Source organism: Boleophthalmus pectinirostris, unplaced genomic scaffold (genome assembly GCF_026225935.1).
Source record: "Boleophthalmus pectinirostris isolate CB_2022bp ecotype Guang Dong unplaced genomic scaffold, ASM2622593v1 HiC_scaffold_18, whole genome shotgun sequence".
NCBI classification, from domain to species: domain Eukaryota; kingdom Metazoa; phylum Chordata; class Actinopteri; order Gobiiformes; family Gobiidae; genus Boleophthalmus; species Boleophthalmus pectinirostris.
In genome coordinates this window covers 18,474,572-18,545,855 of record NW_026571133.1, presented here as the reverse complement: position 1 = coordinate 18,545,855, position 71,284 = coordinate 18,474,572, and the positions used below count along the sequence as shown (strand labels likewise).

The following is a 71,284-nucleotide window of genomic DNA, read 5'->3' as shown; positions in this document are numbered from 1 at the left end:
GCTCAAGCTGATTTTATGCGATCACCCATTGTCCGGCGTCCATCCATCCGTCTGTCTGTCTGTCCGATAACCATGGCTGGACAAATTTAGACTGTTTGACTTACAGAGTCCATATGAATGTCTTTAGATACCTTAGGGTAATAGCTCTTTCCAATTCTTGAATTATGTCACAGTGACCTACTTTGTGGATCTTATAGGACAAAGTTCACTTTTCCAATGCATTTCAATGGGATATAGATTTGCTTATAATATAAAGGATTTTTTACAACAAGGTCCTTTTCACTATGCCAAATTATTATCCCTACCATGACCTTTGTCCCATACCAGTCATTTGACCTTGATCCATTTTCCAAGGTCACAGCAGCCATTTCAATTTTCACATGGTCAAACTTCAAAAGCCAGACAAATCTAACCCTAATGTCTACACTACAGGGCCTTCTGACTAGTGGGCTTTCTGACTAGGGGGCCTTCTGATGATAAGGGTGTAACCGTAAAATCATCAGAGTGAAATATCGTTTATGATCTTTAACGCTTGTTTTGCTCTCGGTAAAAGTCAGCTGTTTCCACGGTGACTGGCAACTGAAGTCTGAATATCACTTTTGTTCACGCTGAATGTTTTCTAACGTTTGAACCTTGGATATTTTTTTCTTTGTAAGTATTATATGTTTACAGGCATTTTCAGGTCACATACTGTATTTTATTTTGGTCATGTGCTGCCCAAGCAGCACAGGGTGACAATGAGCCAAAATGAGTCTATGTTCTGGCAAAAACTATCTGAGAGACTATGAACAGCAGAATGCAGCAGACGCAGAGTTCGAGCCAGACTTCAACGCAGACCAACCGCCACCAGAGGAACAGTAACCACTGGAGAGGCAGCCTATCTCCTCCACATAGCACCAGGTCCAGGGCTCCCAGCAGGCGGACGCCCTCAACAGCAACATCAGGTTCAGCCACCAAGGCCTATGCTAAAGCTCAAGTAGCCAGAGCTCAGCTTGACTTTGCTGAAAAAGAGGCAAGAATTATGAGGCAAAAATCAGATTTAGATGCCTCCATATTCTACAATGTGAAAAAGAAGTAGCTGCAGCTGAAGCAGAAGCTGCAGCCCATGAAGAAGTAGACAGTCATAGCGGGGTGTCAAGTATAGAGCCCCCCCATTGAAGCTGAGCCCTTTAACGTAGTACAGCGCACTAGTGAATATGTTGAACTACACCGCAACTTACTAGGGCCCATCACCCAACCAGCTGACCAAGTAACAACTGCAGCTCAGCAGGTTGTGCCACAATAGTGACATTAAACATGAACCAAACACAAGCCCAAACAATACCTATTCATTTAACCCTCTAGCTCAAACCTTCCAGCCCACATACAACCAAGCCAAACCAAATGGTGCACATGATTTTGTCAGCACTCATTTACTGCACTTTCATGATAAACCATTAAACTATTGGGCATGTAAAGCCTTGTTTATCAGTGCAACTAAAGACTTAAATCTGTCATCTAGAGAGGAACTAGATCTGCTAACACAGTGGTTAGGGCCAAAGTCTTCAGAACAAGCTAAGTGGATTCGCGCAGTGCACATTCTCAATCCTAATGCAGGTGCAAAAATGTTCTGGGAACGCCTTCAGGAGTGTTATGGTGCTTCAGAAGCTATTGAAGACGCACTCTTAAAGAAAATAGAAGAATCTCCCAGACTAACAAACAAAGAGAGTAGCAAGCTAAGAGAACTTGGTGACAATTTGTTAGAGTTACAGTGTACTAAGCTTGATGGTACACTCCGAGGGCTTGCGTACCTGGATACAGCACGTGGGGTAAGACATATACTTTTTATCATTTAACCAATCTCTGCTATTTGGTCATCACGTATGTAATGCGCTGCTAACGGGGCTAAATGGTATATTAAGCTTTTCCCAAATCCTGTAGGAAAGTCAACAAGCATTCTCTTTATTTCAGCTTTAAATCCTCAATCTCGGGAATCGTTGACAACACTGAATATATGACTCTTCGCTGATTGGCTGATGCTCGAACTTGCACTTCCAGGGTTTTTGCAAACTGTTTATTGTATACTCATTCCTGACCTAGTTGCTGGAGAGAAATGAAATTCAGCGGAGGCACTAGGTGGTGCCAACCTGGCTAGTGTTTCAGTGCAGCAGATTGTAAAAGATTGCAAAGCAGTAGTTATGTTATGGTTCATGTTTTGTAGTTGTTTTTTGCTTATTTTGGTGTATCTTTTCCTTTAGTGTTGTGTGCCCTTGGTGTTTTATTTTGATCTGAGGAGGGCCTCCCAGACTTCCCTCTCCACATACACATCCTCCAGCTCTTCCAGGGGGATCCCGAGACGTTCCCAGGCCAGCCGAGAGACATAGTCCCCTCCAGCGTGTCCTGGGTCTTCCCCGTGGCCTCCTCCCAGCGGGACATGCCCGGAACACCTCCCGAGGGAGGCGTCCAGGAGGCATCCGAAACAGATGCCCGAGCCACCTCAACTGGCTCCTCTCAACGTGGAGGAGCAGCGGCTCTACTCCGAGCTCCTCCCATGTGACTGAGCTCCTCACCCTATCTCTAAGGGAGCGCCCAGCCACCCTGCGGAGGAAACTCATTTCGACCGCTTGTATCTGCGATCTTGTCCTTTCAGTCATTACCCAGAGCTCATGACCATAGGTGAGGGTAGGAACGTAGATTGACCAGTAAATCGAGAGCTTTGCCTTTCAACTCAGCTCCCTCTTCACCACAACGGTCCGATACAGCGACCGCATCACTGCCGACGGTGCACCGATCCGCCTGTCAATCTCACGCTCCATCCTCCCCTCACTCGTGAACAAGACCCCGAGATACTTGAACTCCTCCACTTGAGGCAAGGACTCTCCACCCACCCGGAGAGGGCAAGCCACCTTTTTCCGGTCGAGAACCATGGCCTCGGATTTGGAGGAGCTGATCTTCATCCCAGCCGCTTCACACTCGGCTGCAAACCACCCCAGTGCACACTGCAGGTCCTGGTTTGATGGAGCCATCAGGACAACATCATCTGCGAACAGCAGAGATGAGATCCTGTGGTCCCCAAACCGGACCCCCTCCGACCCCTGACTGCGCCTAGAAATTCTGTCCATAAACACAATGAACAGAACCGGTGACAAAGGGCAGCCCTGGCGGAGTCCAACATGCACCGGGAACAGGTCTGACTTACTGCCGGCAATGCGAACACAGCTCCTGCTCCGGTCATACAGGAACTGGACAGCCCTTAGCAAAGGGCCCCGGACCCCATACTCCCAGAGCACCCCCCACAGGACACCACGAGGGACACGGTCGAATGCCTTCTTCAAGCCCACAAAGCACATGTGGACTGGTTGGGCAAACTCCCATGAACCCTCGAGCACCCTATGGAGAGTGTAGAGCTGGTCCAGTGTTCCACGGCCAGGACGAAAACCACACTGCTCCTCCTGAATCCGAGGTTCGACTATCGGCCGGATTCTCCTCTCCAGTACCCTGGCATAGACCTTACCGGGGAGGCTGAGGAGTGTGATTCCCCTGTATTTGGAACACATCCTCCGGTCCCCCTTCTTATACAGAGGGACCACCACCCTGGTTTGCCAGTCCAGAAGTACTGTCCCCAACCGCCACGCGATGTTGCAGAGGTGTGTCAGCCAAGACAGCCCCACGACATCCAGAGACTTAAGGTACTCAGGACGGATCTCATCCACCCCCGGAGCCTTGCCACCAAGGAGCTTGCTAACCACCTCAGTGACTTCAGCCAGGGTGATGGATGAGTCCACCTCTGAGTCTCCAGCCTCTGCTTCCTCCTCGGAAGACGTGACGGTGGGATTGAGGAGATCCTCAAAGTATTCCTTCCACCACCCGACAACATCCCCAGTCGAGGTCAACAGCTCTCCCCCCCACACTGTAAACAGTGTTGATGAAGAACTGCTTCCCCCTCCTGAGGCGCCGGACAGTTTGCCAGAATTTCTTTGAGGCCGTCCGATAGTCCTCCTCCATGGCCTCCCCGAACTCCTCCCAGCTCCGAGTTTTTGCCTCTGCGACCGCACGGGCTGCAGCACGCTTGGCCCGCCGGTACCTGTCAGCTGCCTCAGGAGTCCCATGAGCCAACAAGACTCGATACGACTCCTTCTTCAGCCTGACGGCATCCCTTACTTCTGGTGTCCACCACCGGTGGTGGACATCCCCTTCCAGCCGTAAGGAATTGCAGCGCTTCTTGGGATTCGCAAACTTCTACAGAAGGTTCATACGCAACCTTACCTGTCTAGCAGCCCCTCTTACTGCCCTCACCTCCACCTCTGTCCCCTTTGTTTGGACTGATGAAGCAGAATCTGCCTCCAAGGAGTTAAAGCACCGGTTCACCTCAGCCCCAGTTCTGATTCAGCCTAATCCAGAACTCCAGTTCATCGTTGAGGTGAATGCTGACTTTGGTGTAAGTGCAGTACTGTCCCAATGCTGTCCGTTCGATAATAGAGTGCATCCTTGTGCATATTTTTCTCGCAAACTATCTTCAGCAGAGAGAAGCTATGACATAGGCAACCAAGAGCTCCTGGCCATAAAACTTCCACTGGAAGAGTGGCGCCACTGGTTTGAGGGTTCCAACCATCCCTTTGTCATCTGGTCAGACCACAAGAACCTATCATACATCCAGACTGCCAAGAGGTAAAATTCCAGGCAAGCGAGGTGGGCCTTCTTTTTTGATCGGTTTAACTTTTCCCTGACATAACGCCCCGGATCTAAGAATGTTAAACCAGACTCCTTGTCTTGTATGTACTCTGCTGATGTCCCTGCTCCAGAGAGTGACCCGATTTTACCTGCATCCTGTTTTGTAGCCACTTTTTCTTGGGAAATTGAGTCCCGTGTCAAACTAGCACAGCAGAACCACCTTGACCCTGGCAATGGTCCTCCTTATTCCTTGTATGTTCCTGATGCTGTCCGGTCCGATGTTCTTCAGTGAGCTCATTGCACACGTTTGACATGCCACCCTAGAGTTACCTGCACCTTTTCTGTCCTACAGCGCAGATTCTGGTGGTCATCTATGGAGAGGCACACTAAGGACTTTGTTTCTGCCTGTTCAGTATGCTCTCAAAACAAGACCTCTTGTAGGCCACCTTCGGGTCTTTTGCAGCCATTACCCATTCCTCTGCATCCTTGGTCTCACATCTCATTAGATTTTGTAACTGGACTCCCTCCTTCTAATGGCTATTCTGGTGTTCTTACTATTGTTGACAGGTTTTCCAAGATGGCTCACTTTGTCCCTCTTGCTAAACTGCCCTCTGCTAGAGAGACCGCTGACTTACTGGTAGAACATGTATTCAAGTTGCATGGCATTCCAACGGATATTGTATCTGATAGAGGCCCTCAAATCACCTCTCAGGTATGGCAGGCCTTCTGTTTCGTTTTGGATATTAATATCAGGCTCTCTTCAGGATACCATCCCCAGAATAAAGGCCAAACAGAGCGGGTTAACCAGCAGATGGAGGTGGCTTTGTGCTGTGTTTCATCTGCCAATCCTTCTGGTTGGAGCACACATCTGCCATGGGTGGAGTATGCCCATTAGGGCCCGAATGATATGGATTTTTTTGCAGCCAATATGATACCGATAAAATTGGAGGTGGAGCTGCCGATAGCCGATATAATCGCCAATATAATTAGTGATGTAAAAATTCACTGTAAATCATGAATTTTTAAAAAACTTAGGTTTGGCTCTGGTGGATTTTAAATTGGGTTTATTTAGGCAACATTTATTGTTATTCTACCTCTTTACATCATATGTACAGACAGTAGGTCGGCTTAATAGCATTTTTGCATCACATTTTAGCTAGCAGTGATGGGTATTCCAGTTCATTTAGAGAACCGGCTCTTTTAGCTCACTAAAAGCAGCTGGCTCTTTCGGCTCCCAAGCGACTCTTCGGGTTCTTTTGTTGCAAGCAGGACTAAACCAGAACGGAACCAGGTTTAAACCAGGACTAAAACAGATCTAAACCATGTGTAAAACAGCACTAAACCAAAACTGAACCAGGCTTACTTACTGAGTGTCGGGACTTGGTCTCATTCTTTCTCCCTCTCTGGAGCCCAAGATTAGTCCTGGTTTATTTATTTTATGCTGAACTACAGCCAAATATGCACTTTTTTTTATCCTATGCACGTGCAGATTTCTGAAAGTTTTGTTTTCAGCCGCTGCCCGCTGTCACGAGTACCATGAGTCTGCACGCGGTGTGAAGAGAAAAAAAGTGAGAGTAAGGGGGTGAGGGAAAGAGAAAACACGGCTCCAAATAAGGAGCAGGCTCCCATCATTCGCTTCAAAGAACCGGCTCTAAGAGCCATTTCGTTCGTGACCGACCCATCACTACTAGCTAGTAAAGAAAGTAAACTACCTCTAATAGCCTTTATCCATAAATGCGTGAGCGCCGCAGTAATAATTAGATGCGTAGTCGCTCATTCACACGTCTATTCACAGCTCATTTACATATCAGTGCAGGTCCAGTAACATATATACGGCCAATGTAGTCACTTTACAATAGGCCAATAGAAGGGAAAACAGCCTGTTTATGTGTGCTTATCGCTAACCAATGAGAAATAACCAAAACTAGCTTCAAAGTCAACACATTTTCAACACTCAAAACTCACACAGGCTCCTCCTCACATCACAAGTCATCACAAGTGCACTAATAAATGTCCTTTTAATCCTGACTCAAACCAATTGTGCATAAAAATAATATAATCCCAGTGTTTGGATCTATGGCTGTGGGTGTAAACACATGAATGGCCCATGGGACTAATAGTAAAGATTTTGTTATGTTTGTCCTTCCTGCTTACCATAGATGATGTTCTGTGCATGATGGGTAATCTACACACTGTTTTTCCTGTACATCTATGAGAACCTCAGTAAAGCACATGTTGAACGTTTACTCCTGCATTTGAGTGTATTTACTAGGAATTTTGCAGGGCTATAACAACTTTACCCAGCAGTGACAAAAAGGTCCGCAAAGTGGAAGTGCGGATTGTTAAAGAAGGGACTCCAAACGTGTTTCTAAGACCTGTTTCAGAGATTATTGTTTTGCTTTCAGAGACCGAGGGAATATGCCATGTAATGCTTGTAATGTTTTCATGTGTTTTGTGGTATTTGTGGTGATATATAATGTGATTATATCAAGCAGAGAGTGTCATGTCTTTGGGTTAAAAGATTTGTATATATATTTTTTAAAGCTGGTAATTAAAAATGTTCATTTCATATTTGCAAAATGTTAAATAAAAATTTGGGTTAACTCATCAGAGTGAAATATCTTCACCAAAGGATCGTTTATTTTCAGTACATGTAATAGATGATTCTTGTTTTGCTCTCGGTAAAAGTCAGCTGTTTCCACGGCGACTGGCGAATGAAGTCTGAATATCGCTCTTGTTCACGCTGATTATTTTCATCTTTGTAAGTATTATTTGTTCACAAGCACTTTGAGGTCACATATATTTTATGTTGGTCGTGTAAATTGTAAATTTGTAGTTGTTTAACGGAGCTACTACTGCCATATTACATCTTCTTTTTTCTGTGTGTTTCAGTTACAAAATTTATACAAGAGATATAAAAACAGTAAAAAAAGTAAGTATGCCTTGTGTGCAGAGAGAACAGTTCTCAACCCAGATCCCCAGTTGTGTGTGTCATCTCCAGCTAGAAATGTAAACAACCTTCATAACCAACACTTAACAAATTATAGCCTAAGTGAGCCCAGTTCTCCAGCATATCAACAATCAGCAGTTATTAATTTTAATCCCGTCATACCCATCGCCCAGTATAGTGGTTCAGCCAGTCAGCCACCCTGTATACCAGCAGCCACTCCCAATACCCCCAGGTACCTCATCTCATTACCCTTGTATGCCAAGTCAAAGCCAGAGTCGAGGGGGCCTACTAACTCAGTCCCTTCCAAATATGTTATCAACAGTGCCAGTGCTTGGAGTAAATCCCAGGCACCCATCAACCAGAGTCACTACTATTATTTTGCCACAAATTATGCAAATAACATTCCAGCCTGCCTATCAAATACCTCACCTGGTCCAACCATCTGCAGCTATTCATCATATTAGTACCTATTATCAATCGAATCTAATGCCAGACACCACAACATATCCAGGGCAGCAATTAATGCCTGTTGTGACGACACCAGCGGTCCAGCCTCAGGTTCTGGTAGCACTGTCTCCAACTCGTACTCCTCACTCCTCGTCTACTGCTGCAGCAAGTAACGTTTCATGGTATACACTGCAGTACACCACAGCTACTGTTTCAGAGCCTGTGCATCAGCCCTCACAAGCCCAACCACTTTACCAGCTCCAAATCTACCAACCTTCTCAAACCCCATATTATGTCCTACCGTCGCAGCCGTCATAGCTCAGTCCTGTAGACATTACGCACAGCCCTATATCACTGCCATGAAGACTCTGCAGCGTCAATATGGACAACCACATCAGCTGGCACAAAGCAAGATTTCTGCAATTCTAAATGCCACTGACGTACAACCTGGTGACTCCCAATCAATTTCAAAGCTTTTCCCTTGTGTCAATATGCTAGTTGTGATGCTAACATCTTTAGAGGGACCAAATGGTTTCCAGTGGCTAATGCCCACTGAAATTTTTTATCAGATACTTAGCAAGCTCCCTAAACAAGTGAGAGACAGGTTTGTTGAGCACCTTCAAGGTCAAGGTTGCCTCAACACAAGTAGCCTCAATCCATATAATCTCAGAGACTTCTCAAACTAGCTCAAGGTAAAGGCTGAGGTCCAGAGACTCTCAGCAAAGATGGCACAGCACCACCCTCCTGAACACCTGCATGCCCCATGTAAGGACAGACACTCATATGCTTCCAAACCCAGCTATTGAGACTACATTTCACCAATTTAAGTTCAATGTGTGAACTTCCTCCAGATGGTCTAAAATCCAAATCCAGCAAGCCATCTCGCAACAGGCCTAGCATGCTCACTCCTTGGCTTCTGGTCCAAACCATGTTACAATGTTTAATCAACTCTGAAGGAAGAAATGGGAACATATCTGCATGTGCCAAGATGTCCAATCTGTGGACCCAACCCATCAATAGGAAACACACACTTGATGGGCATCAGAGTGACTGTGAACTCTGGAATACTCCGGAGTATTGTTTGGATGAAGTGTCCAGTACACAGTCCCTAGCTATCTTCAACAGTACCATTTACACCTGAGGAGGAGCAAGACTAAAGCAGACCATCTATGAGCATCTTAAATTCATCACAACAATGACCAGTCACAAAATAAAGAAATGGACCAACAGCCCATTCCAACATTTACTGACTTTAAGGCCAAAATATAACTTTGAAACATATTTATTATTTACAGTTGAGACTGACAAAGACCTTCAACATATGTAAGAAGATATGCAAGAGTTGGGATAAAAATATAAACTTTAAAAAAGAAATGCTATATAAGCATAAGTATAGATGTTCATATAATGTGCACAGAAAAGCAGGTGTCTTTTTTTTTGTTTTGTTTACATACATAACATAAATTATTATAATGCATTTCACCAATGTTGATGTCAAACATCACATGTGTAATACTGTAAAAAATTATAAGTAGTCAAATTTATGTTCTCCATTTTGGAAAATAATGTTCAGGTGTCAATTCCCACAAAGAAATGACTGAAACATACGATAAACCATGCATTCACAGCAGCAGAGTTAAACCTGGCTGAACAGTCTTGTTCTGCAGAAAGTGTTCTGAGAAGCTACAAACACTTGAGAGGCATTTCCTTGCCCGCCTTTGAGAAGATCAAGCCCATGATCCTCATTGGGTCAGACAATCCACATTTAATCACCAAAACGTTGCCAGTGAGAATTGGCCCCGTTGGTGGTCCTTTTGCAGTATGCACTGGGATGGGCAGTGCAGGAACCAGCCAGCTTCCTCCAACAGTCTTCTAATGGCAGCAGCTGTCTCCATCTGTCAGTTCTGTCCCCTGCAGAAGAGCTACATCAACATGTAGAGAGACTCTGGCAACTAGATATGCTGCCATTTCACTCCACAAAAGAGGCCACTCGCTCTGGAGAAGACAGAGTTGCCCTAGAACAACTAGAGCAAAGAAGCTTTAGGGTCACAGTAGATCGTGTGAGCCGGTATGCTGTTCCTCTCCTGTGTAAGAAACATGCACCTCCCCTACTCGCCTCACCTAACGCAGTAATGCCTCTCCTCAGAGCCACTGAGCGTCGCCTCACCCACAATCCCGAGCAACTGTTAATCTACAATGAGGAAATCAACAAACTAATCAAAGCAGGTTATGCAGTTAGAATCAATGCAGAACAAATGAGCAGCTCAAAGGAGTCATGGTTCCTGCCACACCATCTTGTCTTTCACAACAACAAACCTAGAGTTGTATTCAACTGCTCATTTGTTTACCAGAAGGCCTGCCTCAACACTAATCTCCTGCCTGGCCCTACTCTAGGGTCCCCACTTCTTGCTGTGCTCCTAAGATTCAGAGAACATGCTGTAGCTATCAGTGGTGACATCCGAGGTATGTTTCATCAGGTGCGTCTCCTCCCTGAAGACCAACCACTGCTCCGTTTCCTGTGGGCGGATGGTGAGAGAGAGCGCAACCCAGATGTCTATGAGTGGCGTGTGTTGCCATTCGGCACGACCTGCAGTCCATGTTGTGCAATATATGCAGTGCAGCATCATGTCCAGGACCATAGTGAAGGCAATGAAGATGTAGTCAACTCTGTGCTGCAAGCGTTCTACATGGACAACTGTCTCCAGTCACTCCCCCAAAGCAGAGCAGGCAAAACAGCTCATTGACAGACTAGAGCACTCCTCGCTAGTGAAGGCTTTGACATGCGCCAGTGGTCCTGTAACATACCGGATGTCATCTGTCACCTGCCTGCTGAAGCAAAGTCAGCAAGCTGTAAGTTGTGGCTGTCTGTACACAAGGAAGATCCCCTAGAGTCCACTCTGGGACTGCTGTGGAACTGCAGCACTGACACACTGAGCTATCCCACCTGCCCAGCCCACACTGAGGTACGGGTGGCAAGTGCTTTCAAGCCAATATGATCCACTCGGCTTCCTCATTCCACACACAACGCGTGCTAAGGTGCTGGTCCAAGCCCTGTGGAAGAAAGGCCGGGACTGGGATGAGCCGATCACAGATGAGCTCCTCCCTCTATGGCAGGCGTGGGAGAGTGAACTATCACAACAGCAGCAGGTTTCATTACCCAGATGCTACACTTTGAACATCTCAGAGAGAGCTTATGGTGCAGTTGTTTACATTAGGGCAGAGCACGATGACACAGGAGCAGTGAAGGTATCCTTTGTGTTGGCCCAGTCCCATGTGAAACCAAAGAAACAGCTCTCTATCCCCCACCTAGAGCTTTGTGCTGCTCTGTCTGGTGCACAGTTAGCAAAGGTTCTAAAAACAGAGTTAACACTGCCCCTGAGAGCTACAACGCTGTGGACTGATTCAACCACTGTCCTCCACTGGATCCAGTCAGAGTCACAGCAGTATAAAGTATCCGTGGGGACTCGCATCACGGAGATTCAGGAGCTGGTGGGGGCAGATAACTGGCACTACGTCCCATCCAGTGAGAACGCCGCAGATGACATTACTCGTGGCAAACCTCTCAGTGACTTGTCTAAACCTCGCCGCTGGACCTGTGGGCCTGGGTTCCTCTATCAGCCACAGAGTGAATGGCCAGTCAAACCTACTGCTACATCCACTCAGCCAGAGGAGGTCCGTGATGCAACCTTCTGTGGCAGCATTTCGACTGTGTTCGAGTATTGTATTATGTATTGTTCTATACAGTTTGGTGTGTAATTTTTTTTATCTCTTGTTTCAAATATTTTCGCTATATCCAGCTTAATCTCTTCTTTATAACTTTGCCATTTACCACCCGATCTGCCATTAAACACGCGTTCCGCTAACTACATAACGTCATGAGGTGGTCTCTGGCGCCACCTGTTGGACTTACATTGCAACTCGAAAAATATTGTGCACTTACGGACCAATACCTCTCATTCTTCATATAGTATAATTAATATGTTCGTTTGTATTCTTTTTGTATATTTGTTATTATTGGTGTGTGTACAGTTCTAATTATTTGTATATATTTCTTTTTCTGTTCTAGATAACCACACAATTACAATCATAATCACACAATCATAACCATCAATAAACCCTCCTCTTTCAAACCTCTGGATCCCGCTGCAGACTTTCTGACCGAAGACTTAGGCCAGACTCCCGCAGGCCAGAATACATCATATATCCAATATTTCACAAGCATCGTTGAGGACGAGGGATTCAGGGAGATGCTGCAGACCCTTGAGCCATCATACACAATACCAACCAGGAAGGTACTGTATATGTCAGAAATTGCACTTAACATTAACAGTTAGAATTATTATTATTATTGTTTGAAGAAATGTTTTTTTTCCTGTTTTACAGGCTCTAAAGGAAATGGTAACTAAAAGATATGAAGCAGAAACCCTGAACATAAAGATGGACTTCAGCAAACATGGAGGCCTACTTGGCTGTGACTGGCCACTTTGTTGACACTGAAAATAAAATGTGCACCACTGTGCTGGGAGTTAAATACTTTCCCCAGAGCCACACAGCAGAGAATATTGCTGAGGTAGGTTTATTGAAAATATTCAGTAGGGTATGTGTTGGTGTCATGTAAGGACTTGTTATTTATTTATGTATTTTTTTAGGTCACACAACATCTGATTGACAGCTGGGCCATTGCAGGAAAGGTTGCACGCATTGTGACTGATGCTGGTGCAAATATGATAGCAACAGCGAGACTATTAAAAATTGGGCATAGTCCTTGCATTGCACACACTTAAAATTTGATAGTTAAAACGTCTTGCGATCAAGTGTCAGACCTAACTGATGTCCGAAATAAAACCAAAAAAATTGTCACCTATTTTCGTTCCAGCACTGTCGCCAAGGAAAAGCTGTGTCAAGTGCAACAGCAAATGGAAAGACCACTTTTGAAGCTAATAAATGAAGTTCCAACACTTTGGAACAGCACTTATCAAATGCTGTCAAGAGTAGCAAGCCAAAAAGAGCCTGTTTGGGTGAGTCTGGCATCCTTAAAAACACAGATACCTGCACTTACTGACGAAGAGCACGACATCATTGCAGAAGTCCTGGTTGTGCTTGCCCCTTTTAATTCTGCTACTGTGGAGCTTTCAGAGGAGAAGCGAGTGAGTGGAAGCAAAACAATACCAATGATGAAAATGCTTCACCATACAATGCAAAAATGTGCCCCATCTTTGCAGACATCGGTTGGAAAAAAACTGTGTCAGGAACTGGACAAAAGAGTCTGGAAACCTTAAACACTTATGAATCTTCTGGCCATCTCTCTCTGGCAACCTTTTTGGACCCACGATACTTGTTTTTTTAAATGGGAACAAGATAAATGATTTGTTGATATTTAGGATTTACATTTTATGCAAATCATGTCATGTTTTGTAGACAACCTGTGTCAACTAGACATGGAGGTGTCTCAGAGCAGAAGAAACACAAGTTTTATGGCTGATGCTATAATAGAAGTTCAAAGATACCTGTCAGCAGCAAACATTCCCAGAACTGAAGACCTACTGGAATATCGAAATTCTCAAAAAAAAGACCTAACCACACTTATTCAAACTGTCCCAAAAATATTTGTGTACTCCTGCCTCATCAGTTCCTTGTGAATGAATTTTCTCTAAAGCTGGAGAAATTGTTTCCAAGAGGAGAAATCGTTTGAGCCCAAACATGCTTCAAAAACATATTTTTCTTAATAAAAATGTTTGAAATCCACCCCCCACCCCCCACAAAAAGGAAAAAAAAGACAAGCACTCAAATGTTACAAGCACATTGTGTATATTATGTTCACAAGCACTCATGACACACACAATTAATCATCACAAGAATATTCACTCTAATGTCACATAGAGATTATTGAACATAGGCCCAATTGTTATGTTCACATGGAAAAAGTAATATCTTGCACTTAGTTATGCAAACTCATTAAAATGTGTTTCTTTTGTAGTATAGCTGCAGTACATTTTTTAAACCACTAGATGAAACCCATACACTTACCAACACAGCGTGATACAGTGTCGACACGCAAGGGTAAGTGTGATACACACACTGAGGTATCATCTGCCCATCACTACTGCAAACATTTCTTATTTTACTATATTCTACTTTTGTCTGGTATTCATTTTAACAATGCAGTCCACCATTGTGGAACAAGTAAAGTTTTACCCCAATGATATTGTTTGCATTGGTATCATACTACTATATATACTAATGGATACTATTCAATACTAGGAATATTATATAATTTACATGAGTCAAAAATAAAGAAGTGGACTAAGCCAGTGTTCAGCTCCACTCAAATGAAGATTGTGATTCTATAGCTGTTACAGAGGCAAATTTGCAGCCAGGCTCTACGTTTTTGATTTTCGGCAAAATAGCAAAAAAATAATAAAAAATAAAAAACACGTTATCACGTAGAGCATGTTAATACAAAAATTTTAAGACCAGGACTGTTTCTAAGATCAAAATGACGAGGCTCACAGCAGCAGTTACAGAGAGGTGTGCAACAACATTCTACGGTCCTCGAAAGATTGTAGACATGAATAAGAAAAAATCTTTGATCATTAAGAGTCACATGTTTATTTTATTAAAAGATAACAGAACAAAATGTAGTTTATATACTCTATTTCTGAAATAATTCATTTCTTGAATACACATATTTACAAATATTATAGTAATTTTGATATATCTGTAAAATTAAAGTCTCAATCCCAAAAATTAAGTTACAAACCAAACACAAAAGAATGGAAAAAATAGGTCCCTCATACAATGCTGGTTTAAGGCTTCAAAGGGTTAAAAATGCTTAAAACCTTAAGAGGACAAGCAACATATCAGATATGAAACACCTTTTTCCATCAACAACAGTGCAAATTAAGTAGGTCTTCCACTGAACAGGTACCACTATGAGAACATCAGTAAGTCCCTTTAAAACAGTCCTCTTATGCTTATGTTTTGAAGAGAGCAGTTACTCAAACAAGGCCACAGCATTGGGACAGTGCCTCAGCCTTTCAGACTAAATCCTCTGGGGAATGCAGCCCTCCATCTCCAAAACCTCAGGCCATCCATCAAATTTGTTGGTGTCTGCACTGTTCTTTATATGCTGCCAAAGATTATACACAATTAGACATATTGTATATTGTCCCCCATAAAACCCAAAATCATACATAACAGAGACAATAGGCCCTTTTCACAGAGCTGCCAGGCTAGTTCAGATGCTCTCAAAAAACACAAAGCTGCACTTCCCAGTCCATTCATTGTGTATTGGAATTAGCCGTGTCTTGCTAAAATGAATCCATATTTAAATATCAGACAGCAAGTTACAGATGGATAATCACAGACAGAGTGTTAAGACATTTCTGACAATGTAAGATTTTAACCAAAGGAAACTTGTGTTTATAAAAAGTAGGTATTTGTTTCAAAGCTAATGCTAACCAAATATAAATCTCAAAATTGAAGACAATGTAGCTTTATGAAAATGACAAGTCAGTTGTTTTTCTGTGCAAGAACCATCAGAATATAGTGCTATTTTAACATCAGTCATTTTAATTTCAGTTTTTTCAGCATTATAAAAATATTTACATAATAGCAAAGGTCTTGACATGCTGCCTGTGATTATGTATCCATAACTTGCTGTACATTGCTTGGTATTTAAATATAGATTTATCTTAGCAAGACTCAGCTAAATCCTACTACACAATGAATGGAGCAGGAGTGCAGCGCTGCAATTTTTAATAGAACTGGTACTAGTCAGATGGCTCTGTGGGTAGTGCCCACAAAAAGAACTAAACAGGTTCTTCAGGTTTACCAAGGTGCTAGCATGTAAAACTGCATGTGAACTGAACTGTTCTGTTTTGAAATGCTTTCAAGTAATCATCGGTTGATGTATTATTTTGAAAAGGGGGAAGATAACATAAGATTACTCTTCCTTCTGCTCATTTTCATTCATTTTTTGTATGTTCGATGTTGTGACACTGTTGATGTCGTCTTATACTTTATGAATGAAATAAATAAAGAAATTAAATAAAAAAATAAAAGTTCTTACCTGCTCAAATGGGCTTTTGGTTTTGATTCCTTTACCACCCACAAAGACCCAGTTATCTCTGAAACCTAATTGTGAGATTATCGAACTGCCCAGGTCTGCAATGAGTTTTCGTGCTTCATCATTCAGTCTAGAGAAAAATCAAAAATAAGTTAAAAAGGATGATAGATAAGGACGATATTTTTTTTCTTCAAAAAATGTAATTCTTACTTTGTTGCAGGGTCATCAAATGAGGCCATCAGCACCACAGTGCCATCTTCAATCTCCTTCAAGAATTTAATTAAGGGTGCAACATCTAAAGAGAAATAGTGTGAAACAACCTTTCTGAACAATACACTTCAAATAAATAAATCATTACTTAACAACATTCATTCATATCTGCGTGTTGGTGAATAACAAACCGCAACATTCTGCGGCAGGAGTGACAGTGTTTGTAGGACACAATGTGCGTACAGAAGCTACACTTTAGATAAAAGACACAACTGATAAAATATTGCTCTCACCACACTGTCAGTCTTTTAAATTTAAATACTTCAAATTGTTCTAAAAAAAAAAAAAAAAATCACCAAGGTTCTTTACAGTTTCAACTTGGACAGTAAGTAACCATATGAAACACCAAACAGCATCACTTTTGTCATGGTTAATATGAATATGTGATTTACTTATTTGATAGCAACTTATCAAGTAGTAAAAAAAGAATAACATTTACCCCCTCCCCACATGTCGAAGTAAGCAGTCTTCAAAAGTTCCCCTGTTTTTCCTTTAAAGAAATAGAAATAAAATTCATAATAAAAAACTTCTATTCTGTCACCATTGCAAGTATTCACTGTGCAATCATTCTTTTTTTTATATATTTACCGTTCACCAGGGCGATGTTGATTCCTCTCCCTACATTGTTCTTAACACTACTCATCAATCTGAAAAAGTACATAAAAAAAATACTTAACTACACAAAACATTGTGAATGTGCGAGTGCATTTATCAGGAGTTCTCTTGAACTATTACCCTATTACCTCTATAGGGACACCTTTGTCAAACAGGAGATTAATTAGAAGACAGCTAAGCAAACATTTCAGTAACTGTATAGTTATGACACTGTATGAAGCAACAATATATTTCCTTGCGAATGAAGAGAATTAAGTTGCTGTTTTGCTTAGAAAATTATATGGCATAATACCTGAAATTAAACTTATACATGATAAAGTGAATGCCATATAGGGAACATTCCAGGCTAACCATTAGCAGCTGCATGGATATAAACTACAGCTTGCACCTGTATAATATATATATATATATATATATATATATACAAATTAAACTATAAACAAATGTTGTCACTGCTTACATCTTGTCTTCTAGACAGATCCTTGGCCCCACGACACTGGCGGCTCCACTTGCCATCTTAAATGCAAAGTGACCGGTGGGACACTCACGGACCAAGCCACACTTGATCTTAACAGGTTTAATCGCTGCATGCACAAATCAGAATTAGAATAAAATATAATGTTTATCTCACACAACCATTACAACAATAACAAATAGTCTCATATAGACAAAATTAAAATAAACTGATTACATTTAAAATACTCACTGCCTTCATTTGAGGTAGACCTTGCTGTAAAACACAAAACACAGTGTCTGAGTATTATTATAAATTTAATGTAAGGTATTTAGACATTAGTAATAGGTAAATGCTTTATTCACCAAATATGTCATGGAGTTTTAAATCCAAATTAATATCTAACAGCTGAAATGTCAGAAAGATCGCTACGATGAAAACGAACAGTATCGTTGCAAACTTAAAAACGCCTAAAGAGGAAGAGAGGAGAAATTTTAGCAAAATGCAGACATAAACTTGAGTAAACAGTTTACGTAATATAGACTTACCACTTGCTCTGACCATTCTGTCTAAGGTATGTCTTCTGTAATAGCCTGAGGAAATTAAAAATAATACCAATAATAATGCTGTCAAGATTTACAATGGCGAGTTTTACAATGACGATATCACATGTCCCTGGCACACTGGCTGTAGTAAAGTAAAGTTGTACTACAGACACAACAATAACAATAACAATACACAAACTTGTTAAAAGAAAACAAAAAAAACAAAAAACAAAACTGATTTACCCAACGTTAATCGATTTGTGCTACATCATGAAAAAGTACGAGGCTAACTTAGTAGAAGGCTTGAGGATACTTCCTTGTCGTGGTTAGTAAATCGAAGTCACGAACACACGCCTAAATTTGTTATAAAGTGTCCATTTTGTTTGTTTGTTGAAAGCACAATGTGTAAACACAAAAAACATAAATCTTACCGTTTTATTGCCTAGACAGAGGTACGGACTCGGTTCATGAGTGACTCGCCTCAGAGCCCAGAGCTGAATGATGAGCACATAGGGAAGAGGGCTCACTCCGTACACACAAACAGTGTTTCAGGAAAATATTACATACAAACATGTAAATGGGCAAGAACAAAACCAAGAAAAGAAGAATTTCCAACAGAAATCAATTACATAAAAAATTCTCAATGGAGGTTAAAGCAAAAAAAACAAAAAAACAAAAACAAAAAAGCTTTAAAAACTTGACAAGTCTCTCTTTGTGTTTTTTCTTTGCCATGTACATTTTATGTATGTATTTATCTATTTTTGTTGTTCTCATTTAATGTCCCTTCTATTTCTTTATTGTGTTGTTTGTTATAGAAAAAAACAAACAAAAAACAAAACAGAAAGCGAGTATTATCACATAAATGCTTCATTGAGATGGGAGTAGGAGAAAATTACACACACCAAATAGGAAAAAAAAAAAAAAAAACATTTGAAAAACGTATCTATATTTTTGTATATTTTTATATGGATCAGTTTTGAACCAAAATGAGAGGATATGAGCCGATTCATTATTTTTGTACAATTTTATGTCAAGAACAAGCAAAGGATGCACAAAGCATGGTTAATTAAAAAAAAAAAAAAAGAAAGAAAAAAGAAAAAGGTTTACAGGGGCACATACCATGGAAGTATAATAAAATCCATGGCAAATACTAGTACATCGGCGTAGTAAATTACATACAATATCTAAAGTACTTCACAGCTGCAGTACATGAGTAAAGCATCTAACCACTGGCTTCATAGACGATCCTCCACACTTGTTCGGGAAAATGTCTCGGATCTTCCTTTGAGACCTACATCCTGCAGCGCCCTCGCCTGGTGAATACTGTCGAGGTAGGTCCACAGAGAAATGACCATAGAGGTGACAACAGGTGTAGACTTTCATCAGTGGTTAACAGTAATTTTAACTTTTAAGCTCATCACGTTCATATTTACATTTTGCTGTACTGTATTAATTAATGTACACATAGAATTAAACACTCCAATAAATAAAACAAAACATAATATAGATACATATTTACAAGAATTTGGAAATAAGAATTCACATTACATATGGCAACAATGATAAATCATGCTGCATAGCGCCATTCAATCATGGGTCATTCAATAAGATCCTGTCAAAAGAATGTAAGAAATGTAGTGGTAAATATGAACATAGTGGCAAAGATAAAGAGAAGGAAAGCAATAAGTTACTGTACGTACAATGTCTGAGCCTTGGGGACCTGCGTTTCCATTGCTGCTAGTGCTGCTTTCCAGATCTCTTGTTGTAAATGTATCTTCATGCTGAATCTGGAGGTTTGAAAAACGGTATTCCGGTGTCCTGTAGAGGGCAATGCTCAACAATAAACTCAAGCTCAAAAGTCAACCGCTCCTCACATTTCTGTATCTCACCTGGTTTTGTACACCATTCTTCTAACAGTGAAGACAGCAGATGCAATGGCTATCATAACAATAGAAGCAGCACCGACACAGACTAGAATCAAAACTAGCCTCTCCTTCTGAAAAAGACATTTAAATCAGTGGTCATAAAGTATTCAAACCAGTTCAAACCAGGTTACTTCTTACTAACCGGAGTGTCAAAGTGTGAAACTGGAGACATTGGTTTGTCTGGTGGACCAGGACTCGTCTTCACACTGCAGGGTCGGATAATTGTCTCAACTGCATTTTGTGGAGTAAATCCCCCCTCGCACTTGTCACTTGGGACCTTGCGATATCTGTTTATACAGTTACACACAGTTATCTAATGACTTATCTCTTTCAAGTTTTTGTAAATATAGAAGCTAAACTACCCCACTGTCAGCAGCTCATCCTCTTCTCCATTTAGACAAACCTCCAAAGTTTTATTGACAAAATGAGGTTGTCTCAGGCACTCAGACGTATTCACGTGGCGGTAAAAACCATAATCACTGTTAAACAAAATTAAATACATTTTATGAGGGTTAATATTTTACCAGCAAATATAGGCCTGTAGTTTGTCAGTTAGTTTGTATGCCCTCCACATATCTACTAGTACATGTTTGCTTGACATCTCAGTTGTATGCTCCTAATGAAACAACAAATAGTTCTCTCCTCTTAGGCCACCCCCACAAAGTCAATAATCCAAACACGCACAATGAGTAAAATCCTTAGCCTAACTCAAGATCTGAAGATGGATCCAGCGCCTAGTGCTCTTGACAGGTAACCCCATTGTCATTAAAGAATGGATTAAATGCAGAGGAAAAATGTTACTTGGGAACCTTTTACCATAACCTTACTTTTTGGTCAGACAGACTGACAGCACTAGTGAGCTGAAGATCTGGAGACAGTACTTTATGGTCTTGCCTCATGTACCCAGTAGTGATATTGAACCTACTCAATTACAAAACTACAAAAACCTGCAGCCTCTCCCTGTTGCCTCAGTGGTTCCCGTCATTTATGTTAAGACCAGATTGTCACAGTAACCTTCTCAGTTGACCAAATTCGACTGACATTGTGCCGTTAGACTAAGGTATGTTCATTTATTTCTTTGGAAAAGTAGACTTATTTCTTACCATATGAAGTCCTCTCTTGTACATAAACAGGGACTCTGTTTCTTGCTAACTACATATGCTCTTCCGTTTCTGCACAGAGACTGCTTCTTGAGCCTTCTGTAGGTCTCCTTTAGGCCCAGGACACAACCAGCTCTGTCCGTTCCCTCTCCTTGTGTTGCATGAGCCAGCCATAGCTCATAGTCCTGACTTTTACCTGAATAAATACATGGTCAAAATTAGGGTGAGATGCTGATTTTGATGCTTTTAAGTATCTGCCAATACCCCATATTAACTAAATGGGATTTATTTCCTTAAAACAGAATTAATTTATTACAAAATAGATCCAGTGTTCTTATGTAACTGTTATTTATCCTTCAAGTAACTACAGCTTTGCATGAATTTGAGTTCAAGTTCAGATGTTCTAGGTCAACATCAGCCAATAAATAGTCTCATTAAATTATAGGCCCAACCAAATATCGCCTCTACCAATATCCCATCCAGCATATTTTCAGGATCAGAATTGATATTCAATTACCATTATAGGTAGTGTGAAGTCTTATTTAGTTAGTTATAATTATTTAAGGCCTCACAGCTGAAGACTTCCTACCTCTTCATGTATAATAGACACAACACATTTTTAATAGTCAGTAATGTAATTTTACTTATATTAAACTTATACTGATATACTAATATACTATATACTTGATCTTCCTTACACTCTTTTGTAATAAGACTCTCAAAATCAATGGTGACGGCCACCCACATGGGCTGCCCATCCTCCTCAGGCCTGAAACCCCACACACTGACGCTCAGGGCTTTTGTTCCTGGTTCAGATGCAAGACCGGCAAAAAAGAATGCCTGCTCTGTAAAGTTATAGTACTTCCAGCACTGTCCTTCATCAGTGGAAAACCTTAAAAGAAGAAAAGGAATGAGTTATGGCTTTATGACACAGTGTTGCATGTGTAACTAAGCTTGCATGTCAACAGCATTTGTACTTGATAGTTTTGACTTGTTCATTGTGCAGGGCCTCCACTGCCACAATGAGTCCTCCTGAGTCCAGTATGCTGTAGTGATGGGGCCCCTTCAAAGTGCCTCTCCAGGTATAACCCCCATCTGAAGACACAAACACATCTGGACGTTGTGAGGAGGACAGAGAGTCCCCAACAGAACCTAAAGAGATTAAAAAGTAAGATGTTTAAAAGTGCATTAAGCATTAACGGTCTTTGTATGTTACACTGTACCATGAGCGATGATAAGGCCAATAGCACTTGGTTCTGACAGAGCAAGCATAGGAACTAGGCGGTCATCACGGCTATGCTCTCCGTGAATATGAAGATTACACTGAAAAAATACATACAAAATTCAACAAAGGAACAATAAATTAAACACGTCCCAAAATCATTGGTGGAACATAACAAAGTAGATGTAGTAAAGCACTGTACTCAAGTAAAAAACAGGTACCTTCATACTTTTGCTATGGTAAATTTTATCACATGATACTTTTACTTTTACTTGAGTTTTTTTTTTAACTCCAGTATCTGTACTTTTACTTAAGTAACAACACTGAGTACTTCTTCTACCACTCAGTGTTGTTACTTAAGTAACAACACTGAGTACTTCTTCTTCCACTGACCAAAATACAATAATAAGTAATCACATGCATGTGTTTTACTTTTTTCACTTTTTCTCCACAGTTCACATTTTCGGGTTTGCTCAAGGGTCTCCATGTTAATCCTCTGTTAAAGGAAATGACAGATCTTATACGGCCATCTGAAAAGAGAAAGCTTATGTAATGGCACGTCTAGTTGTAAGTACAAATGAAGTTCACTCCATACCTTCATCCAGTCTGTTCGTGAGGTAGGCTCCTCTTAATGAAGTGATGTTGGTGAAGTCACTTTTCCGCTGACCATCAAACAAATGTCTGTCCAGTGATTTGGAATACACAATCCCACGATCGTCTGATGTGTACATAGTTCCAAAATATGTATCTTTGGGAAAAACATATGCTTGTAAGTATAATATGAAATACTTACTTTAGATGAAATAAAGAATTTATATTTTAATTCAAGTAACTTTTCTAGTGTGAAGTCTGCATCTGCTTCCTCTGTGGAGATGTTTTTGAACTGAATGTTTAACACTGTGGTATTACACTTCTCTATTTAGCATTTATGTCACCATGGGTTCATTTATTGCTTCAAAATACCTTGAAAAATAAGCATTCTTTCTATGAGCAGGGTCGCCATTTCACAGATCTGTCCTCAAACTGGGCAAGTTGTATCATCTGCTTGTCTCCAAGGAGATAAATAAATTAAATCCTTACAATTAAAAATGTTGGCAGAGCATTTCCATGAAGACAAGCAGGTGGTGGATCCTCCATCAGAAAAGTTACATAGCGTGTACCTTTGAGAATTCTATTTTTATCAAATAACTATGATCCTAATGGATTGTTCTATAATGCATAATGTCGTGAGCTCTGTACTCCCTGAATGCATAATACTATAATGTGTTTTGTAAAATAAATAAATAAAAAAAGCACCTTTGCATTAGATCCGAACTGTATTTAACAAAGACAGTTGGCCTCATGAAGGACAAGAAGAGCTAAAGACGCTGATGGAAAGTCTAGTTTTGGAGTGTGTTTGTGTGCAGTGTGTGTGTATGTGTATGTGTGCGTGTGTGCGTGCGTGTGTGTGTGTGTGTGTGAGTGTAGGTTACGCCCTGATCTTGAGATATGCTTGTCAGCTTTGACAGTGTAACCTAAATCTCCAGCCAACAAAAGATAAAGCCCCTCTACCCCATATCGCCCTTATTTATATGAGCACAACAAAAGCCCCATCACCTCAACTGTACAAGACTAGCAGGAGCAGCCGCTAGTATCAAATCATCACAATCCTCAGGCAATATTAGAGCAAGTGATAGAAGAGAAAGAGGATGTGCACAAAGATGTATGAAAACATTAAACTGTAATTTTAAAGTCTAAGACCTTGTGAAACTAGTTTGTTTTACACAGCTGAACTTCTGCATTACAGAAAACCTGAGATTCTGGAATCTGGAAGGTTATTTAATAATATCAGATTGGGTTTTTAGAGATTTTGTGATCTGTGTAATAAAATATAAACATGTGAATTAAAATGTAAAAATAAGTCACCTCCAGGGTTGTCCACATGCATAAATATCATGTCTTCATCACCATCGGATTGAGTAGAACTGTAGGCATATTTAATATTAATTCAGTCAAATGAAAAATTGATGATCAGTATATTTTGAGATAAACTATGACTAATCCTGTGAGAGTGTGGAGTGCATTTGTCAGCAAGACAACACAAACGGATGGTGTATGAGGGTGTGGGTGCACAAGTCAGGTGGTTGGCATAGAAAATAAAAAATCAGCATAACTTTGAAATGTTGATGAGGTTTGTTCACAGTTTTTCACCTGCTCAGTGGATGCAGAGGGAAGCAGTGCATGGCTGAAGGTTTCTCCTTGGTCTGATGAGCAATACATTACACGTGGAGATCTCTGAAAGATAATTATTTTTTAAATTAATATATTAATTAGTTGTATCTGTTATTGCCCAACAGACACAACAAATGTAAATGTTGTGTAATTTTGTTTCTGTATCTTACTGAATCCTCCATCACAGAGAAGAAAAGAAAGGCTCCTATGTATCCAAAACTGAAGACATCCTCATGGATTGTGGTAAATGTCTTTCCCAGATCTTGAGTCCTCTTTAGCTGTAAATCTCCCCTTTCCTCTGCATCAACTACAACATAACAATGATATAAATCAACTATGCATTTTATTTACATGCCCAGGCACCCACTTATTACTTTCCAATTACTCACCTGTATCTACTTTACTGCAGCTGAAGAACAGGTTAATGCCGGCCCCCCTAAAGGAAGAAGGAAGTCAACTGAATACAGTATGTGACTTAGTTACTACTGTATTGACATTGATTACAGTTTGTTTGGTAACTTTAAAAAAATTTTGATTCTTGAGCTATTGACTGTAGTTTCTATTTTCCTCACCAGGCAAAAGAATGCACTCCATCATGTACTTTTGTCCACTGGGCACCAAAGTCCAACGAGAGCCACAGTCCGCCCTGAGGTTGTGAAGAACAGAGGAGTGTTTACCTTTCTGAAAGGTGTGTCCTTCACCAGAGAACAAAATCAAACCAAAGTGACACAAAAAAGTCATTCATCCAACACATGACTAGAAAAACACACTCACATCAATGCTGAGAGCAACGAGGTAGTCGTGGTTCAAGAAGTGGTATGTGATTGGCTCAGCCAAGTGAAAGGGCAACTGGATGAAGGCAAAAGTTTCTCCGGCATCTGTGGAGGTAAAGATTATTCCTCCAGGATGGTCCACCACCGGGATATCTGCTGTCAAAATCACCTGTTTATCAGAAAACATATTTATTTATTTCAATAGCAGTGGTTCAGATAATGAATTAAACACAAAAGGAAACTACAGTCTGAAATCTAATCACAGTATTTCCATTACATTATGCTGACAAATTTGAATATACTGGAGGCTTGCCACAAGAGATATAAGAAAAATACATAATGCAACACGCAATGGTGTGTTCATTTCAGTTTTTCAGTTGTTACTGGCTAGTTTACAAAGAAACTGTTACTTACTGAACTTCCTGGTCCAACACTTACTCCAAACTCCTCTCGGATAAATGTGTGATTGATTTGATGGGAGATGTCATGGAAGGACTTTCCATAATCAGTGCTAGTAGCAAAATAAAAGGAGACCTAAGTACATGTTTAAACTACAAATGATTGTCCGATTAGTCTATTTGTCGGCAAATATACCTTCTGTAAAGACGTGAGGAGCCTCCTCCAGTAAAAGAGTCAATAGGGGCGTTAATTGTTGATAGCACCAAGATGACCTGGAATATGAAAAAAAAGACACAATTTCTAAAGTAGAAAATTACAAAATTCTTGTAAAGTAATAAATAAATAAATACATTAATAAATACATTTAAAAAATAAACCTGTTGAAAATGGCAATGAAAGGTTTCTTTAATACTCACTCCTGTGCCATCACCAACCCAGGTCAAGATGACATACGAGCCATCATCACCATTAAAACCTGTCTAAAGAGAATACAGGTAATAGTTAAGTCCATGTTTTGCTTAACTCAAAAAAAAAAAAAAAAAAAAAAAAAAAAAAAGATTATTAAAGGGAAGGCATTTGTAGTATGCTATAGTCTGGATCATAATTTATGTATATTTTTTGGTCATGGTCATCACTGTATGCTGTTTAATAGACTACTTTGAAGACTATGAGACTGAGTTTAAAAAGGCAAGAGTAAAAACTACTGACCAAATAATGAAAAATGTAAAGTTTCTGAGTCAGCTGATCGCAACTTGGACCTTTCTCTCAGATGAATGTGCCAGGTTAAAATTACTAGCTCACCTCATGCGTATTGTCATCCAGGACTTGGTGCTCGGATGGACTGAGTGGCAGCCGACAAGGGGTGAACGAGGGTCCTTGCGCGGGCTTGGCAGTGCCGCTGCCGTCTCTTCTAGGACGTGCGCGTGCCAGTGCCCTGCGGAAAGCCACGGTGCTCTCTGGGACACTTCTACTGACCCCAGCTGCTACAAAAAGACAGCAGACACCCCAGAAGACCACGAGTCTCCAGATCATATCCGATAATTGGGTGACCCCTGTTAAAGACTGGAAGGGCAAGTGAATGTGATGCTTGTCCGAGAGTGAAGTGAGAGAGAAACCTGAAGCTGAGGGAGTGGGAAGTGCCCGAACAGGTCATTAACATGAAAAGTGCTGCGCCAAGTGCTCTGCGCCTTCAACAGGTGCATGCCTCGGACCATGATCTCTGTCTCCGTATACAGAATGTCATCTGTGAACACCATAACACATCCAATGGGCTTATTCAAACTGCAACTACAACGACAAATGAAAGACTATTACGCGTCCAATTTTTGGACCACGGGTGTGCCCATCTCTTCTCTACAGGGCGCAACTTCGGTTTTTAAATGGCCTTTTCACGGATCTGAGGGCATAGAATTATGGAAGGATTAGAACCAGTGCCTGCTGGCCAATAAAGGGCGCAAGTGCGCCGCCCGCACTCTCTAACATGACCTATACAAAATTTATGAAGTCGTTAGGCTATTTCATATTTTGTTTAAAAATGAACGTGTATCTGCACAGACTATTATTATAATTTTCATATCATGTTAAATGTGGTCATATCACTTTTGATTCATGTGTTTGCCCTTTGAGTGCGCTGGGCTGGGACCATGGATCTGTAACAGTCAGAACCATATAGATGTCAGGACCATGGAGGGACTATGTCTCTCGGCTGGCCTGGGAACGCCTCGGGGTCCCCCCGGAGGAGCTGGAGGAAGTGTCTGGGATGAAGGAAATCTGGGAGTCCCTGCTTAGACTGCTGCCCCCGCGACCCGGCCCCGGATAAGCGGAAGAAAATGGATGGATGGATGGATGGATGGAGAACCAGATCCGTGGTCGGAAACACTATGGTCAGAGAGAACTCAATAGCTGTTTTCAGGCCTGTGTTCTGGTGTCGGTTCTCTGTGGGATCATGTCAAGATGTGATTTGTTTACACTGGTGTTCACATTTTTGCGCCACCCTCAGGCCGCATCAGACACATGCACGCCAAAATGTTTTATCATTTGTATCTGACGTTTCAGTTGCAGATTCCACTAGAACAATGCCGACTCTAATCACACTTGTGTCTGGCATGACTGCAATAATACATGGCTTCAGAAAAAAGGAAATGAATGCTTGCAATTGTATCTGTCATGCGCGTTACAGTCACATTGGAGACATGTTAACATGTTAAAGCAAATTGTACAATTTAGCGCTGTTTTTAAAAGCGCAAGTCCGTCCTTTACCATGTGCCTCGTGCGTGCACTACAGCACTAACTGAAGTCTGCAGAACTTGCCTTGTTGGAGCAGCACTGATGCCATGTGCTCGTGTTGGGACCATAGCCTCTTATTGTAGTTCTAGCAGCTCCATGAGTTTGTTTTGTTTTGCCTTTGACTAAAATGACTGTCTGTCTCTGGCATTCATTATTAAACAGGTATACCACCAGCCACCACTGATTGGAATACTATGAAAACAGATTTTTTAATTATTATTATTTAGTACATACATGTTCTATGATTAAATTTAAATTTAGTAACTAGAGAAAAACATTAATCTGTTCAACATCAAAACAGAAGGTCTACATTTTGCTTGTACTATTCACCCAGTGCAATTTTTCTTTCTTTTCATGTTTTATGAGTTTCATCTTTCCATAGTCTATGTGCCACATCTCATAAAGATTAATTTTAAGGAATGCCTGAAATGGTTAAAACCAGAGAGTCAGTGGCACTGATTCAGCATGATTAATTCTCCTTCTGGAGCAGTTCATTTTGTTCCTTAAATTCCTTTAAGTTCAAACTAACCTATGGGAGAAAAATAGTTAAACAAGGTTAAAATGACTATGATCCAGTAAAACAGTTGTTGCCTTGTAAACATAATAACATTTGGAACATGCTATGTACAAGATCTTTTCATGCCTATGACTATAGGTGTTGTGCAATCATCCTGGTGCAAGAAACATGTTTGTACAATAGTCATATTCTGCCATGAAAAAGAAATGGCGCTGTGCTCAGACCTGTCTTTTATGTAACTGTAATAATGAAAGACCATTTCTAGTAATGAAAGTTCTTTCCATTTTCACATTTAATAAATCCAGTAAATATAAACATTGTAGTAAAACAGTTTAAACAAAGTTAGTGCAAGTCATGAAGCTGTCAAGTAGTTGCAATTATCACAAATCTGTTCACATAAGTTCACAAATCTGACAAATCCGAAGATGTGTAACCTAACAGACTACTACCTGCAGTAAATCATGTAGGCTGCAGTGATTTCATACGTAATTAATTTATGGCCTTGTCATAAGAGGTCTGTGGCATAGTGCTCCTGGTTCTGTGTTAGCATCTCTGCTCCGTTCCCATCCGTCTTGATGTAATTCCAGAAAGTAGTACTGATTCCGAGCAAACATTAGTCCACCCACGGAGTCCACAATCACGTAGAGGACAGCCACGACCATCAAAGCTGTGCCAATCAAGTATAGCTTCAATACTGCCACCAGCATGGCTCCTCTGAAGAAGAAAAGAAACACAGGCTGCATCTCAATTCTCTTTCCTTGCTTCCTTCTCCTTGATTCCTCTTCTCCATCCTCCATTTTTCAGTTGTCAATCAAATGTCATATTAAGTGGTGTTCTCCCAAAGAAAACCATGGAAGGAAGAAGTAAACATGAGGGACATCAAACATCAAACTCTATTGGTCTCAGTGAGGAGTTTATATCCTCTCTCCTCTCTGTGTCTCCACTGTGGGCGGGACTTTCTCACCCATTTCCTGCAGAATCGAGGAAAGGACTCAAGGAGAAGGAAGCGAGGAAAGCGAAATGAGATGTGACCACAATATAGACTGATACTTAGGATGTAAAGTGTCTCAGTGATTAGAACACTCATCCACCATCCCGAGGCTTGTTCTATCAATGTATCCTTAGGCAAAACACTTAACTTCAACGTAAGGCAACCACCACATCATTAAAAATTTATGAGTAGGAGACTGGGGCATGTTGTCACACTTTTTTCATTCATACCCGTCTCTGAAACTGAACAAAACAGAATTGTATATCAAATGAAAGAGCAACATCTCAGCTATTTTTTGTCTTTTCACTCTATCTCTGTCTCATACAAACCCAGAGTTATAAGAGTTCAAATACATGGTTGAATGGCTATGACAACATGCCCCATCACAAGGTAAATTCTCACACCCACTGTGGTAAGTTGTCACACACTCATTTTATCAGTGATTTTAAAATCTCAAATTAATTTAAGTTATATTTTTATGAGGATTGTATTTTCTATCTTAACTGTTTATACAAAAACATGTATTCAAGTAATAAAAGCACAATGTGATGGAGGCTAAAGTCCTATTATTTTTTAAAGTTAAGCTATGGGACATGTCATTGTGACAACTTGCCCCAAACCTGGGGTGAACCTTCATCTGATCATTTTTATTGATCATTAAAAATAAAGTTATACTTGTTTTTAAATATTTAAATACACATTTATGTAGCCTCTTATTGTAGTTATAGCAGCTCCATGAATTTGTTTTGTTTTGCTGATGTTGTTGGGACTGGTTGTGAGTGGTGGGTCAGGTTGTGAGCTGTCCTACTGCATAAATATTGCATTGGCTGAGCCTTGTGTTCTGATTGTGATAAACACAGTGCAAGCAACTGATGAAACAGGACAGGTAACTGATGAAACAGAACACAAATGACTTACAGTATATTCATTGAAGATCAGGGATGTGGTGGGAATGGTTCGCAGGGGTACACTGTCCACCCACTTCACCCGACATGAGACATAAAAAAAAAAACAAATATAAAATAGCTACACCTCAAATGTCAAACCAGAGCCATTGGCGAAGGTGAAAACAACCCGCATAGGCTCATGATATCTCCAGTACTGTCCTATAGTGACCTGCGACATGAGGGGACCAGGACTGAACCAGGACCGAACCAGGACCGAACCAGGACTAAAACCAGGACTGAACCAGGAATGAAACAGGACTAAACCAGGACTAAACCAGAACTGATCCAGGACTGAGTCTCCGGACAGGCCCGGAGGTGTGCCCACGTAGATTATTGGGTGACCACGGGCGAAAGGACTGGCGCAGAGTTCCGTGTCCCACGGGGTTAAGTGCAGCCGTCGCCCGATCGCACTTTGTGGACACCTTGCTCCACGGGCTAGGGGTTCTCCCTCTCACTCTCAAGTCCAAGATTAGTCCTGGTTTAGTCCTGGTTCAGTCCTGGTTCAGTCTTGGTTTAGTCCTGGACACGTGTTGTAGCCTACCATTTATGTTCTGTAGGTGATTATGAATGACGTTAATGTTAATAACATGATTCTGCATCATTTTGAGTAGAAATGACCTGGCGCCTGATCAGGTGTCCTCAGGTGTCCTCTCAAAAAGGCTCAAGTGATGTACAAAAACAATGAAGTCGCGATTTATAATAATTATTTGTGTAGCCACGTGGTATTTTCGCAGACAAACACATCATGTCTCTGGCAGGATACTTAAACTAGTTGCATATTTGTTATTTTCGTGATTTCATTTATAGTGCAACCCCTACAAAGCTTTTAAATTAACCTACAGGAGATCCGTGCGTGTTTCTGACAGGAAGGGGCGTAGCACCACAATGGTGACTCTCCATCGTCATGTTGGATCGTCCATCGTATCGGAACAACCCTACTACATGCCCCGGTCTCCCCTCTACAGCATAGTGCTTTGTCAAAAAGCTCATTGCAGAATAGATCAAATTATTACGGCTACACGGTAAAAAATACAATTCATCTCTCATACCACATCTTACATTAGCTCTCACAGAGACAGTCATCTTAACAGAGCACGTGGCGACAGGATGGCAATACGACGCAGGAAGGACCATGCGCTTTCTTTATTTTGCTACTTTACAACGCTGCCATTACTGTACTCGATTGACTGAAGCAAGTTTATGCCACCAATAATTAGCATACATACCACACACGGCGCTGTTATGGTGTCGTCCGACAGTTTCGAGAAGAGAAGTCTCAAACAAACACAGGATCAAGAGCCGCAGTTTTTGGTCAAAATGCGAACTTTCAGTTTGATGTCACATTAGCACTGAATGCAGGAAGTGGACATTTTCCCCGATTATGACTTTTATGTCTCTTCGCTGTGTTTGTGCCTTAGCTGTAGGCTGGGGGAATACGTCACAGTCACGTGCTGTTTGAGGTGGTCTCCACGGTTCATCAGACGTACGGCTTATTGCCATATGCTTCATCCATGGATCCAGTGGCGCCTGCAGCCGTGGTATCTCCCAAGTTACGCATGAAGGGGCCCGCCTGTGATTATTGGCCAAATTGTTCTCTTGTTTACTGACGGCAGGGCTGTAAAACTATTAAAACCTGTTCTTTCTGACACTGGATACACACTCGTTCTAGACGATCGTAATAGACATTTCTCCCCTTCCCACTGTGCACATGACAGCGCCCCGGCGCTCATCTCAGTCTACGTGTTCAGAGCTGTCAGTACGCGTACCTAATAATCAAACATTTTAACTCAGAGTGAGAAATCCGAAACAGCATGAGAAGATGACATACACTTATTCAGTAATCTGATCTGAGTGTTGACTCTATAGGTGCACGGGGACTCTTTCCCGAGCTCCCAGTTTGTGGAGACATCTTTGCAAAATAACTACTAATAGCTCACCAAGTTAGCCAGACAAATGAGCCAGAAGACACGCTTAACTTTTCAGCTAGTGGCCGCAACGCTGCTCTGATTATGCAGGAGTGACAGGAGGCTCCGCCTTTATTAAATTATAACAAGCACAACAATATAGTGCCCAACACACCTAAAGGCAATTGTAACGTGAGCACTGAGCGGTTTGGAAAACTGAATGAATTAGATGGGAGAGAAGGAGGGTGAGAGAAAGAGAGACTTGGACCTCCCAAAACCCCATGCATGCGTCAGGTATAAGTGTGGAGACAGAGTGGAGGGTCTGTCATACACTTGGCCACTCGCCCCAGCATACATCTGTTATGCAGATATTTACAGAATTGTCCTTTGCTATTTCAACTGACGACCTGGTGTATTGTAGGATATAGTAAAGTAGTAACTCTTTATTTTAAAATGTGTAACATAAGAGATGGATTGCATTAACATTAAAGTGGAAACAATATTAACTATTTTTGCGACTAAATTGTGTGTTGGTGTTTTAATTGTATTTTTTATTGTATTTTATTTTTTGACAATTTTAGTGTAAACTAGGCTAATTTGCCGCTGCTCCAGTGACCACCGCAGTTTTAAGTTGGCTATTTGGTTCACGTCTTTCTCAACATCCATATCACGGAGTTGAAAATTTTAGTTTTGAATCAAATAGTTTAAAAGTATTTTTAAATGTCTGTCTCATGAAAAAAAGCCATTAATGAGGACTCTAGAGTTTTAGAAAATGTCGCAATGTTGTCTTTGGGAATGTCCTTAGATGGATCTATAATAAGGTATTATACTACCATGGCGCAGTCATGAGATCGAGAGCAAGCTGCAGCAAATGCGTTGGAAATGGTGGAGTGCAATACTGCGTCAAACCGTTGTGGCGCATATCAAAGATAGACGCATTGGAGAATAATGCCAAATCTTCTAAAGTTGAGACATTAAGATTGACCAGACTAATATTTAATATTTAGTCAAATAAAAAAACATTGAGGTTTAAGGTTTAGATGTAGCTTACAGTACATTCACACTCAGCTGGTCAGCCAAAATAATTTTCTTCTTGTAGGTCTATGTATTCCATACTAAGAAAACACTTCCTCTCTATGGAATACACGGAATGTATCAGATAGCATAACAGGCAACATTCTCATGAATCACAAAAGTAGAGGTCCATAACTGCTTGATCACTAGATGGCAGCATTTCAGTTTTACAAGAATCAAATCATTCTGTAAAAATGACACGGACAATAAAGAAATTCACAAAACAAACTTGTGAATACTACAGTATTGGATTCTGAAATCTTGAAAGGGCCTATTTTCTGATCTCTTACAATATTGTTTCCTCATCAAAAACATACATGGATTTGTGTTTTGTTTCATTCACACACAAACCCTAAATATTTACTCTAAGAGTTCTTCTCAAACTGAAAACACTCTGTTCCACCTTGTGATGTCATACAGTGGTAGTTTTCAAATTAACAACTATACCTTTTACCTTTAGTTCAGTAGAAATAGGCAGTTCCATCGCTGAAATGATCCAAATGATTCTAGTGAAGGTGTATGGACTTTAAAAACACAGTGGACATCACAAGGTGGAACAGAATGTTTTCAGTTTGAGAGAAGAACAGCCATAATATGCTCTTTTTTGTGTCAGACATTGTTTGTGATGAGGAAATAGCATTTTAACATAAATCATGGCATAATAGCATAATAATAGCAATAATATGGGCTCTTTAAACTCCATACACCTTCACTAGAATCATTTCAGCCCTGGAGTGCCAAGCTCTACTGAAACTTGAAGACTACCACTTCATGATCACTTCACAAGATGGAACAGAGCATTTTCTCCTCTGTTGATGTAGATAGCCTAAAAAAAATAAAGGTTTACTGAAAAGTCAATATGTATAGTTAAATTAAGACTTCAATTGGATTACAGTCGTTACATGAAGCTAGGAATGTTTTAAATAAATAGTCAACAATACTTGAAAAGGCTCAAATATTCCATTCTGCATTCATCAAGTCAAGATCTTATATAATGAAAGCTTACACACACTGACATCTTATGACTCTGATTTGTCTCAGCCAGTCATGTAGTGCCCCGGCTGTGCACATGATGTTCATTATAGTAACTGAGTGAATGGGAGAGAGGAGCATGCATGGCATGTGAGTGTGATCTCACTGCGTGTGACAAGACGTCAAGGCTTCAATTTCAAACATTACATGGTTCATCATGGGTGGTACCTTAATGGTTCTTTAACCTTTATGTTACCCACCAAGGCAATTCTTAAGCACAAACATGTAATTATTATGATAATGTTAGAGATTGTAACTCAACATTTCATACATACAAATAAATGAAACTTAGAGTTTCAAAATAAGCTTTCTGTTTCACTGTCATTGTTGGTGAATTCCTGTCTTTGAGATGAGGTCTGTGGAGGTAACTTACTGGTGAAGCCATTCTAAGAGGATTTTCCATCTTAACATCTCCCCAACTGTCACAAACAGTCAGTCACCTGGAGGTGATCCCTGAGAACACAAGACCTATGACAATGTGGGGCAGTAAGGGCAATCCCTCACAAACTTATGATCAAAACATGAAATACCTTTTTCATACAACAGTTTCCACCTCTTGTTTGTGCCAAAATACATGGAAGTTTTTGGGCAGGCACAAGACTATTGATGATTACATAGAAAAAAACAAGTTTTCTCTTCAAATGGTGCCCACAGATTGTAGTGGCTGTCCTGTTTACAGCCTTAAACTCATTCATTCAAATCTGAAATCCTCTTTGAAAGTGCAGCACGGTAGAAAGCTGGATTAACCCATAGACAAAGCTTTATGGAGCACTCATGTTATTCAACTTCCAGAGAAATGCTTGGGGCAGTAATTGCTTTATCTAACATAAGTGCAATGCTCTTTGCCATTGCTATTACTCTCTGGACGTCCCCCATTTGAAAACATGGACTCTATGGCCTCTCAGCACTGACATGTTCTGTCGTTGGAATCATTTCCACGACAACACCCTCTCAGTGGGAGAATCTCCTAGGTGACGCCCTCTGATGACACGCCTAGAGGTGGCTTGTGCCTTTTCAAAGGCAGGTGCATCCTGAGTACGGACAGAAGGAGGAGGCTGGCACACTTTTACTGTTTTTCTTGTCTGTGGCAGTACCCGTGCATATCTGGAGAGGTTGGCTGGATAAGCAAAGACCTTGAAAATAGTGTGGCTTGTGTGTATTATATTTTTTTGGTCTACGCTGCCATTTAAATCAAACCTACTGGTCCAGTGAATGTTATTTTCTCAAATTTGTTTTGGAATATAAGTGATAATTGACACAACAGGAATCAAGAAAGCAGTGAGGAACTGAAGTCCCGGTGATGGAAGAACACGGATATGAGCAGTTTGGAACAAATGGAGCAAGAGCCAGCGCACATATAGATTACACAAGAATTGTAGGTGACACTCAACCTCGCCATATGCTATCTATTGATGGAGAGCATTTTATTCGGCAAACTCTACATGGGCATGGACATGAAAGTGCTGCACGTCGATACAGTGCCAACCGTTACCAGGCTGGTTTAGGCCCAGAGAGGTAAATGTTTCAAATTGTAATTAATTATATATTTTTGATGCTCTGTTCATTATATGGAGTGCTTTGATAATTTGGAGTAACTCCCAGTCTGCAACTAAGGGCAAATGTAAATTTGTGATTTTGTGTGGGATCAGATTTCATGTCCACTCAGATAACTTAGCAAATGGACCACGTTCTGCTTTGCATTCAATGAAAGTGCAAATTTCAGGTAGAACTAAACTCTATTAAATTCCAGTTTTTAACTTTTAGCCATAAAATATTGCTGCATCATTGGAGTGGAAGAGAGGAGCAGGATCAGCACAGACTAGCTCTAGTTTGTAGGCTACATCACCAGAAACTACTGACCCACACCTGAACATTAAATTAGATAGTCCCACATTAAATTAGATAGTCCTGGAAAACATACTCTGGCGTGACTTGGGATAGCAGTACTCAAGTTAGCATGAAAAGTACCAAAGGGCTAAAGTGATCAGTGTCTGTTTAGATTTACTTCACAAATTTAGTCCATTTTTTGACCAACTTTGCAAAACAATGCTTGAAAAGGCCACATGTGGCATATGTGTGCAAACAATTTCTCTGGTGAATTTTATGGTTTCTTTACGGCATAAAGGCACTCAGAATTGGTTGTCTTTAGATTTTAGAGACGGCGCAAAGATCACTCTTTTCTAGTTTCTCAAATAGTGTTAATTACATTGACTGTGGAAGGTTAAAGCATGATAAACCCGCCTCTTGTGGAGGGGATGTGACGCGGCTGCTGCTCGTACATAACACACACCGAGCGCTCAGCACACGGCAAAAATCCTCTCATTCAAGACTGGCGAACAGTACTTTTTACAAGTTGGATCCACGAACGATCAGGTTCACCCCTTGTGCGTTTTTTGAGGTAATTTTAAGATGTCACATATGTAGTTTGATTGAATTTTCCCTTCTTTATACAGGGAAGATGAACACGTCTAGTCAACGTGGGCATCAACTCTCAAATGTAGCTAGCTACAGTTATATGGGAAAGCCCATGGTGACTTTGCACTGGTTTAGAATATAAACGACAGTATATGTGTTAAAACTCACCTGCATTATTCCAAAAGAAAGTGTGCCTTTGGGGATGCACAGCCTTTTGTGTCAAGTTCTTGCGGCGGTGCCGCTAATGCTAAATGCTAACGCATTTGCACATGTTTTCGATGTAAACGCAAGAAATCAGGTTTCCTCTTATTTTTATCTTACTGCTGCTACGGGGCGTGTGTGTACGAGTGAAACCGAAAACAACTATTGGCTAGATTACAAGTGTATTGCAGTTTTAATACGCGAGATTAGTAATTTAAACGTTTTCCATGTGTATTTATAGTCAGATTATGCACAACAGCACGTGAATACAGCGTGCTATGCAATGTTCTAGCCTTGATTGATGCAAGAAATCCGACTGTTTTACACGCTTTTCAAGACGTATCTACAGCATATAAACATATAAAAAAACTGATTTCTCTCATGCCATGATCTGACAGATGTTGGACGCGAGAAGCTAACATACAAAACAGAAAATGTAGGTCAGTCAGCCAGTAACCCTTTGCTATAACAGTAACTAAAAATATAAAATTATAACAGTTGAAATAAATATAGCAAAATCAGCGCTCGTGTTAATGGGTCACTCGGCCACGTCTTTACGCTCTGACGTAATTGCTGTTTTTTTTTTTTTTTTTTTTTTTTTTTTTTGTCTTGTGTGATTTTACTTGATGCTTTTACGTCCTCATGTTTTTTTTTCACATACACTCTGCATTAACTTGAAGGCACATGCATCCCTCACCCTCAGTTGTTTATCTGTATGTTGACAGTGTTTTTATGGGTGTTATGTCACGCATGCGCATTGCCTCTGTCTCAGTGAAGATGTTGATGTTGCTATGCTTGTCTGCTATAAGAAGGTCAAGCGCTGCCTGCAAGTTGATGATTAGACAAGTGCTCCTCAAAACATCCTCTGATCATTTTGGACAGTGGGAGGGTTGCACACTTTGTACTCATGATAAAATAACTTATTTTAATTGTTCAACAGCATGGCCGATTACTTAATCAGTGGTGGGACAGGATATGTTCCTGAAGATGGACTATCCGCACAGCAGCTTTTCTCTATCGGAGATGGTCTCACCTACAAGTAAGTTCTTTTACTTGATACACTGATTTCTTGTTCAATATAATTTATTCCAGTATAAATAATATAATAAATTACTTGTAAGTTAGCCTTTATAAAACAAATTCTCAATTGGTTAGTACAGTTAAACACGAGTACTTTATAATGGCCAACACATTTTGAACCAGCAGATCTGACCAACAGTGTGTTGTCTCCGATGGTCATACGGCTGAAGAGCTATGCTCTAAAGGAGATGGGTTGACTTACAAGTGAGTAAAATGGCTGTCTGCAGAAACAATGCACGGCTAATTGTCTGTTAAAAAATGCATTGTAATGGGAAAGCAAAACATTTTCCCTTTTTAAAATGTTTATTACATTCAGAGAGAGGAGTTATATTCTATTTTGCTCCAAATCTGTGCATGAATGCTAATGGTATAGGGATGATCTTTGGAATAACTTAACTTGATCAGGATCATGGGAATGACATTTGATTCTGTTTGTATGACTCCTTAAAGATGCATTGTGGAACTTTTCTGGTGGAGGGTTCATCAAATGCTTTTCTCCATAGAGATATTATTGCTTTGTCTGGAATGTGTCACACTATGCTATGAAACCATTTCATGCAGACCAAATCAGACCAAATTACAAGTCAGATCTGTGGAGAGGCATCCCTGCTCAGTCAGAATGCCTATTTTGCTAGGTATTTTTGAGCAGTAAAACTACCTGTAATTTAATAAATGTAATAAATGTTTAATGTCGTACTGTGGAACATTACAGGAAAAGCAATGACATATCTATAGAAACAAGCATGTGTCGGACTCCTAATGAAAAAGTTATATAGTGCACCTTTTAATATAACTCAACTAATCTGAATTTAACAAATTTTCAGATTTAGTGTTTTTGTTCTTACATAAAAGCTCACACGTTTTGATTTTAAACTACTACAGCTGAACTTATACTAATTATATTTTGTAGATCTACTAATTGAATTTGTAGATTGTACTAATTTAATAACAAATAGTGACTAATTTTCAAAGAGACTTATTTGTCAACTGTTGGGTTTATTAGCCTCTTTTTTCAGTAGTCATTTTTCCAAAATGATTACTGAAATGTTCAATAAATTAACCTTGAACTAATCATGGCCCAATCTTGTATTTAACAGCCTTTGAACATCCTCACCACATCTTAATGAAATACACCATGACTGAAGTAAGAGTTCAGCACATGATCATTCAATTGACATCAGGTGACCTGAAGACTGGGATTAGTTAATTTGGGATTCACCGTTTGGCATTTGACTAATCTGAAAAATGCAACTGTAATGCTTTAGAATAACTTGGCACTCTTGCTATTATTTATATTTTATACTTGTTAGTACGATACAACTTTATCTTAACTTTTGACATAACATAAATTATTGTTTTATTATGACCTAAATAATGGCAGTTTTTAAAAATAATTGTGCAGCTTTAATAGAGATGGAGGTTCATTTTCACTGTGTTGAGATTTTTTTTGGCCCTTTGCCAATTACTGTAAACTATAACAAAATTAAAACCAATATTTATTTATTTATTTATTTATTTGAGACAGGGACAGTGCACAATTTTTGCATTAACCTTAACAGGAGAGATGCATTGTACATCAGGTTGTAGCACCAGTGCTAATTTCCACCTATAGTCCCTTGACAGATTCATTGATTGACCCTGGCTATCAACTGTTCTTGGAGACCTATGTAGCATGTTTTGGGTTGATGGGGGAAACCGCAGCGCCTGGAGGAAACCCATCCAGACACGGGGAGAAACATGCAAACTCCACACAAAACCACTTGTTGTCAGACTAACCTGACAATGGTGTGTTTTTTTTAGTTAGTAATTTCTGACGTGTTGTTTTAAAAGACTCCTTGATCTCTAGGAACATTTAGCCTTGTTAAAGCACACAGCTAAAACATGTATCACATAAGCACTTCAATTAGGTTTTTAAATTATGACTTAGTTGTGGACTTAGTTTGAATTTGTTTCTCTCTGCAAGCATTTGTCTACATTTAACAGTCAAATGCAGACCATAAGAACCCAGCACACTGGTTTAAATAGCATTGAGTGAGTAGGCGTAGGCTTGTGTGCTTCAGCTGAGGTTTGCGGTTGCTGCTAAATGCTAGCAGATGCTGGACTTTTTGTGTTACAGTATTGATGTTTGTGGGCATTTGGACTATAAAAAGAAACTCTTACATATTCTCCTTCAGTAAATCATCACACCTTCATATTAGGGTTCCCACAGGTCCTGGAAAAACTGAAAAAATATTTAGCACGCATGGAAAATGAGAAGCGGCTTGGAAAAGAAATTCTTCAAAATAATTTCTCAACCCTTTGCCTTCTCTGAATGTGATATAACTGAAGGTTTGATTGTCCATTATACTGAAAATCAGAAATACAATTTCTGTTGTAATCTCACCGCAAGCCTGGATTTAAACTACTTTTAGACAGTCCATTTGATGTGCAAGAAACTATTTTGTTTTATAAAGTAGATCTTGTGTCCCAGTTTTTCAGTCTGTCACCATCATTTTTCAAACTCCCTTTTACAACTATCATATAAATGGTATAATACACTATTTTAAAATGCATAATTTCCTCACCTTCCATCACTTTAAAAAATTTGACATTTTTAATACAGACTACACTTGATTTCTCTTAATCAGAGAAACCATAAACACTGCAAAAAAATGATTGTGGTCAAATAATTACTAAATGTTTTACTACAGTCAGTAATGCTATGTAATTCATTAAATGTCCTACTTTTCTAAGCTACAATGAATGTTTAGTAGCCATATATAATTTAAATAATGATGCTATACTTTGTTTTTCAGTGATTTCCTGATTTTACCTGGCTTTATTGACTTTACCTCAGATGAAGTGGTGAGTAAAACTTGAACCATGAGGAGGTATTTATAATGGGGAAAAAAACATGAGGTGTTGTTGTCTTTCCCAAGTATTTTTAAAATCATATATTTGGTTGGCCTTTCTCCTCGTTTGGAGCTATTTCTGCCTTCCTGTGGTCACCCGCTGACGACTTTCTTAACCAAATGTTTACGTCTGTGTCTGATTCATTGCACCCTTTCCCAGACAGATCGCTCCAGACACTTTTTTTTTTATTAACTCTCTAACTTCTTTTACTAATTTACATTTTAGGTCTACGTATATCTTAGTTTCACAATGGTAATGGGCCCGTGTTATTTAAATGCCAGTTTGACTCCCCGACTTTGCACATGTTTAAATAACGGCACACTAAGTCATTGTGAGCTGTCTCCAATTTGGATTTGACTTCAGTTGCTTTGTTACAACTTTAATTACCGTGTTTCTTGTTCCTACATGCTTTCAATTCACCTCTATTATACAATGTTATGCAGTTTACTGACACACAGCAGGACTGTTGTTGAAAATAGTATGGAGTTGTGATGTCTCAAAGTACTTTCCGAACTCTCAGTTGAATTTAACAGGTGGGTGTGGATTGTACCCAGAATTGACTTGTGGGGCCAGCACTTTGGACTTGGCTTTCACACAACCCTTGACAAAAGCAGTTCCCAAGCTTATAATTTATGTCTGTCTCAGATAAGAAGTCCAGGTTTTGCTATCCTAACACATTTTTTTGAATTCCCTTATCCAAGAATGTCACTATTTACACTGTCCTCCATGAACTGCAAATTGTTTTGAGAACTGTGAGGAACATTTGTAGCAGTTTGGACTGTTTCCCTTGCCTTTTCTCACTCTATCACAAATTAGAATTTTATAAGAAGTAGACCTGTAGTGCTTGTTGACATTTCTCATCCAATGCCATGGATATCACTGAGTGATATCACACTGATTATGTGTTTAAGTGTATTCAATATTTAAGTGTGTTCAAGAAAATGACTTGAGCAAGCATAAAAATAAATACTTGGAAGGGATTGAAATTTTGAGGAATGGGCTGCCACCTGGTGGATGCAAAGTAAAACACTGTATAGTATAAAATGCACTTGACATTTTTTTTTTTCTAGGATCTTACCTCTGCACTGACCAAGAAGATCACATTAAAAACCCCTCTTATCTCTTCACCCATGGACACAGTTACCGAGTCAGCAATGGCTATTGCTATGGCAGTAAGTGTTCAAGTCTCTCCTCATTTTATCATCATATGTGGAGAAAAGTTACTAGAATGTTCTCTATTTTTAAGTTAATGGGTGGTATTGGCATCATTCATCACAACTGTACTCCAGAATTTCAAGCTAATGAAGTCCGAAAAGTAAAGGTATGTAAGTTTTATAATGTGTATCTACATGTTAATAATGAGCTGAATTAAGTTTTCTCCCCTTGTTTTCAGCGGTTTGAGCAGGGATTCATCACAGATCCAGTTGTGATGAGCCCAAAACACACTGTTGGGGATGTGTTTGAGGCCAAAGTTCGACATGGTTTCTCTGGCATTCCAGTCACGGAGACTGGTAAGATGGGCAGCAAACTGATGGGTATTGTCACCTCAAGAGACATCGATTTCCTCACTGAGAAGGAGCACAGCAGGCCTTTGGAAGAGGTGTGTATAAAACCTTATATTTTTATTATATTATGTTTATGGTCTAAATTAAATTTTTTGCAAATTTTGCAGGCCATGACTAAGAGGGATGAATTGGTGGTTGCTCCAGCCGGTGTCACCCTCAAAGAGGCCAATGATATATTGCAACGCAGCAAAAAAGGTTTTTTGTCAAACACAATCTTGGCTCCTTATCTTAAACTGGTATGTCTTTCTACCTCTGATATGTATGAAACTTTCTACAAACAGGCAAGCTTCCCATTGTAAATGACAATGATGAACTGGTGGCCATCATTGCGAGAACTGATCTGAAAAAGAACAGGGACTACCCCCTTGCCTCCAAAGATTCTCGCAAACAGCTGCTGTGTGGCGCTGCCATCGGCACAAGAGAGGATGACAAATACAGACTGGATCTGCTGGTGCAAGCTGGAGTTGATGTTGTTGTTCTGGTAAGTGGCCTTTTGATTAAAAGTAATATCAATATAATAAAAGGAAATGGTAATGTCAGTCTTTTTTTTTTTTTTATATCAACTGATGCTTCACATTATTTTCCCTTAAATACATTTTCTTTGTTTTATTTTAAGGATTCTTCCCAAGGCAACTCTGTCTATCAAATCAACATAATAAATTATATTAAGCAGAAGTATCCAGAACTACAAGTTGTTGGGGGAAATGGTGAGATTTTTAAAAGTAACACCTTTTAGAAGCATTTTAGAAAAGACACGGAGAAGATTATAATTACAACCATTAGTAAGACATGTTAAAATTATGAAAATAAATGATCAACAGCACAATAAAAATATGAATTAAATGACTACAGTTAAATAAACTAATAACAAGCAAACATGTCAGTTAATTTAAATGCAGTTTAAAACAGATGCATTCTTTATAATCATGTTAATTGCAGAACCTTATACATTCTGACTTTCATTTCTCCTTTTGGCTCATAGTGGTGACAGCAGCTCAGGCCAAGAATCTGATTGATGCTGGTGTGGACGCATTGAGAGTCGGCATGGGCTGCGGCTCCATCTGCATTACACAAGAAGGTACTAAGCTTTACGTGGTGCACAATCAATATTTCTATTTCTGAAGTATTACTGAAAAATTGTTATCACAGAAAAATAAATGGTAAAAGTTACCAATTTGCTGTGAATGCTTCAAGCATGTTTTAATCAGTAACTGTGTAGTTTTGAGGTTTATAATATCGGGTAGTAAGACTAACAAATATACAAAGACCTCTGCATGAGATGGTAATATTATTGTCTGGCCTTCTTTTATGATGCCACAGAAAACACCTTTCATGATTTTTTTTTTTTGGGTTGTATAATAATAGTATAATAAGACTGAACTTTGCTTTGTTAAAATGAACTTTTTTTTAGCCCACATGCTGTTGTAAGTGTGTTGTTTTTATGTTGACATTTAAGTCTTGTTTACCTGTTTTGCAGTCATGGCGTGCGGGAGGCCCCAGGGAACATCTGTGTACAAGGTGGCAGAGTACGCTCGGCGCTTTGGTGTGCCGGTTATTGCTGATGGTGGCATTCAGACTGTAGGACATGTGATAAAGGCACTGTCTCTGGGAGCGTCAACTGGTGAGAAGTTCACTACATCTATGACACGTTTGGCTAGATATGGAGATCACATAAAAACTAAACTAATATATAATATATATATATATTTGCTTTTTTTTTAAGTTATGATGGGTTCGTTGCTGGCAGCAACCACTGAGGCCCCAGGGGAGTACTTCTTTTCCGATGGTGTGCGACTAAAAAAATACCGTGGTATGGGCTCTTTGGATGCAATGGAGAAGAATGCAAGCAGCCAAAAACGCTATTTTAGGTTTGTGAGAAGTGTTAGTTAAGCTGTTACTCTTGCCATAAATAAACAATTACACTTGTTTTTTTTCCACAGTGAGGGTGACAAAGTAAAAGTGGCCCAAGGTGTGTCTGGCTCAGTTCAGGACAAAGGATCCATCCACAAGTTTGTCCCTTACCTAATTGCTGGTATCCAGCATGGCTGCCAGGACATTGGGGCTAAAAGTCTCTCAGTTCTTCGGTAAGCATATGGTTTTATGCATGTCAGTATGCATTTGATATGATCACACTTAATCTTTTAGACTTACTGTATTTAAATGTTCCTAGGTCAATGATGTACTCTGGAGAACTTAAGTTTGAAAAGCGAACCATGTCTGCACAAATGGAGGGTGGAGTTCATGGTTTACATTCGTAAGTACTGAAATCATTTTGTTTCCTGATCTGAGTCCTCTGTCATAATCCGCTTTAATTTCCTTTATTTTCCCTTAAACAGTTTTGAGAAGCGACTGTATTGAAGGAGTACAGTTCTTAATGTGCTACTTGCCCAGTTCAAACGTGACCAAAAGTTCTGTACTCACCACCTACTACTCAAGCCTTGGCCTCCCAAACTTCTTATCCAATAGTACGCGCTCTGATCTTGCTGCTTTAAGAGGAAGGGGACATCATCTGGACGTGAGAACCTTAATCTCTTGAACATCATTCTGTTGTTTTTCACTTGCAGCGGTGAATCAGGGTCTTCACAATAACTAACATGTGTCTTGAGTATGCAGCTAATCCCAATTGTCCCGATTACATAGGCTTTGATTGACAGGAGCAAATGTGAATGTATAGTGGTAAAGTCTAAGGTGTCCTCTCTTGTGTTTGCCTTCTGTAGTCCACAACAGTGAGCCTTTCATAGACTCCTTGTTAACAATCAGCATCTCTGTAGAAGCCTTTATACAAAGCTACTCCTAAAATGTGTTTGTTTATGGTGGCCATTGTTTTTTTGTTCTTATTTTGCAAAATAAGTTATTTCTGATTTAAGCCACTTGTTATAAGTCTGTTTATCTTTTATTCCTATTCTTATTGTTTACTTCTTTTCATGTATCCAGAGGTACAAGATACTGGCTTCGACAGTATTATTCAGTTAGTTGGTTCAACACACCCACAGTGTTTAGCCATTCTTGACATATTTTCCTCTTTGTAATGTTTTGAGCCAAATGTACATCCCATATTAAACATTTTTTGTGTTCACCAGAAAGGGAGCTAATGCTCAAAATCAATAATATTTAAAATGACCATGGATGATGCATAAGTTTTGAGACCTTTTTTTTTTTTTTTTTTACCCATTATTTGAATGCTTTTAGAAAGTAAATTTCTGTTGAACTTGTATATTCCTGGGGCCTTTGAGCATGAAGAGTTTTTGATATGCATGTTTTTTTCACAAAGCCAAGCATTGGCTGTATTTATATTCAGCTGTATTGTTATTGCATACATACTGCCAAGTGTATATACACTTTCTTTCAGACTCTTTTATAACTCAAAACCAAAATTGCCACAAAGTTTCTTTTTATCTTCATATTTGCAGGACTGACATTGAGGACTTGTTTTATAGTCTTTTCAAAAAGTATGCCTTCAAACTAAAATTGAAAGATCACACACTACAGCTTATTAAAATGCATTTAGTGTTTGAAGCCCTTTCACCTGAATGTTTTTACTTATTAACAGGTATCTAGAGTAATTGTTTTTACAGTTTCACTGTCTCGTCTTTAGGTCAGTCAATTTTGAGGCAGATTTAAATATTTCAGTTTAGTTGCAATGCCTATGTGCTTACGACTTGGCCTGTCAATTTACACAAATCTTGTTGGAATTTGGTAAAACGTGTACATGCAGATGTGCTTTTCATTTGACCTGTTGCATTTTCAGTTGGCCACCCAAGGAGAGAATTCAGGAATGTAATCTGTTACATGTTCTTTGTGTATCCACTGTGCACCAATAGTCCATCTAAAAAGCACAAATATAGTGATCTGTAAGATATGTTTACATTTTATTGTATTTCTATGTTTTCAGCTTCAGTGTATTGCAATACACCTCAGGTGCTGGACACACTGGTGGCTTGGACAGTCAATAACAATAACTTTTTAGATGGACAACCTTTTCAGGATTACTAAAACACAAGAAACATGCTTTTGCCGTTCAACATGTAAAAATGAATAAATAAATTTAACTATAATGTACGTGGTCCTGATTTGAAGTGTTAATGTTTTTAGTGTACAATAATGAAGCCCAAGTGCCAAAAACAAGCTTTTATTAATCTCTATGAAATTATGTTTGAACTCAAATAAATTAGTCTAGCTATGGGGCTGTTCCACAAAAGCGGCTAACGCCAAATAACAGGTTTATTTGAAGAGTTCAGGTTGACCTGTGGATGTATCACCGGTGGAACAGCAAAATTGACGGGAAAGGTAACACGTTTTGACCACCAGAGGGTGCTGCAGTACCACAACACAGTAAATGCGTGTTAGGAATGTAGAATTATACAGTGATGAACGCGCCTCCTCTGTCGGTGAGCTCTGACACATTCACAGGTTCAATAGTACAGCAGTGCAGTTTCACTCAGTCCTGTTGGAATGTTTAAACATTGGTATAAAATGCTTCCTGCTCTTTCCTTTACTATTAAACATGAAAAATTACTATTTGGCTTTTGAGATTCTTGGCACTTAATTGGCAATTGGCAACTTTCAGTGTCACTCTTGGTTTTCAGAATTTGTTTATGTTTACTACAGAAGAGCATTGTACTTACACACAAAAAAATGTAATTACAAAATACTACCCTCTCGTAGTATCATGTAGTATGAGCAGTAGTTTACAAATATATAAAGAAAAAATTATATAGATTTTCTTTTTTGCCACATCAAATATGAGCCAACAGTAGCTGAACAAATTCTGAAAACCAGTTTTACCTTGTAAATACATTTTGAAGGTATCTTAAGTCCATATGGCACCCAGTCATTCTCATTCCAGAACTCTTCAGTGGGACCCTTGTTTGACCACATTGTGCATTATAAATCAATAGTCTCACTGCAGATGCTCAAAGCATCAATCTGTTTGCAGACACTAATGAACTCCTCCTGCACAGATCTGTCAGCCTCTGACGACCGTTCAAGACTCCCCTGTGAGGCTGCTCCCAGTGTTTGGTAGAGCCTCTGCGGATCAGAAGAGGATCCTATGTGACTGCAGAGCCCCTCTGGGTGAGAGTGTTGAGCATGTCTGTCTGGGCTGGGGGACAGGAGAAGAGGCGACCCACAAAGAGAGGCCTGGTACAGGGAACAGGAGGACGAACTCCGCCCCCACCGTTCAGGAGATGAAATACTGGACATGCACGTCAAAGATGGAGACTGTAGAGAAGTCATAATAGTTTCTTCTTGAGATTTATCTTGTGTTGACTGTTTTTTAGGGGCTATCTCCACACAGGAGGAGGTCCGGTAGAGGCCAGGATCTGCTGTGAGAGGATCGCTAAAGCCATTACAGGTCAGTGCAGACCTGTCGCTGATGGACTGGTCACTGCAGCGAATGGGCCTGGGACTGAAGATGCTCATGGGAAACAGAGCCTCACTAAACAATGCCTCATCAATACTGCGCCGCAGGTTTATGGGCGATGGTGGACGCAGGTCTGTGGTGGAGTCACTGGTGAAAGAAGAACCTCCTGAAGGTTCCCCTCCTCCTACATCCTCTAGCTTTAGTGAGCTGTGCAAGTTCAGCTCCATGTCGCGGTAAGCCAATGCTCTGTTACTGTGGTACAAGAGGTCAAGGCCGTTTAAGCTGTGTGCAAACCTGTCATCCATGAGAGTGTAAAGAGGGAGACTCTCTGTTTCTCCAAGGCCTACTGTATCTACAATAGCCAGTTTTTCTTGCTGGCTCAGAGACCATTGGTATGTCCCAGGCAGAATTGGAGACTTGGATGCTAGCAATTCAGTCCAGCAGCTCCCAGCAGCTGGTAGGTGATCTGAACAGTAGACGGGCTGTGCAACTACCAAGGCTAAGGTAAGACACATCCCAAGTTCACAAAGTCGACAGCTGAACTGAAATGTCCACCATGACCATGGGTGAAACACTTGGTCCTCCCCTGCCACACCCATGGCATTAAGCATGGCATACAACTGCAGCCCAGCACAGGCTAAAGAAAACAAAGCTGAGAGGCAGACAGTTACAGCAGCACGATCCCAATCACGACTTTCAGCAAAAGGGCAGCGGTTATATCGCTCTGCAGGTGTGGGAGACGTGTTGTTCAGGTGGTAGATATGTTTTGAATCAGCTCTAACATAAATGTAGAATACAAAATAGGCTGATGAAAGAAAAGTTGCAAGAGCTACAAACGCCCCACGAGAAACCAGTGTAAAAAAGAGGCAAAGGGTTTGTTTGTGTTGGTAAAACTTAAAGAGAGTTTCAGGACCAAATGCAGCAATGAAGTGCAGAGTAACCAGGCAGGCCAGGAAGCAGGGTCTCTGAAAGGCTGAGTAAGAGAGCTGCATTCGTGAGCGCATGGAAAGGAGAAGGAACACAAGACCAAATGCTGCTGTTAAGCAAGGAAATGGCGCTTCATACAACATCAGGGAGGCCTCCATGGAGGGTAGGCGATCCAGGTGGCCATAGGCATCATACAGGAGAGAGAAAGCCCTGGTGCATCCAGCAGCAAGCAGGAAGAGGCTAACTAGAGCGAAGTAGCCACATCCCGATGGGCATCGTAGAGGCAAACAAAGCAGGTTGAGAGCTGAGGCTAGTGTTAGCATAGCAAAAACACAACCCAATCCATACACATGTACCTCCCAGGCTATACCCCAGGCTGCCATAGCACTGTTCCAGTCTGTATATAGAGGCACTAACAGAGGAGAGGCAGGGATCGGAAACAGGCTGTTGGATTTGTTTATGGCAGTAGAGCTGTTTTGTGTAGGTACAAAATCTGCAGAGGTTGCAGTCTCCCAGGTATCTGAGATGTTGCAGATGCCGGTCCGTTCCTTGTTGCAGTCTGGAAGAAAGGTAGCATCACTTTCCACTGGGCTGAATATCCAGTCTGTGTATGCATGGGGGCTCTCTGGAAAAAAAAAAAAAAAAAAAAAAAGACAAAAAAGACATTGTTTGAGTAACCACATGTCATGTATTAATTTTTGTATTCCTGGAAATGCAGTGATTTCTCTGTTTTCTGACTAGAGTTGCCATAGCAAATAATCTACCCCCTAGTTTGCAGTACTGAGTTGCCTTTTTTGGCTTGCTGCTTGTCTTAGAATAGCAGCCATTTATCCAGCCTTGGGACTGGCACAAAGACAGTAAACTGCCATGTAAATCCTTCAGTCTTACTTCTTTTAACATTACTGAGGAAAATAAATTGCCTGCCTTTTAGACATGTGTTCCTGTTGTGTTAATCCTTGAAAGCCTGTAAAATGGAGCGGACTTCCAAGTGGTCTGGACACAGTAACAGCAGGGATTGTGTCATAGTGTGTGTGTGTGTATTAAATAAGGCTCACTACAAGCACAAAGCCTGTTTTTCTAGGATTACGTAAGCCATCTGGAGTTTCCATGCACATCCAATTTAATTATGATTGTCTTGGACATGTTTTAGAGCTGGAGAGGAAATTTCTGTTTCAAAGTGGTTTAGCTTTGGAAACCAGGGAGTGACCATGTACTTCATACTGTATGCTTGTGTGCGCAAATGAAAGGCTTGGAAAAGTCTTTTGTGCCACAGTTTCACACCATTAAAACCAGTTCTTTTCCATAGGACACAAGTTTAACTGCAATACCGCTATCTTTCCACCACATGAAGAGGGTCTAGCTGGGTGACTAATACTTTTAACAGCCCACCACTCTCAGTGATTTACATTTGAACAAAGGAATGGCTTTACTGAAAACTGTTAATGTCATCTTTGTCATTTGTAGGCACTCGCAATTTTATATTACATAACAGATAGAGAACAGAGAATTTAATAAGTGAACTGGAGCTTCGTTATGCTCAACAATTCAATCAATTCAATCACTGTCATAAAACATGCACATAGCAATTCCATAAAAACAGGTATCTTTAGGATAGGAAACAATGCAACACAGAATGCTTGCCATGTATGTGTACTGTCTACAAACTCTAATTTATTTCCTTCATAAAAACTTAAAAGAGTAATTCATGTGGCTGAGGATTTCTTTTAAGTTCTTTGTAATGTATTTTTATTGGTTGAGCGCTTTCCTATCCCACCCTGTCCCGGTCGCTGTTTGCCCTTTTGTTTTATACATCCCTTAACACATGATTAAGGGATCAAGGGAAACTCCTATAGGTGGGTTTGTTATTTTAGAAGTCAGAGAGTCATTGGAGTAGACACTACTCTTTGACTTTTAGACATTTAAGTGTTTTCCCATGGTGTACAAATCTTATAATGTTTTACTGCATGGGTCAGTCTGCAGCAATGCATAAAAGCAAGCACTGTATTCATGGCTATCCAAATTTAGAGATATGATCTGAACATGTTGTAATGAGCACATTTTCTCTTTGATTTTTTTGCAAGCAAATTTGCAGGTGTCCAATCAGCCTTTTGATTACAGCACAAGTGCAGTTTTAAAGCTATTTTTGCAGATTCTTTGCACTTATATTGATTTAAAAAACAATTAGCATTTTTATTGTTTGTTGTTTTGACCCCTGGGCTGTCGGCCTCAAACTGCCAGGCTGCTATGAAAATGTCAAGCTAAAGGAAAAACGACACCAAAGCAACTGCTGCAGATGCATTTTAAGTACAACTCAGCTGTTTTTATTGTATGTCAGCTTTAACTGTTAATAACATACTAAACTTTGAGGGCAGAGATCTTAAGTCATTATAGTTAATTACAACCACAACATCACTGACATATAAGTTGAGCAATTTTATGTTTTGGATATTCAGCCTTGCTATTTTTTATATTGATTTTACTTTCTCTTATTTGTAACTACCCATTTGTGCTCTACGGCACTTTTAGCACTGTTGCTATAATTGTGGTAAATGAAGTAGACCTTCTCCTTGGTTTTGATACCAATTTATAGTTTTGTCCTAATTTTAAGTTGACTCCTCCATTCACAATAGGAAATGTGAGTAAAAGGTAAAAGCAAAATGCAGTAGCAGGAGTCCTCAATATAAGGCCCACTGATAAAGAAGATAAGGTTCGGTAAGTGTAGTCTATTTGCTTTACAGTGTGTGCACTTAAATCATTTGAAGACACAGAAGCAACACAACTATCTTAAACATTTGACTGTCTCATTGGTAAGAGCAGATACAGCGAGTTACAGACAGAGCTGATGGAGCCAGACAGTTTGGTATGAGATGGCTGCTGTTCACAAACACATCAAACCGTTACGTTCCACTGTATGCTGCCCAGTCAGCTGACACATTCCAGTAGGAAAATGTGCCTTGTGCAAGGGCACTGTCCCTTGCACTTGAGCACATAAACATGTAAGAGAGGAGAGACTTGCAAAGTCAAATGTATGACCTAAGAGCAATCATATTTGAATAAATCATTTGGTGATGATTTTTCCAGCACCATTTCGGCAATTCTTCAAGCAGGACATTTTAAAAGGAGATTGCATTCACTGACTGCATAGTTATGCACACTCCCAAACTATTTCTTTTTTAGGAATAAGAAAAAAGGGCTATTTAATTCATCTGATGTAACAGCCCAATACCATATCAGCCACAACCTCATTAATATTCATTTCTCATCTATTTCAATTTGGATTACCACTCAGAGGGAGATATTAGTTTGTGGCTTCATGCATACAGATGGTTAGCATGGTGTTTTTAGAGCTGTTAACCTCATGCAAAATACTCTCACAGGGTCTGTAACAGCAGGCCTGCAATCGAAAACTGCAATTTGAGTGCCATAATTTCCTAACTAAATATCTTGTCTGCAACTGATCTGAAATTTGATTCTTACATTAGTTTGTCAGTTCATATTTATATTCATATATATATATATATATATATATATATATATATATATATATATATATATATATATATATATATATATGAACTGACAAAGTAATGTAAGAATCAAAAAAAAAAATATATATATATATATATATATATTTTTTTTTTTTGAAATTCCTTTCAATGTTTATAAAATGTGAACTTGAATATAATTTTATTATTAGAGCATAAATCTAAAACTGCAATGCTTGTCAGAAAAATCCCAATTTTATTTTTATTTATGTATAATTTATTTATGTTTTTTTTTTTTTCAAATTTCTATACCTAGTTAGCAACAACACATTTCTGCAGCCTCTTTAGTACCATATTTTTTGGACTATAAGGCACACTTAAAATCCTTTAATTTTCTCAAAAGTTGACAGTGTACCTTATAATCCGGTGCACCTTTTGTATGAAAATAAACAAGAGAATTCAACATTACTGATATTGCGCCTTATAATCTGGTGTGCCTTATAATAGTACGGTAGTATTTTCAGACACCCAAACCTTGGTCTGGTTAGCATACTATACAGATGACAGATCTATTTTTAAAGTTCACTTAACAAAATGCATGTAATCAGCCTCAAGTAATTTAGGTTACATGTGGTCCTGAGAACTGGGCCACACTTGCTTCATTTTGTAATTATTGTATCTTAATGGGAATCACTGAGCCCACGGTGACCTAATATATTCATGACATTTTGTATGATGAGATCACAGCCTATTCTGTTCTCTTGCGCTTGTGTGTGTTCAACAAAATGGTTCATCAATTATTAATAAGATTATTTGAGACGTGTAAATCTTAACATTATCACCTTCCAACTTCCAATATGAACATTATCATTTTGAACAACTTCATATGATCTCTCGCTCACAATTAAATCACAATAAGACACTCCCTTTTCTATTTGATTAAATGGATGATTTGAACATGCAAGAAAGAAAACGCCATCAAAATTATTGCATTTACCTGTAACAGATTTCAAAAGCTCCTTTTGACTATCTTTTGATGCTATTATAACCCATTATGTTTATTTAGGCGGTGTATTTAAACCCTAATTTATTTGGTTATCTACTAGAACACTAACACTATGTTATGCTATTTTCTGAATTATGGTATAATGTTGTTTTCATCTCAAACATACCTGGAGTTGTGTTTTGTTTCATTCACACATGTTTAACACACAAACTTTACACATTCAGTTCTTTTGTCAAACTGAAAACACCTTGTGATGTCATGTAAATACAAGAAGTGCTACAATGTGTATTTAAACTCCATAAACGTTCATTTAAATCGCTGGGATCATTTCAGAACCGTGGACTTGCTAATCACTATTGAACTAAAGGTAAAAGGAGCTGTTAACTTGAAAACTACTGCTTCATGACATCATAAGGTGAAACAGAGCATACTGAGCTTTGAATATCTAGACAGACTAATAATAAAGGATTACTCAAACATGTGTGAATGAAACAAACCTCTACTCAGGTATGTTTTTGAGAAGATAACATCATTATAACATGGTTTAAAACTTAAAGAGTCAATTTTGCATAATATAGGACCTTTAACATAGTTACCATCTAAGTGCTGATATGTTGTCTTGTACTCACCCGTGCTCATTTGTAGTGACGTTGTTTGAAGATTAGATGTTAGCGTAATAATATCTGTTAACCCTGTGCCCACGTCTTGGTTTGTAAACGTGGGAATCTCAGTCTCCTCCTCTCCTTCTCCATCTTTGTTATCCATCTGAGCCTCTTCGTCTGGCAGCTCTGTACAAACACAAGCAGTTTAACTATAAGTACACCCACAGATACAAAGGCATTGCAGATTCACTGAAGTCTAGGACACACAGATTAGTAAAGAGTTATGGTAGAAATTGGTAAGTTTAACCCTCTCTAAGCTTGCTAAGACATGCAGTGACTGTAACCCAGGTATGTATGTCCAAGAGACCAATTCGCAGTAGTGACTATTCACCCATACACTCTTGTTGTGTGCTTATAGACTTATTACACTGACAAGCATCTCTAGCTCTTATATATAGCAGACCTCTTGTATTCTATATAAAGAGATATTTTTTTTACTTATTTTTCTATTTTATTTTTACTTGTACATATACATTTAGATGATTATGTTGTATTTGATACCAGTCTCTTGCTGTTTTCTTGCTCCTTATTTATTTAGAATGTATTATTAACAACATTTACATTTTTTTAATTCTTTGTTATTATAATATAATGTGATGTGTGAGCTACTGTGACCAAGTAATTTCCCTTGTAGATCAATAAAGCTAGTCTAAGTCTAAATCTAAGATGACCTCTTTCAATGTCCAAAATTAAAAAGAAGATGAAATCCAATAGTAGTTTTCCTGTGGTTTACAAAATGGCACAGTAGCATGAATGAGTAATGTCCTGGAAAACTGTGGGAGGATAAACTGAGCAGATCTATGGGGAGTTTTGAGTTACGAAGCGATGGATGGCAGACACAGTGTGACTTTATTGCTTAAGGATGAATATTAATACAACTTGGCGTGTTATGAGTCTTGGGGGAGGAATAATGAGAGGAAGAAAATCTCAAGAAGCTAAATTACCATCTCTATTAGGCATACATAAAACTGCTCTAAAGTTTAAGTGCCCCAAAGGAAAATGACTAATGACATAACAATTATGTATGCCCTTTTGACCCTTGGTTGAGTCCGTATTAAAAGATTTTTGTAGTATGAAATAAAATAAAATGAAAGATTACACTTTATAATTACATCGAGGCCTTAAGAAAGCATGGACGAACACAATTCATAATGAAGAAATATTCTAATTATTTTTTTAAAAGAGTGGTTACTAAGCCTGAAACCTGAACTATTTGTTCATTATAAATTCAGTTTTTCTTCATTCTTTATAATGTGTAGTTTTATTACTAAATGAAATTATTAGCATAGTAATTTCAAGTGTAGACTCAGTTACAGATTAAAGGTCCTATATTACACAAAATGACCCTTGTGAGCTTTAAATCATGTTAGAATGTTGTTACTTTGTCTAAAACATATTTGGAGTTATTTTTTTGTCTTGTGTTCTGTTCAACCTTGTAATGTCATGTTGTGGTAGTTTTCAAGTTAACAGCTACTTTTTACCTTTAGTTGAAACTGAGAATTCCAGGGCTGAAATCATCCAAATGATTCTAGTGAAGGTGTATGTAGTTTAAAAACACAGTGGAGCACTTCCTGTATTACATCACATGGTGATGTTTTCTGTTTGAGGGAAGAACTCAGCCTAAATATGCAGGATTGGTGTGTTAAGTGTGTGTGAATGAAACAAAACACAACTCCAAGTATGTTTTGGATGATGAAACAACATTATAACATAGATAAAAAAATAGAGTAATATAGGTCCTTTAACAAATCTCATCAATAAATAATCTATTATGACCAAACTGATGCTAAATAAGATCCACATGGCATGTGTCAATCAAGCCCAATAGAATGGCTCAATGTAACTGTTTCAAATGTTTTCCACTCCTCTCCTTTACTTCCCATGTGTCAATAATCCTACCTTATTTATTTATACAGCCTCTTTCACTGTGAGTAAGTGGGGAGCACAGAGACCATTTTAGGCATCTGCATTTTTCCCACTGCAGTGTTTTTGAAGCTCCTCATTATCTGGGGTTGGTCTGGGAAATAAATAGACCTCCCGAGTAAAATGCCCGCTGTGCTTGGTAAACTGCTTGGCTGGGACTGTACAAAATTAGACAATAATGAATGATCTTATGTAGAGAGCCCGACCGATATGGATTTTGTTGTGGCCGATATGAAACCGATATAATGGGAGTTGGCGCTGCCGATAGCCGATATAATCGCCGATATATTTAGTGATGTAAAAATTCACTGTAAATCTTGAATTGTTTAAAAAACTTAGGTTTGGCTCTAGTAGATTCTAAATTGGGTTTATTTAGGCAACATTTATTGTTATTCTGACACTTTACGTATTATTATATTTACATACAGTAGATTGGCCTAATGGCATTTTTGCATCACATTCTAGCTACTAGTGATGGGTATTCCAGTTTTTTGTTTTTTTTTGGAGAACCGGCTCTTTTGGCTCAGCTCACTAAAGCAGTTGGCTCTTTCGGCTCCCAAGTGACTCTTGAGATTGTTTTGTTGCAAGCAGGACTAAACCAAAACTGAACCAGGACTGAAAAAGGACTAACCCAGGACTAAAACAGATCTAAACCATGTGTAAAACAGGACTAAACCAGAACTGAACCAGGACTGAGTATCGGGACTCGGTCTCTCCCTCACTTGAGCCCAAGATTAGTCCTGGTTTATTCATTTTATGCTGAACTGCAGCCAAATATACACTTTTTTTTTTTTAATCCTATGCACACGCAGATTTCTGAAAGTTTCGTTTTCAGCCGCTGCTGCTGTCAAACTACGGGTCTACATGCGGCATGAAGAGAAAAAGTGAGAAAAAGAGAAAACACGGCTCCCAATAAGAAACATGCTCCCGTTGTTGGCTCTAAGAGCCGCTTCGACCGCGACCGACCCATAACTAGTAAATAAACTAATCGCTATTAGCCTTTAGCCGTAAAAACGTGCGCGCTGCGGTAATTAATTATATGCATAAATGTGGATCATTCACACGCCTATTCACAGCTCATTTACATATCAATGCTGGTCCAGTAGCAAATATACTGCCAATATAATCACTTTACAATAGGCCAATAGAAAACAGCCTGTTTATGTGCGGGAGCTACAGCAGCTAATCGCTAATAACAAATGGCCAAAACTAGCTTCAAAGTCGATGTATTTCCAACACTCACCGCTCACACAGGCTCCTCCTCACATCACAAGTCTGAACTAATAAAAGTCCTTTTAATCCAGACTCAAACCGATTGTCCGTAAAAAGAATATAATCTCAGTGTTGCGCACCGCTGCGGGTGTAAACAATAGCACGTGAGTGAAGTTACGTGACTCTGGGGGTGTGTTCAGGGACAGTACGGACACAGACACAGACAAATTACACCGCAGATAAATACTGATGTGGAGCCACATATTAGGACATTTATCTGTCTGTAAATTGGATTAAATGAACATAATGTAGAGAGTCTAAGCTTTATTACGAGGTATAACATACCCACGTGAAATATCGGCCCATATCAGCAAGCATATCGGCCGATAGCCAAAATGTCTCCAGGTGCCCATATCGGCCAATAATATCGGCCAGCCGATATATCGGTCGGGCTCTAATCTTATGTATGCTGGAATTTACTTGCATTCACCTTAAATCACATCAGAGTATTTGTTATTCTCTATGTTCACAAAATTGTTCCCATAGTCTATTTCACTTTGCTATAAAACACCTCCCTTAATTAAACTGAAACCAGTAGTAAGAATATCGATATCTATTAGCCATTCTGCACACACACACTGCATCCATCTTTGTAGGTATTCATGTAATAGCCTGTAATTGCCCTGCTCTGACCCAGTATTGGAAAACCGATGTGTTGGAAAAACAGACCTTTTAAAAGACAGATTACACTGATCCATATAGTACCTGAATAGCACTGAACTCTTATATTTTTCTATAACCTACAGCCTATTTAAGTATATCATACCATTGTCCCAGTTCAGTCTTGTCCCAAACGTACCACAGTAACCTCCTTTTTCTGATTCTGATCCCTTTAGAAAATGACACACTAGCAGATTTCACAAATGCTCTTCTCAAGGGCAATGCCATACATGAAAGCAACCCCCCTAATCAGTTGCTTCTCCCACTGCCGTCTTGAAATAAGGGGTGATCAGATGTCACCTTCAGGTAATATATATGATCAAATATGTATAATATAATAATATTAAAGATCTATCAGTTGAACAATATATTGAGCCAGCATTTGCCTTCTAGCATGTCAGCTACAGGCCTTGGATCTACAACAGAGGCCAGTATTTTGTTTGGTCCAACATGGTCCAGCTTCCTAAAGAATATAAATCTTTATTTGAACACTAGTGTAAAAAGGGCTCTGTACAAAATATGACTATACAGGTTTTATCTAGTTTGTTGTAGTATTTCAAATGATATAACTTGGGGGAAAGGCTCCATACATTCCCCAAAATATTGTCAGAGCTTATCAGCCTTTCTCTTAATAATCGCATTAATTTCATTCATCAGTATAGGCATCAGCCATGAAAAAAAAAAACACTTTTGGTCGGTTACTACTCAATATCATACCATAATAATCAACCACACAAAATGGAATCCACATCCACATTCTTTCTAAAAGCATGTTTGCCATTAGCTGTCATTTTAGACCAGTCCTTACAGTATTCCCTGTGCCTATAGCTGTGTCTACATGGGATTTGTACTGGTGCAGGAGCATAAAGACAGAGCAAAAGCATTAGGGAACAAGAAAAGAAAAAAGGAGGGAGGGTTGGAGGGGCCTAAATGGCACTAGGCAGCATGTTCAGCATCCATGAAGAGCAACTGGCGTACACATGTTCCCAAAGGAGGGGCTCTGTTTTTGCTGAGTTTGCTCTTAGAATACTGATACACAGGCATAGTTGGACTCCCCTCACAGTCACCAGGACAAGCCCCTATTTGGTTTCACTGATCTAGACCTGAATACATTGGCAGATTCAACAAAAGAGGTTGTAAACAAAATATAGCCCCTCACACTACACTACTTCAGCTCTTAATGCAAAATGGATGATAGCAGGTAGAAAGGTCTAGGCTTTTTTTGGACATTATGACATATTATAAGAGTCCTGACTTGAACCCACTGCCAAAGGAGTTATGTATAGGGATGCACCAATCCAGCTATTCCACTACCGCATATCCAGTGCAGAGTCTGAAAACAGCATTTATTTCATTTTTTAAAAATGTAATTAAGACAAAACTGATCAGAATGTGTTATGTAACTGTGATGTATCCTTCAAATAACTACAAAACAGCCTAGTATAAAGAAAAGTAAAACATTCAGAGACATTCTGGGGCAATTATGAGTAGTTATTACATCAATTTATATGTACAATCAGGATATCGACTGAACCAATATTTGGAAGCTGATATCCAATCTAGCAAATTTTTCATCTCTACTTATGTTCAATATAATACAGACATTTGTACCACATGTTCTATTAACCAAAATATTTCAAGTCACATCAATAATAATAATTTTGTAAATACATTAAATGGGAAACAGGAGTTTTTTAATTTTTAAAAATTGAATTCAATATCGTAAATCTCCTGTCAATATTATATTTTACATATGTTGGGTTGGAAATCAATTCACTTGCAATGCAAAACAGGTCAATCTGGATTTACTTTGCAAAGACAAATGGAGCCAGCCACCAAAATATAATCGACTCATCATTCTGTAGCACAGCCTCTAACCCTCTGATGTGATGGATGTGTCTATAGTCTTGAGAAGGCTCCAGACATTTAGAATGCAGACAGAGGTCTACAGCAGAGTTGGGGGATGGGCCAAGGAGACCAAGGTGTAGCCTCAATGTCATAGGGGGTATGCTTTTCCCAGATGTGGAGAGCCAAGTCAAACCCCACAAAATCCAATTGTATTCTCGTAAAGGCATTCAAATGTATCACTATGGAGATTCTAAGATTAAAAGGGTGGCAGGAAATTTTAATCAAGCTGTTGATGTGGGAAAAAACAAACAGACCAGATTGCCAAAACATTTTAGATTGAAAATGTTCCTATTCATAACTGTTACTACCATTTTAACTATAATTTGAATTAAATGTGAAGTATGTAAGGGTCCAGCATCTGCTTGTCTTCAAGGAGATGCTATTGCTTTTCCATTTTTCAGAGTATGGAATTTATTCAATTACAGATGTTTTTTCTTAAAAATACCTTGAATGAAACTGAGTAGGATTGCCTCTCCATAGATCTGACCTGTAAACCTGGCCCTGCGGCATTACCTGCTTGACTAAACCTAACCTAGGCAAAGCAATAACATCTCCATGGAGACAAGCAGGTACTCATCACTCACTACCACTGTCGTTGACGAGTAGGATATTATACAAATATCTTTAAACACGTAAAACATAAGACATTTCATCTATCAAGCCTTTATTGACAACTCAAAATCGGTTCAGTGTTGATTGATCACTTCCATTAAACTAGTCCAGACACTATTGATTTAACTTTGCTTACCTCCTACTATTGGGAAGTTAACCTCTTGGCTCTCAGTTGTGCTTGTTATGGATTCCAGCGTTGGTTCACTATTAATCCCCATAGCAGTGAAAGCAACACCTTCTGTAGTTGGTTTGCCTTGTGTGGTTTGTGTAGTGAGCACTTGTGTAGTTGTACTCTTGGATGTAGCAAATTGTGTTACAGTTTTTGTCTCTAAATGGGTGCTGGTCGATGCCGCCCCAACATGTGAAAAAGTAGGTGTCTCAACAGTTGCCCATGTCAAGGTGGTTGTGGTTTCAAATGTAGTTTTGTCTGCCATTGTTGACATTTTCTCTGAAATATTAACCTCTCCATCTGTCTGTGCATTGTATAAGTGTGGATCAATGACACCCTTGCTGGCTGTTCCCGCCTGTACGGTTCCCCATGTTGTGTGGGTATGCACTGGAGTAGTTTCAGCAGCAGGACTTGTGAGTGGGGAGTCAGTACTGGAAATGCTTGATAGCAGAGAGTAGGAGGCTGAGACAAGACCGTCATTGTCGCTCAGTGCTGTGCTGCTATGTGCTGAGTTTGAAGTTCTTGTGGGATGTGTCTCACTGGTTGCAGGCCCCTGAGTCAAAGTAGTGGGCGATTCAGAAGTTTCAGAAATGCCCTCATGCCCCGAGCCTGAGATCTCCTCAAACTGATCAATGCTTTGTGATAGTCCTTTGTAAGCTGTGGTCAGTGCCTGCTCGTTACTGTCCAAGCCTCCACCAAACACACGGTTTTTCAAGAAATGAAACCACGTCTTTCTTTCAGGGGGCTTCTCTTTGGAGGGTGTGGTAGGTTTGGTGCGGCCCCAGGGTGCCTCTTCATCGGCCGCAGACTGGAGTAGCAGCATAGACCAGATGAGGAAAGCCAATGTCTGGTGGAGGCAATGCATGCTGTCAGCAGCTGTGCACAGATCGGTCACATGTTGTTTTCTGTGCTCCCCGAAGAGGGTCTGGCCCGGTTTCTCCTAAAGTGACCTAAAAGACAAAGGCACAAGTATAAGCAGTGACACATTTTAACTCTTTAAAGCTATATAGCTTTTCTTGTGGTCTTGATTTCTCCATCTGCTTCTCTGAAATATTCTACTGTATAGCATTGAACTTTTCTATCTTGTATTTTTCAATTACTGGTGTTAATTGCTCAAAAATACTTTGGAAAGCATTCATTTTGACCTTCCACTTTGCATGGTACCATAACCTAAATGCCATACTGTGGATTAGGGATGCACCAATACAATACTGGCATTGAAAGACATTTTCAATAAGTTGGATATTGGTTACATTGCCTAGTATGAAAGTGGTGTGTGCGTGAGTGATGGTGGTGGTTGGAGGGACCGATGGCGACGATTGGCATGGTAGCCGCGCTTCTGTCAGTCTGCCCCAGGGCAGCTGTAGCTACAATAGTATCTTACCATCACCCCATCACCAGGTTTAGAGTGAATGACTAATGCTGAATAATGCTTTGTAAAGCATCTTTGTGACAAAAATGTCTGTGAAAAGCGCTATATAAATAAAGACTTACTAACTTAAAGTCAAAGTATCTGCATCAGAAAAGAAAAGGCTAGATTGGTGCATCCCTACTGTAGATCACACCAGGCAAAGCAAAAACAATAATACACATTAAGGGCTGTGATGCTATTGCAACATGCACATGGCCCAAAAATATTCAGCACTGATTATAAAATGTGTGGTACTGGGGCTTGTAGTGAATAAAAGGTCAGTATACAGTAAAATAAGTTCATGTGCAAAATACATTGAATAAAATAAAAGTATACATGTTATGGAGTGGCTCTGAGGCTGTACTAAAATTACATATTTCAACTTTAAGTCCCTGCAAGAATTCAAGACTGCAACAGTTAATAGATTTCCCATCTGTTGACTTTCTTTTCATGTTACAATTTTAGTCTGTCCTTATTTTGTGACCTTATTTCATCCAACATAATAAAATAAATGAAGCTGAAACTAAGCTATGCAGTGGAAGCAATAGCCAAAGTTAGACGGACAGAAATAACCACAAATCGCAACAACAACTTAAGTGCAATGGACACCCCGCAATTAGTGGTATCCTGTTAGATGTGCTGGTCAGTATTTATGTCACGCTGTTCACTTGTATAGGGAATAACAGGCCCAATCTGACCAGCCAATTAGGTGAAGAATGTCCTCCCATACGTTCCCTGGACAAGGAATAATGTGTGTGAGTGGGTCTTGGGGGGAGATTAGTGAAGAATTGGGGTCCGAGATTGCCAGTGTTGAGAATAAAGCAGAGTCTTTTGTGAAGTCCAAAGTCACTACCCTGTTGCCCCAGTGAAAAGTCTGGAGCCCCAAAGGAATTTTTCTATGAGAACAACAATCTGTATACTCTGGCTGTTTTCACCCCTATACACTTTTATTGACTCTCCAGCTCTTTTAACTCTATGTGCACAAGTGCTCTTTGAAAGAAAAATACAAAGATCCGGATGTTAAGAAGATGTCTTTTTGTCGTTTCTCTTCATCGTCATCAAATCTTATAGCCTGCAGTATGGGTGGTGGGCCATATAACAATAAATAATGTTGTATTGGTCAGCCTAAATCATATTCTGAGTAGGACTGAGTACAGTGCTCAAAGGTGCACAATGTAACTTTTCTGGTGTGGTTCATCATCTGTTTGTCTCCATGCAGATGTGATTACTTTGCCTGGAATGTTCCACAGTATGACATTAAACATATCTATCTTGTTTTTATCCAATTACAAATATTTTTTTGAAATTAACTTGAAAAACATGCACTCTTGCTGAGAATCAAAACACCTCTCCCCAGAGCTGAATTGTAACATGGCCTGGTGGAGATATACAAGTTAATACTATGGAGCATCTTCACAAAGAAGAGCAGGTATGCACCTTTTACATGATTACTTGGAATACAGTCCAGGCATGCCCTACCTGATATTCTCTATTTTACTGAGGACTGCAAGTTCAATGACCAACCATTTGTTTCAGGTTTTATATGTAATCTGACCAAGATAACACACCTCTTATTGCCAATAGACCAGAGGCCTCACCCACTGTCTACCACTATGCCCCTGCCTCAAGGGTAAGAACCAGTTGGGATATTCAAATACACAGAAAAATGAAGAGTGACTAGTCCTAGGGTCACACGTCAAACTTCCCACACGGACTCTAGTTTTAGCTGCATGACCAAACAGTGTAAAATCGGTTTCCTCAGAGGTGACTTGGTCTGTGAATGCCTGCGATTTCAAAGCTCCCACACAACCCAACCCACTCATGCCCCGATACAATCTATATCAGATTCTGTAGGGTGCTGCGTAGCCTGTTGTGCTAGCTCGCCCACATACTGATCACCACTGAATACACACCTACACACAAATGCTGTGTTTTAGAGCACATTAACCAGTTGTTTCAAATGGACAAAAAGATGCTGCCTGTTACAGAATAACAAATAAAGAGTGTGTCATTAAACCTGTTTTGATAATGAGTCATTTGAACTGGTGATGTGGGCGAGTTGTTTATCTTTTGGTGGTTGTTTGAATAATTTATACATGGTGGCTTGTGTACATTCTCATATTACCTCTCCTCTTACCAACATAAAATGCATCGTCATGAGAGAAAAGTCAATAGACCTTTTTCACAACGGCCGGAAGTGCCCTGCTGTAGGTTTACGGGACTTTCGGTCAATGGATTTCTATGGGGAAATGTCTGTGGAAATGTCTCACGTATTTTCCACCATCTTCATAAATCTGCCCCATCACCAAATCTTCATCCAACAAGGTCCACAAAGGACATACTCTGTCCATGATGAATTTATCTTCAACTATCAAGGTAAAAAAGACAAAAACTTAAAAGGCTAACAACAAATAGCATTAGTGAACTAATCCTAAGCAAAACTAACGTTATGGTCATTAATAAAAGTAATAAGTAATTTGTTAAAAGATAGATTTGTGCAGTTTAGTCTTTCATTTAAACTGTACAAATCTCTCTGTCTATGCTAATATCTACATCATGTAATCGATTTTTTATTTTAATTATAGAATCAGTCTGAGTTACCAAGTTACTTATATTTTATAGTCATTGTTAGTCTTTACATTTTCGTCTTTCTTACCTTGATAGTTTTGGATACAATATTTTTGGACAGAATATGTCCTTTGTCAACCTTGCTGGATAAAGATTTGGTGATGGGTAGGCAAATTTATGAAGCTGGTGGAAAATACACGAGAAAAATATTAACGTAAGTGACATTTACTTTACATCCAGTCGTTAATCTCTATATGATAAACAACACATGTGATGAAAATAAATGGTTTTGAATAGTATATTAATATTATATAAAGTGCTTTTAAAAAAAAAACAACTAATGGATGAATATTTTACCTCACAAGTAAGACACTGAGTTACTACAATGCCAAAGGCCCCCGTATGACCTGCAGTACAATGTGCTCTCTCTAGGTAATAACATCCTCCCACAAAATACAATGAGTGAAATGAGTAATGAATAAATAACAGTGAGACTGAGAGATTGTCCGTCGTGTGGCTGTGGACAACTGGCCGCTCCACTAACACACGTAAATTAAAACTGTCACCTCCAATACCGAACAGCAATAAGGGGCACAATAGGAAAACTATGCACATTTTCAGTATCAACCAGTGCCACAAAATTCAAGTTGAACCTTTTACATTTTACCACAACCATAATATCTAAAGATGATAGTCCACAGGCTGAATCTTAAACCTCAGCATGGCTACTTTTGTTGGTTTGTTCCTTTAACCTCCCGTCACAATTGATCCCTCTCCATGTGCGCGCCTGTTAGCGAGCGTATTGTCTGCTTTGACAGGCAGCAGTGCAAGTGCAAAGGAGCTATAAAAAGTGTCTCCACAGAATTTACAAGTCCGATCTATTATTTTGACGGCGTTTTGTCTCACTGCTTCTGACAAGAGGGGGCTGGCTGCCACTGTTGCAGGCTCAATTGACTGAGGATTGACAACATGAAGGAAGAGGCAGAATAGGGGCCAAGAAGCAGAAGCAATAGGGCAATGAAAAATAAATAAATAAATAAAAGTAGATTGGTATGCATTTATGCTTTGTCCAAAGTATTCCTTAAGATCAATTAAGTCGTATTTTATAAACAAATCCAGTCACTTTTTTACACACATACAACAGCTATCTTGGCACCTATCTCCCGCTATCATTGAACTTCACTTTCTGTTTTGAATTCACTTTCTGCAGGCCTAAACTGAAGCAGAACAATGAAATAAGGATTGCATTGGAGATTTTTTGAGGCTAAATAAGAGAAAAGAATATTTAAATAGATGAAAAAACACATGATTTTTTTTTTTTTACTTTTCTGGTGTAACCAGCTTGGCTCCATGGAGATGTTATTGCTGTGCCTGGTATGTTGCAATGTTAGCTCTGTGGAGAGGTAAGCCTGCAAGAAACATACCTGTAATTGAATAAATGCCAGATAGAAAAGTTGAATGCCATACTGTGGAACTTTCCAAAATAAAATCTCCACTGATATAACTATGATATAAAACTATAAATCTGTTTCTAAACGCTCTTCTAAACAAGAAAGATATCAAGAATATATGGATTTAGCTTCCTGTTTATAGGCTACAGTTTGAGCATAATTCAAAAGATGTCATACTTTTGAATAGTTAATTGCCATGACAACTATACTAATTTTTCATCACTCAGAAACCCATGGATAGCATGGGTTAGGGTTAGGGTTAGGATTAGTTGGTCATTGAACTTCATGCCGGACTAAACTTGGTCTATGCCAGTCTGTAATTATGTACCTATTGCTATCTTTCCAAGCTCACATACTTCTATCATAGGTACCTGCACCACAGTTTGCGAACCAGTGTAATAGAGTGTATGGCATTACAATTTAATCAACTTGCCATAAGCCCTGTATAGCCCTGGTATCAGTGACAGTCCTGAATAATGGAGTCATTTACCCCCTGCAAAGTCCACTGCTCCTGAGCCTGCTGTGTGGGTGTGCCTGTTTACAAGGACTGGCTCAAACGCACGCTGTTCTTTCATGCTTGGACATGTGAGTATGTGGTTGCTGTGTCTTTCCACATGTTCCTCCTGATATCCATCTAAAAGGAAAGACTGTTTTTTCCATCTGCAGAAAAGGCACCAATTTATAACTGCAAGACCAGCTGTCAGTTAATATCATTACTTAAAATGTAATGGCATTTCTTATGGTTTTATTGAAGCAAGTCGGAGATGCCTAAGGAACAAATGACAACACTGGTAAAATATAGACCTCTTCTACAGTCTTGGTTTGAGGCCTGGTGCAATCTTAAGCTTGAATGTATTCATGGTTTTAGGCTTCCAATAACGTAGTACTTAAAAACCACAAATATTTTCCAAGGGTGGTAGAGTGAAATATTTAGAAACCCCTGATGTCACCATTGTGAGATAGAGCCAGTGCTGTCAGTTTTCAAAATGTAACAAATACTTAAAGGTGCATTTTGTAACTTTTCTGTTGGAGGGTCCGTCAAATGTTTTTGATGTTATTGCTTTGTCTAGAATGTTTCACGGTATAGTGGCGTATCATGGAGACTAAATCTGCCAAGTTAGAGGTCAGATCTATAGAGAGGCAACTCCACTCACAGTCAGAATGTCTGTTTCTCAAAGTATTTCTGAGTTATAAAAACACCTTTAGCTGAATAAATGTAAGGTAGAGCTGTTTAATGTCATACTGTGGAATATTTCAGGTAGAGCAATGACATATCCATACAAACAAGCAGGTGACAGACCCTCCACCAGAAAAGTTACACAATGTACCTTTAAAGCAAAGGTACATGTTTAGAAAATGATATTGGAACAATATATATTAGTACATCTGTCAAATCTATTACTACATGGAACTGCCTTGTAGATAGTTTTGTATAAACACTATTCAACTTGTGACCCCTTTCTCGTGTCCTTTTCCTGACTTTGATGGTGCATGAGGATGTGACGGCTGGACCAGTCTCAAGCTGATTGGATGCTTCAAGCCAATAGGGATTTATTCAGTGTAAAACAGGACATCTGAAGGGCTTTATAAGGTGTTAGGAAAGATTAGAGTACTTACATGTCCATTAATAAGGTTTGGCAAATATAAACACACACTTGCACAGTGCTACATACCTTGCTTTATGCTAAGAGTAAATTGTTTTAGCCAGTAGTTTATACCTAGGATTGGCTATACTAGTATGCTCTCTCTCTTGCTAGCTAAACCAAAGTCTGTCATTATAGATATATGCTGTAACAGGTCTCATTGAGGACAACAACATCCAGTGACAAAACAGTAATCCTATTTTATATTTAGATAGATTCTATCTTGAACTGTAAAAGGTCCTCTTATATGAGGAGTTCATATTCACATACCATGTTTTTCTTTCCAATACAAAGTAAAAAATTAAAAAAAAACACCTGTTGAATCAGTTGACAAATGTAATCTAATCACTGTGCTGTTAAATGTCAGCATCCTTCTATCCTTTTTACACCCAGTGATTGCTTAACATCATGCAGGCTACATTATTTTGAGTGGACTTATGTTACCTAACAGCTTCAGATGCACCAGACCTGCTTACTAAATGAAGCGCTCTCTCAAACATGCGCGTTCCACCGGCTGTTTTCACCATGGAGACAGCAGAAGCCAAAGACGTCTGGCTAATCCCGGGATTGGGGTACCTTTTTGACTGCTTTTTCTGCTTGTAGTCCTGTGCCGCACACTAATGCAAATGACCACTGACACCACAGACACAACATACCAGCCCATGCTAGTAGATCCTGCAGAACCAGCACATGGTGACAAATGGTCTGTGTATCCCTATGGTCAAAGTACATTTACATCACATCTTCTTCTGTGTTAATACACAGGTATCTATGGTAGTTAGAAAAACATTTCACTATCCCATCTGTCTACATTGCAATATGCTGTCTCATCTTCTACAAATCAGTCCCATCTACACAATTTCCAATAAGGCAACATGTTACGTTTAAATAGCAGCACCTAAATCTCCCTAAGCAACAGGATGAGAGCCAGCTGAATACACTAATTTACATGAAGCTAAAAACAGACGAGATCTTACCTGTGTTTGTATGCAATAGGTTGGAGAGAAAAGCATGTAGCAGTGTGCCTCGGTGCTGCAGGAGTGTCTATCTGAGCCGGTAGAGGACTATTCGGCTCAAGTCCTCTCTCTCCCTCCCTTCCTCCTACTCTCTCTCCTCTGTTCCTCTCTCTCTTTCTCTCTGCATCAGTCCATGGCTGCTGCTGCTGCTGTGTGGCTGCCATCACAATGCCCTGTGGTCACACCTCACTGAGCAAATTGTTCATTAGTGGAAATCGGATGCAGCGGTTGGTGGCTGGGAAAAGAGAAAACATAGTATGCTTGTTTACAGCAGTCGTCTTGTGCATCAACAGCATATACATTGTAAACAAACTTTTGCATTTGTTTGATAAAATGCTACTATTAAAGTCTTATTTTTTTCTAAGTTAGAGTTATGTTTAGTTCATGGTCATCTGAAATAAGGTAAGAAAATAAAACACTAGTACTGAACAGTTTACTAACTGCTGTTGGCGGGTCTGCCACCTGCTTGTCTCCATGGAGATGTTATTGCTTTGCCTGGAATGTTCCACAATATGGAATTTGTATTATTTTTTTGTTTTGTTTTGCGCAGTAATGTGTTTTAATTTATATATACGTTTAATGCCATACTGTGGAGCATTTGAGGCAAAAAGTGAATTGATACAGAATTTGAATTTGAATGTATTTGTTTGGAGGATAAGCCCCTTGAGGTGTGTCACCATCTCGTTTTCAAGGGGGTCCTCAGAAAGGTACATTTATGTTTTTCATGGCCTCACAAATATTTTCAGATTATATTAGGTCATTGTCACAATAACATCTTACCTAATACATGTACTACTAATGAGATTTTGTTTTGAACTTTCTCTGCTTTTGTTCCTTTGTGTGTGATCCCCAGGAATGCAACAGAAATAGACACAATCAGTGAACTCCCAGCCAGACACACATCATTTCCTGACTGTGTCCTGTCTGCTGTGGTTGCAGGCAACATCAGTCCAGTAACACTGTATTTGACCTTGACTCTCCTCCTTCTAATCACCACTGCTATAATATTCATAGTCCATCCATCCATTTTCTTCCGCTTTATCTGGGTCCCCGGATAACAGTTAGTACATTTAGTGGATCAAGAGTGATATCAAGATTATTTGGTTTACTGATATTCTGTACTGCAGAAAGGCATTGTCACATTAACTACTTCTGTTTCAAAGCTGCTGTTTGATCATGGTGTCAATAAACATGAATAATCATAACACTGGGATTTGATATTGTGCCATTTCTAACCAAGAATGTATTACAAGATGTTGTGCAGAACCAATTTTAATAAATGTTTTATTGGCAGGAGAAGATGGTGTTTTTGCTTTCATAAAAGAAAAAAGAAAAAACAGAAAAGTTATGAGGCACATATACTAGTTAAATTTAGGGTAAAATTCCTTAGATTATAATCTCAGGAGGAATTCAACTGTTAATTTAAAATAGGTGAACTGTAAAATGGGCAGACTGCAATATCTCTTGTAGATATGAAGAGAGGAACAGCGTTCTTAATAGTAAGCCTTAATTTAGTTTGTCTATGTCATTGCACTTTGACAAAGGTCCAGTCTTATCATCGACTAAAGGCAGTAAACTTGACTGTGTTAAGGGCCTTCCATGTGATCCTAGGTTTGTCTGGCATCCAGAGGCAGACGGCTGCTCCCTGGAGACACTGACAACACAATGTTAAATGTGTGTACTGTATACATGTGTGACGGCAAACTATTCTGCCCTTGTCCAAGCAACTGGCCCAATGCACGGAAAATCAGAGACAATAGCGCACTGCAAGGGCCAAAAGGTTTCTTTGTCTACAAGATGCACTCTAGCTCCAGTTTTTTGTGTGCCACTGAAACTTTTTAGAACAACAATACAAAGAATCTGCAAATGATTGTAAAATGAAATAGCTTATAGAGTTCCTCTTTCAAACAAGTTGGAAATCTACATCGCTATAAGGTATTTAAATAATGTAAATAAAAGTCAGCGCAGTGTTCATTATCTAAGGTCTCAACATATGGATCAGGTCTTTGCATAGTAAATATGACCTTTGAAAATCCATAATGACCTTAGGAAAGGGATAAATCTATATGAGCTGTGACGGGTTTGACAGCCTTACACACAGTAGCTTTCCCAGTGTAAATATGGGTCTTGTACAACACTGATCAGTTTATGTGTTGAGTGCCCACTTAAAACATGCACAGTAGGCAGGTTGTCCTGAGTAAACACAGCTAAAGATCCAGAGATCGGTCTTTCTGGGTTACAGCACTGTAGTCACCTTCTGATAGCGTTCCTTCAAATGGCCCAGTGCTGACATACCATAACAAGTGTCATACACAAGTTCACTCCTGTTAGTTTTAAATTTATGGAGTGGGTCTTAAAAACCTACATATAACATATGGAAGTATATAGGGGCATTTCAAATCAAATGAGAAAATTATGAAAGAATAAATGACAAAAGATGTAGCTATATGAAAAAAAATCAACTGTCAATAAAAAATATACAGTATTTTTGAGAGTAAGTTGTCACCATAAACCCATCAACCAGATTTCCTTTCATTTCCACAACCCTGAAGTGTATCATGTTTTTTTTCTGCATTGCAAAGATTCTATCAGCCTCTAGGAAGTCACATGGTGAGAAGTAAAATGGACCTGTACAGTAACTGTAAAGGAGAAAATGTTATTAAGTGAGGAGAAGTT

General features: G+C 39.4%; 4 protein-coding genes and 2 long non-coding RNA genes across 10 annotated transcripts; 1 reads left to right on the top strand and 5 right to left on the bottom strand.

Annotated features, from left to right (window-relative positions):
- Positions 1–14,640: 14,640 nt before the first annotated feature.
- fam3c (FAM3 metabolism regulating signaling molecule C) lies at positions 14,641–18,543 on the bottom strand. 2 transcript variants are annotated; one of them, XM_055154130.1, is made up of 10 exons: positions 18,431–18,543; positions 18,003–18,047; positions 17,820–17,924; positions 17,692–17,730; positions 17,461–17,584; positions 16,974–17,032; positions 16,825–16,875; positions 16,326–16,410; positions 16,119–16,245; positions 14,641–15,176 (listed from the first exon to the last, which is right to left on the bottom strand). In XM_055154130.1, exons 2-10 carry the CDS (start codon positions 18,016–18,018, stop codon positions 15,090–15,092), a joined length of 693 nt encoding a protein of 230 aa, XP_055010105.1. In that variant the 5' UTR covers positions 18,019–18,047; positions 18,431–18,543; the 3' UTR covers positions 14,641–15,089. The 2 variants fall into 2 exon arrangements, with proteins under 2 accessions (XP_055010105.1, XP_020782160.1); XM_020926501.2 differs by having other exon boundaries at positions 17,707–17,730.
- A 1,057-nt stretch (positions 18,544–19,600) lies between these two features.
- Positions 19,601–26,708, bottom strand: si:dkey-159a18.1 (sortilin). The gene is given in 21 exon segments (XM_055154077.1): positions 19,601–19,817; positions 19,889–19,995; positions 20,067–20,211; positions 20,287–20,403; positions 21,028–21,220; positions 21,723–21,916; positions 22,002–22,176; positions 22,248–22,347; positions 22,679–22,776; positions 22,842–22,994; positions 24,152–24,198; positions 24,200–24,210; positions 24,437–24,520; positions 24,628–24,764; positions 24,847–24,893; positions 25,030–25,103; positions 25,232–25,399; positions 25,645–25,741; positions 25,825–25,901; positions 26,046–26,108; positions 26,431–26,708. Coding segments are annotated over 21 exon segments (2,535 nt in total). The 5' UTR covers positions 26,662–26,708.
- A 1,992-nt stretch (positions 26,709–28,700) lies between these two features.
- Positions 28,701–32,318, bottom strand: LOC110161920 (uncharacterized). Its single transcript, XR_002318813.2, has 3 exons — positions 31,597–32,318; positions 30,342–30,404; positions 28,701–29,146 (listed from the first exon to the last, which is right to left on the bottom strand). It is a non-coding gene; the product is annotated as an uncharacterized LOC110161920 (long non-coding RNA).
- A 1,304-nt stretch (positions 32,319–33,622) lies between these two features.
- Positions 33,623–37,200, bottom strand: LOC129408910 (uncharacterized). Its single transcript, XR_008632168.1, has 3 exons — positions 36,964–37,200; positions 34,754–34,833; positions 33,623–34,174 (listed from the first exon to the last, which is right to left on the bottom strand). It is a non-coding gene; the product is annotated as an uncharacterized LOC129408910 (long non-coding RNA).
- Positions 36,643–46,588, top strand: impdh1b (IMP (inosine 5'-monophosphate) dehydrogenase 1b). 4 transcript variants are annotated; one of them, XM_055153507.1, is made up of 16 exons: positions 36,643–36,778; positions 37,937–38,035; positions 38,203–38,280; positions 40,872–40,920; positions 42,039–42,140; positions 42,215–42,289; positions 42,362–42,568; positions 42,641–42,728; positions 42,815–43,014; positions 43,150–43,240; positions 43,516–43,611; positions 44,011–44,154; positions 44,257–44,401; positions 44,474–44,617; positions 44,704–44,787; positions 44,870–46,588. In XM_055153507.1, exons 2-16 carry the CDS (start codon positions 37,938–37,940, stop codon positions 44,889–44,891), a joined length of 1,623 nt encoding a protein of 540 aa, XP_055009482.1. In that variant the 5' UTR covers positions 36,643–36,778; position 37,937; the 3' UTR covers positions 44,892–46,588. The 4 variants fall into 4 exon arrangements, with proteins under 4 accessions (XP_055009482.1, XP_055009481.1, XP_020781908.1 ...); XM_055153506.1 differs by having other exon boundaries at positions 38,200–38,280; XM_020926249.2 differs by lacking the exon at positions 38,203–38,280.
- A 681-nt stretch (positions 46,589–47,269) lies between these two features.
- Positions 47,270–68,764, bottom strand: prrt4b (proline rich transmembrane protein 4b). Its single transcript, XM_055154069.1, has 4 exons — positions 68,570–68,764; positions 60,487–61,469; positions 53,943–54,101; positions 47,270–49,447 (listed from the first exon to the last, which is right to left on the bottom strand). The coding sequence occupies exons 2-4, from the start codon at positions 61,382–61,384 to the stop codon at positions 47,418–47,420; spliced, it is 3,087 nt and encodes a 1,028-aa protein (XP_055010044.1). The 5' UTR covers positions 61,385–61,469; positions 68,570–68,764; the 3' UTR covers positions 47,270–47,417.
- Positions 68,765–71,284: the final 2,520 nt, after the last annotated feature.

What these genes read in the sequence shown, in the direction of transcription:
- prrt4b (XM_055154069.1), bottom strand. Translation starts at nt 61,384, where the DNA reads ATGCATTGCCTCCACCAGACATTGGCTTTCCTCATCTGGTCTATGCTG. An exon ending in TAACTTCCCAATAGTAGGAG is followed by an intron (nt 54,102 to 60,486) that starts GTAAGCAAAGTT and finishes GTGTTTGTACAG; the next exon opens with AGCTGCCAGACGAAGAGGCT. An exon ending in GTCACTACAAATGAGCACGG is followed by an intron (nt 49,448 to 53,942) that starts GTGAGTACAAGA and finishes TTTTTTTTCCAG; the next exon opens with AGAGCCCCCATGCATACACA.
- impdh1b (XM_055153506.1), top strand. Translation starts at nt 37,938, where the DNA reads ATGGCCGATTACTTAATCAGTGGTGGGACAGGATATGTTCCTGAAGAT. An exon ending in ACTTTACCTCAGATGAAGTG is followed by an intron (nt 40,921 to 42,038) that starts GTGAGTAAAACT and finishes TTTTTTTTCTAG; the next exon opens with GATCTTACCTCTGCACTGAC. An exon ending in CAATGGCTATTGCTATGGCA is followed by an intron (nt 42,141 to 42,214) that starts GTAAGTGTTCAA and finishes TCTATTTTTAAG; the next exon opens with TTAATGGGTGGTATTGGCAT.
- fam3c (XM_055154130.1), bottom strand. An exon ending in TTTGATGACCCTGCAACAAA is followed by an intron (nt 16,246 to 16,325) that starts GTAAGAATTACA and finishes ATTTTTCTCTAG; the next exon opens with ACTGAATGATGAAGCACGAA. An exon ending in CCAAAAGCCCATTTGAGCAG is followed by an intron (nt 15,177 to 16,118) that starts GTAAGAACTTTT and finishes AATCTTTGGCAG; the next exon opens with CATATAAAGAACAGTGCAGA.